This window comes from Glandiceps talaboti, chromosome 18, assembly GCF_964340395.1.
Source record: "Glandiceps talaboti chromosome 18, keGlaTala1.1, whole genome shotgun sequence".
Classification (NCBI taxonomy): Eukaryota; Metazoa; Hemichordata; class Enteropneusta; family Spengelidae; genus Glandiceps; species Glandiceps talaboti.
In genome coordinates, this window is record NC_135566.1 from 16,704,117 (window position 1) to 16,755,000 (window position 50,884).

The 50,884-nt window shown below is 35.0% G+C and overlaps 3 protein-coding genes across 5 annotated transcripts in view; 1 reads left to right on the top strand and 2 right to left on the bottom strand.

Moving 5' to 3' along the window:
* Positions 1 to 414: 414 nt before the first annotated feature.
* LOC144448931 (small integral membrane protein 14-like) lies at positions 415 to 15,209 on the bottom strand. Of its 2 annotated transcripts, none has more exons than XM_078139307.1 (5): positions 15,060 to 15,209; positions 7,210 to 7,352; positions 4,882 to 4,930; positions 3,151 to 3,296; positions 415 to 1,932 (listed from the first exon to the last, which is right to left on the bottom strand). In XM_078139307.1, exons 2-5 carry the CDS (start codon positions 7,282 to 7,284, stop codon positions 1,891 to 1,893), a joined length of 312 nt encoding a protein of 103 aa, XP_077995433.1. In that variant the 5' UTR covers positions 7,285 to 7,352; positions 15,060 to 15,209; the 3' UTR covers positions 415 to 1,890. The 2 variants fall into 2 exon arrangements, with proteins under 2 accessions (XP_077995433.1, XP_077995434.1); XM_078139308.1 differs by lacking the exon at positions 15,060 to 15,209 and adding an exon at positions 10,439 to 10,567.
* Positions 15,210 to 15,493: 284 nt separating this feature from the next.
* On the top strand, positions 15,494 to 31,302 carry LOC144449024 (G-protein coupled receptor 143-like). Of its 2 annotated transcripts, none has more exons than XM_078139425.1 (9): positions 15,494 to 15,593; positions 17,465 to 17,912; positions 20,391 to 20,500; positions 22,219 to 22,307; positions 23,282 to 23,374; positions 23,824 to 23,933; positions 29,109 to 29,217; positions 29,825 to 29,918; positions 30,755 to 31,302. In XM_078139425.1, exons 2-9 carry the CDS (start codon positions 17,663 to 17,665, stop codon positions 30,983 to 30,985), a joined length of 1,086 nt encoding a protein of 361 aa, XP_077995551.1. In that variant the 5' UTR covers positions 15,494 to 15,593; positions 17,465 to 17,662; the 3' UTR covers positions 30,986 to 31,302. The 2 variants fall into 2 exon arrangements, with proteins under 2 accessions (XP_077995551.1, XP_077995552.1); XM_078139426.1 differs by lacking the exon at positions 15,494 to 15,593 and adding an exon at positions 15,847 to 16,033.
* An 11,046-nt stretch (positions 31,303 to 42,348) lies between these two features.
* Positions 42,349 to 50,884, bottom strand: part of LOC144449759 (TRAF-type zinc finger domain-containing protein 1-like) — a 19,065-nt gene continuing 10,529 nt past the window's right edge. The window contains exons 5-14 of the mRNA XM_078140336.1: positions 50,850 to 50,884; positions 50,012 to 50,082; positions 48,967 to 49,109; positions 48,310 to 48,418; positions 47,472 to 47,679; positions 46,274 to 46,381; positions 45,144 to 45,335; positions 44,121 to 44,385; positions 43,669 to 43,798; positions 42,349 to 42,390 (exon numbers count right to left, since the gene is read on the bottom strand). The exon at positions 50,850 to 50,884 is cut by the window's right edge and continues 157 nt beyond it. Coding sequence (XP_077996462.1) covers positions 42,349 to 42,390; positions 43,669 to 43,798; positions 44,121 to 44,385; positions 45,144 to 45,335; positions 46,274 to 46,381; positions 47,472 to 47,679; positions 48,310 to 48,418; positions 48,967 to 49,109; positions 50,012 to 50,082; positions 50,850 to 50,884 — 1,303 coding nt within the window. The remainder of the gene's footprint in view (positions 42,391 to 43,668; positions 43,799 to 44,120; positions 44,386 to 45,143; positions 45,336 to 46,273; positions 46,382 to 47,471; positions 47,680 to 48,309; positions 48,419 to 48,966; positions 49,110 to 50,011; positions 50,083 to 50,849) is intronic.

Here is a 50,884-nt window from a genome sequence, read left to right on the forward strand (position 1 = left end):
AACCAAGGAGTAGGATCAGATATTAGACTCTTAGAGATTATATTATACAAGTTCTCTACCATTTACGACATCAGAAGGTATAGAGCTACCCAAATTACCTTTCTTGTTGCCACTTTGAACTTTACTCTTTGACATTTGACCTATCTCAGACTTTCCGAGTACTGTTGTTTCTCCATGGCATCAAGATTATAAATACAACTTTGTTTCTTACAATTAATGATAGAATTCGATAGATAAAATACTTTAAAATAATTGAAAATGGATTGTACTTGACATGTGATGGCTTGAAATGTCATCATACATTTTTCAAAATATGACAATGAGGGATTTTACATCTTTTTGCAGATCTCGTGAGATATGCAAATATGCCTAGCAACAACGGTTGTCAAACGTGATCATGGTCATGCTTTCATCGAGGCCATGTGTGATGATGTTGAGAACAATAGTGTTGCTAAGCATTTGACACTTTCATCTTGAACACCCTCACATGGTTGCTATGGATGCAATGGCTCACGCGGGATCTCGTGAGATCTGCGGCGAGATGAAAAACGGCTTATTGGTGAACATTGTTAGAAGTAAACTCCCTATGGTACTGCATATACAACTAGTATGTTTATAACACACATGAATAAACTAAAAGTAACTGGTTCTCAAAAGTCAGTTCTGGATTATATACGACAGACAGATTGAGAGGATAACTTGTGGATTTGACCTTTGACCCCCATTTCTCTAAAACTGATACATTATAGATGTTCTCTACTTTGCATAATTATCAGCTGATATGTTAAAGTATGGAAAGGATTTAGTTGGACCATTTTAAAGCCCAATGTCTCAATCTCAGGTTCTCACATTAGTTTTATCTTGTTATTGGAGTCACTGGGATTAAACAGGCTCATTCTTTGATCAGGATAAACTTGTTTCTACAGCTTTGCTACACAACTGATCTTAATCCTAATCTGACTTTCAGAACTGTAATCCCATTAATTTGTTGCGTCATATTGTTAATCTGAAGTAAATAAAACTGGTGACTTAGAATAAAATCAGTGGACCAGTAATAGTATACATAACATCATTCAGACTGAAAGATCAGCTGTTGGGGGCGCTCTTCTCATCCCTTTCCACATCATTGGGGAGAGACGATAAGGACACTCCCAGCGATGTTTTTTTATGTATACTTGGTTTTGTTGCCATAGCAACTGTTGATCGCAGTGAGATTCTATACATTGTCAAGCACTGAAAGTTTGTTATGTGACAAGGGTGAGTAATTAGTTAGAAATGCTACTGGTAAATTACCAGTAATATCCTCTGAGTACTTTAAGATTTGAATGTTACAGAGAAAGCAGAACTTGTTGAGTTTGTTGACACTCATAAAAGATACATGTTTGAAAAGGTGTAAGAAATAGGCTGTCATGTATGAAATGTACACAGTCAATATTGGCTGGCATGTATGAAATGTACACAGTCAATATTGGCTGTCATGTATGAAATGTACACAGTCAATATTGGCTGTCATGTATGAAATGTACAGTCAATATTGGCTGTCCTGTATGAAATGTACACAGTCAATATTGGCTGTCATGTATGAAATGTACACAGTCAATATTGGCTGTCATGTATGAAATGTACACAGTCAATATTGGCTGTCATGTATGAAATGTACACAGTCAATATTGGCTGTCATGTATGAAATATACAGAGTCAATATTGGCTGTCATGTATGAAATGTACACAGTCAATATTGGTAGACACTTCAAGCCATACACAATACATTCATCTCCTGTGATCACCTCCAAATACACACTATATACAAATACAGTCATATTTGGATTAGGTTGTTTCAGAATTGTCTTGGTATTCTCTGTCCTGTGTTTGTTGCTATGGTAACTTGTCTTAATCAACTGCAGGAGGTGGTGGAGGTTGTGGTCCTGGATTCTGTTGGTAGAACACATAGATATGTAATTTAGTGCTTGACAATGTCATAACTTGCTGTTATCAAACATTCAGTTGATAATCTTTTAAAGTTACAACAATGTTTTGAAATCAGGCATTTTATACATTCTGTTGACTGACTGACAGACAGACTGACAGATTGATTGACTGACTGATTGACAGAGACTGACTGACATTGATTGATTGATTGACTGAGAGATTGACAGAGTGACGGACTGGCTGACTGATTGATATATTGATTGATTGATTGACTGACTGACTGACTGACATTGATTGATTGATTGACTGAATGACTGACTGACTGACTGACTGACTGACTGACTGTCTGTGTCTGTCTGTCTGTCTGTCTGTCTGTCTGTCTGTCTCACTGACTGACTGACTAACTAACTAACTAACTAACTGACTGACTGACTGACTGACTGACTTACCGAGTGACTGACTGACTGACTTACTGAGTGACTGACTAACTCAAATAATATATGATTAGTATTATTTAAAAGTCTGCAACTTTCATGAACCAATTGTTCAATGTAGTTAACCTTTTAGAACCATTTATTAAACTTATTATACATATCAAAACATGTACAGGAAGTCCCTACTACGTAATCCACTGTTCTAACAATGCCAGAAGACAAATTGTGATGTCATAGAAGGTATGCATCGACATTAATATTATACTAGAATATTGTTATCGAAGCATTTTGTGAGTGTTTTCACACAAGTGAAAATGCTTACAAACTCAGCTTGTGCCACTTCGAGTGATTATTTTCTAATTGTAATCACCGTGGTACCCTGTTCTTCACTCACAAACCACTATACAGCATTCATTTTGAATACATTTTACTCCATCTCCTCTCTCTGCATTTTCTAGACAGTCTACATATTTGTCTACGTTGTTCTTTCATTCATCTATTAGTCATGACATAACTCATTACCAATCACCTGTAATAAAGCCTTTCACTAGAACATGTTGTCATGGGAGATGACTAGACATGAAGGTCACCTCACTGAATGAAAGGTCACATGACACACCGACCTCTGATTTAAGGTCAGACATGCTGTGTTGCAAAGTTGCCTCTTAATAAACACAGAATATAATAATGTTACCTGCCAACCTACTTTTTTTTAGGTGTTTTATTTCCTGTCGTCCTGGGACGAGAAGACCATAATAGAAAAGAAGAGAAGTGCTACACCATGTACCTGATTATTTGTTGGTTTTTCGTCGCCTCTTAGCCTTAGACTGGCAGGTCTGAATAAAAAGAGAAGAAATGCTACTACCAGCCATGCCACCATTATCATCATCATTGTGTAGCCGCCATCTGCTCCTTCTCCATTTGGACCAGGAGCTACAAAAAAAAAAAAAAATTGTATATGTTGAATTTTTTTTTCCAATCTTATATAGGGATAGATACAGGTTTAAATACATCTATGAAATAAATATTATTATAAGTACTATAAGATTGAAGTAATGAATATTATACCGTGCTCAAACCAAGTTGAACAAACAATATGGAATTAATTTCCTGGTCATTCTACATCATGACAACTGGTGTCTATGTCACTGGTTCATGCTGTGTTTTTGAAATACGAGTCAAAACGTCCATTACTTTCCCCGATTTTTTGTTGATATTGTTGGCACTGGTATAATTATGTTATTCTCTAATATTTTTCTTCATTCTCGTGACCTAAGGGTTTTGTCTAAGGGTTTTGTCAACATTATGTCACACTCGTATTTTCCTTGGCTGAACGAAGAAAAATACTGGGAAATAACATCTAAATATTAGAATGCAATGGCCGTATTCTGTTTAATGATATAATGCAAACACACTATATTTTAATGGTAACTTTAGCCTGCCAACAAACCAATCAGTAATATTTTTAATTTGTCTTGGTTCATGTTTGATGACGTCTTGCAGAATTAATCCATTAGAGTTATTTGCTTTTAACTTGATTGATTGAAAACAGAGGAGGTTGTTAGGGGTGATGCCAACAATTACAAACTTGACCCCCCTCAAGGTGTGATCAGTCAAAATGGTGTCAGGAATGGCAATTTCTTTCACTAAATCAACTTCTCGCAAGAATCCAGCTAAAATATTTTGACCACATTTTTCTTTACCTGTTACTTATATTGATATATTTCATATTGGCTTCAAATTATAGAAATGGCATTACTTTCAATATTAAAATCAAGTTCTAGTGAGCAATCCAACTGAAATTACTACGACCAGAGTTTTATTTTTCTGCTCCATACATAGATACTGTAAACCTTGAAATTTCGGGAAAGATTTATTTTGGTTAACTTCGCTGGAAAAATTGAGTAGAGACTAAAATGCCTTCTTGCATATGAACACAAGAAGTAGAAGGGAAAATATCTTGGTTTACAGTATATTTCAGCATTTCTTTCATCAAATTCATATGGGAAGTTATTAAACTAGAGGGCCTGAGAACATTACAATTGTGTAGAGAAGCTGGGAAACTTTGGGCTTGTTACCAGGAATCCAATAAAAAAATTTAGAGAGGATGAAAAGGAGGGGCAGAGAAACATGAAGATGATTTTTTATATTTTTGCTTTATTTTTTTAAATCGCCCAACCGACCCACCACCCTTAGTTGCTCTGAAAAAGTAATGAGAAACACAAAAAAAATAGGGTCACCTTAATTCATAGAGCTTTACAATTGCATGTAAAAACCAACATTATAAATATAGAGAGGAATTTACACACATTTCTATTGATTCTACAATTTTGTATGGGGAATTTACCATTTTAATGAAAACTAATTTAAAATTGGTGGCTTTCTTTTCTGTTTTTTCAAAGACATTTCAATATGTAACTGTGTGATGCAATATGTGCTGGAGGTAACAGACAGGGTTAGGGAACTCAGACTGTACATGTTAAGGAAATAAATATGAGGTGGTACGCAAAATACTTACGATCTGCGATACATTCTGAATCTGTGCAATATCCCTGTGAGTTCCTCAGCTGAAATTGAACACACAAAGATAATGTTAAGATTCTCGGCTGAAATTAAACATGCATAGTCTAGATAGTGTCAAGATTCTTAGCTGAAATTAAATGCCAACACTGTTGATTTTCTCAGCTGAAGTTTAATGTTTTAACGATTAATTTCCCATGTTCACATTAAACAACTTGATCATTTGCCATGTTTTCATATGAACATAATTTGACCGGTGTATAGAGTCAAACCTTATGCTTATGGTTTAAAAAATACATAAATTATATGAATATAATAAGGATTTGCTACGTGGAGAAATCTGATAATATTCTATTCATTTCTTGAGCTGTTACTCAAGTGCCAGTCACTGGAAAATAATCAAAAGTGTCGTGTAGAGTTTGTCACTGTACATTTAATACGATCTAATATTACATTCTATATGTTCATCTAGTTGTAATAACAAATTCTACATTCAATATAATCCACACCACATGACATGTGGGCATTCAGTTGGAAAAACAAAATTTTAATATTCAATATATTTGATATCACATATCGCTGTCTGCACCATACATTTGTAATGATACATTTGACATATCGCTGTCTACACCATACAACTGTAATAATACATATGACATATCGCTGTCTGCACTATTATTGTAATCATACATTCTATTCTAATGGTCTTTATTTGATACATCAGTCACAATGGCACTACATAAACACAGTTTTCATAATCCATGACAACATGGAACACAGCATTTTATTAATTCATGTTTGTTTTCCCTATGGATAGATAAATTACATTGTTATTTGATATATCAGCTCCTTTGTACATATCAATGTTTTTTTTGTGTGTGTCAAACCAGACTGTGCACAATATCTAGAGGTATGACTGATACTTTGAAGTCTAAAACACCATGGGATATTGTAGGATAACAGACATTAAATAATCCAGAAATAAGATAATCTAGACACCCTAGTTTTGCAGAAATAAGATTGCCAGCCCATGAATGAAAGATGCATGTATACACTCATTTACCAATGATGTAATTAAAGTGGCTATATGGATAGGTATTCATTTAGGAGTTTTAATTGATAAATTAACTCAACTATATTTTATACCTGAGAACACAATTTCAAACAACATAAACTAAATCCTTGCTTGTAACTCAAAAATTTGCAAAGCATTAAAAAAATGTTGAAAATTTGCTATTGTACTTACAATAACAAACTTTTTACACTTTTTAGCTCTCTGTAATTTATTAAGTTACCAATACGGATTTGGTAGACAGCTGTTTCACATTGTTTTTACGAGTAGGAAAACACAGAGTTGTTTTATCAATTAAAAATTGGAAATAAATACATGTTTGTCATCCATATGGTCATTTTAATGATGAATTAATATTTGCTTTCAATTATTTTGCTTGTCACAAATACACACACAGAGATATGTATTACTTATTTTTTTGTTTTGTATTCATATTTATTGTATGTTTTAAATACTGATCTGTCAGAACTTTTGAAAACACTTTTAAGTTGTGTTTTGTTGAGACCATCTAATCTCCATTTTCATTTATATTACATTTACATTTGCTTGGACTAATTTTTAGAATCCATGTCAAGGATAATGATGTTGTCACTTTACAAATAATTTATGCAGAGTAAATAATCCAATATGGCTGGATATTTGCATCAACTAATTATTGTATTTGCTGAATAAGATTAATCTTGTACAAATAGTTAAAATCATTAAGCTCTCAAAAAATAAAAAATGTTATTTAATTTGGCAGGAATGATTCATTCAGAAGGAACAGTTGATATTGATAAAACTTGTTAGGAAATTTCATTGAATTTGTTGGGACTGAGCAACTGAAAATTAATATTTAAACATAATAACTATGAAACCAATACTGAAATTTATTGGGAGTGAGAAATTCAAATCAATAGTTGAAATTGTTTGGTTACCGTTACCGATGATGAAAACTTTTAATAATAATAATAATCTTTATTCGTCCAAATAAATTCGGAAATTTGTTGAATGGTCACCACAGGAACAACACTCTAGTGTTTAATGAAGCAGGAGGGAACCGGAGTACCTGGGGAAAACCTGAGTTGTTTGGCAGGGTTAAACTGAGCATCACCCTTCTTACAGAGAGACCTGGTTAACCTTTAATCAAACCCAGCCAACACTTGGCGGATTCGCTGAGGTAAGAGGCGTGTGAGCTGACCACTCGGCCACTGACATATTTGTATGGAATGAGCAATTTCAAAATGAATGTATAAAGTCAGTAAGTACCCTTACCAATGATATAAGTCTTCTCATTGCATGTTCATGATTCCATATACATTCACACGGATCAAAGCCGCCTTCCGCCATGATGTACACAAATGTTATAGTCCAGGTATATTCCAAAGGATAGCTTAATTGGCAAGTTTAGGCTGAATCTGAAATATAAAATAAAGAAATTGCCATGGTTAATTCTTCGACTCTACAGCGCTTCAAACCATTTGATGTTAAAAGTATGTTAGCATAGATAAGGATTAAAATTTCGGTGTGAAAAACAGACGTCTGGAACGGAAGAATAATCCTGTAAAGATAACACTAATATGACAACATGGGATTCGAACCGAGGCCTTTAAAATAAATGACAGTATGACAAGATTTAATTTTTTTATAAAAATAAATACTTATTCAAAAAGCTTACTTACTTGGTAGTTATAGCAAACAGAAATTCATGTTGATTTATGCTTTGAAGTAAGCTTAAAATCACCCTATTGTAGTGATTCTGTACTGGCAGTCTTTTATGAATATATTATACCATGCGATTATTATATTATGAAAACTAATATCAATTTAGTACATTGCATAAAATGTGGATATTGCTGCCATAGTGGACAATAATGTTGGTTATATAGTTTATATGGAACCAACTGCCAAACACTGTCCCTTCGACACCAAGTACAGAGACTTTATTAAGACTAAAGACACACACCTTTTTGAGGGAGTCTATTTATGACAACATCTTTTGCAAAGCATCAGTGAGCATCACTTGATGGACACTAGGTGCTATATAAATCTATTTATTATTTATTTATATGGTTACAAATTAGTTTGAAAATTTCTTGGATACTTCAAACAAAGCATTCAAACACAAGAACCACTTTACAAATTGCAATACATTTGAAAACATCTATCTTGGATACCTCAAACAAACCATTCAGGGCAAAACCACTTTACAAATTTACAAATTGTAATACATTTGAAAATGTCTATCTTGGATACTTCAAACAAAGCATTCAAAGCAAGAACCACTTTACAAATTTATACATGTAAATTGTAAGTGACTCTACTGTTTGTGAATTGTATCAGTATCAATATTTATTTGTGACAACATTGTACAAGAAACAGGATACATTTGATCAGACTTTTCACCATACAGTGTTCACTGTGAACATTCAATAGAATTCTAAAATATCAAGCTAACAACAAACAGCATAATAACACGACCTAGGTGTAGTGTGTAAACTTGCATTGTGTAAAATATATTCATTTTCTACAAAAACATTAACAACAATACAGGCTCCATAGCTTTATATGTTAAATGTTCAAAAAAAAATTCCAATGAAGTGTGAAAAGTGCTTTATAACTAGAAGTGTGATTATTGCGTTAGACATGTAAATCCATGCTATTCACTCCATACAACAATAAATTATTCAGGGTTAGTATTGGGGTTATTCTGATCGAAGTCCTTTATGCAAATTTGCATGTAAACAGAACCTTATCAGAACTACTGACCATTTCTCACTATTGTTTACTATACAGCTTTCCACATAAGTGTTATTTAATACTATAAATGTCTTAGTATTCATTAGAATTTCTTCATTTATCTAACTAAAAGGAGAATCATCTTGGGGGTGGGTGTGGGTAGGGGATGGGAATATTTGTTCCCAAAAAACTATGAAAAACAGGTTTAACTTTTGTGCCTCACAACACAGGTGCTGGTGGAGTTGCTCTATCATAGATAATTACGTAAGGACAGCGAGGCCATTGGCAAACTAGTGAGCTTATGTATTACGTATAGTAGCTACGCAATACTAGTAGCTCGTTGTTCAGTAATGGCACCTGTGCCTTACAACCATTATACTAATACACTAAATAGCATGATGTATACCAGAGTATGATGAAACATTACATGACTGTACTATCATTATCGTTATCATTAGACCTAAAAGAAAAATTATGTGGTTCCGATTACATTCAATTTTAAAATAGGTGGGATAGGTAGATTTTTTATTTTATTTTATTATATATTTTTTTCATGTGTGAGTGTCTAGTTCAGATTTTCCATTGTTTTCCAAATGGTCTCTGTGTTGTTTATTTCTTCAGATCTACAGCCATTACAGATTGGAAAAATAGTTTTATATTGTCTTTTTCAGTTGATGTCAGTTTCTGCACCCACTATTTCTTACCAGACATCACAATTTTCATGATTTTATTATTTTTCTTGAATACGTAAAAAAAAAGTTTAGGGTTGGCGTGAAAAACTAAGTGGGGTCGGGTAACTGGAACCAAACAACTTTTTATATTTGGCCTTATCAAAGACTTGCATCATTATCAAATGTTATCATTCATATTTCTCATCTACACTTTATTTACAGGTATTTATTAGTTACATTTAGCAACATTTACTTCATATCTTTCACAGCAAGAGTTTGTACAATGATTTATCAATGAGAAGAAATTATGGTACCATATTGGTAATCATATATATAATAAATATCATATTATATATTACTACACTTATGTACCCAAATAGAATTGTTAATTTTGTTAACTATTGTTACTCTAAGTTTATATATTTACTCGTTTGTTTTAGCACCAAACACTTGTTGCAGAAAATCATATGAAGAAATGTAGTTTTCTTAACGGACACAATAAAGACTATTCTATTCTATTCTATTCTATTCTATTCTATTCTATTCTATTCTATTCTATTCTATTCTATGGTTGTAATTAATCTAATCTAATCTATATATCATCATATTCATGGTGATTGGTCTGCTCGATAAAAACCAACTGTGATTATATGGTACAAAGCAGTAATGTTAATTACATAATTTTCAAAATAATGACCCATACATCTGATGTTCAAAACTGTAAAAGTTGCCCTGTTGCTATCAATGTTATATTAATTAAATATGGATGTAAAACATCATTTTTGTCAATATCAAACGTATGAAAGTCAAAATCAAAATACATATAAAATACTACATTTCCTACCAATAAAATGACTCATTAATTTTTCTGAATGAGTTTTATGACTGTCTTTCCTTGACAGTCTGTTTAGATACTGATTGTCTTAGTGGTGTTTATTAAAATTTCAAAGTGATCTGCTGACGTTTTTTGCCAGTGTGACATATGGAACTGTGAAACATAACAAAGGAGTGTCCATCACGATAAAGTCTGCATCCTTTACAATGACGACATCTAACTAGGAAACAAGATAAATATACTATCATATATACATTACCACAGCTACAACGTCACACTTTTGGACATGTACTCCAAAAATTGCATTCAGAAATTCAAAGTTATTGTCACGGAAATGTAAACAAAATACGATATGAAAAATGTGTATGTTATATTACACAAATATGGCTTGGTGGGTGGGTTGCCCTGGATTTATATTAAGCCAATAGGGAAAAGCCAACTCAGCACTACTTTTGAACAGGATACAACACTGCCCTCTAGTGGCACATGTGTGCTTGTAAACATTGATCTCTGTCTAATGAGCTGAGTAAATATGTTGAATAATCAATGGTGAAGATCTCATCATTATGTATATGGGACAGTGCTACTGTCCATTATTTGGATTTCATACATTCTCCTGATTTTTATGATCTACTGAATATTCAGAAGTTATACCTTTCCTACTACAGTGTGTCCTCTGATAGCCAAATTTTGTAGATGCGAGTCAAAATGTGAAAAACTGTCATTTTGTGAGTCACCACGTAGCAAGAGATTGGGGAACTCCAAATTTTGGTGCATCACTAGAAACTGTGTGCATCAGTGGCACGTCAAATTGCCTAGTAAGAGGGGCACACATTTAAGAATCCAACCCCTAGCCTATATGATGTGAACAAATATTGCTTTATAATGAAGTGGTATATTGCTCTATTTACTTTGATATGTAAAAGCATATATAGTTATTCCTAGGTATAATCAATGGTATGACAAGTGTAAATGAATATAATTTACTTTCAGAAATCAATATTTAATTTACTATCTTTCATTAATTATATAACACATAGATGACAAATGTACCAATATTACACTTATATCTATGATTCAAAGATGATGCAATACTACAGCATGATGTGAGTTCTGTAGTGGTATAGTGCCAGTGTGGCCTACCTAAAATGGTTGTTCTCTGTAGGTTACTTTCGTAAGGGGGGAGTGTGTGTGTGACTGGTGATATTTACAATTATATTTCATTGAACTGAATTATTCATGTTTTCTTCATTCCCATGACATTATATATTATATTAAATTCTCGGTACCTGAAATAAAATATTACTGTTGAGGTGCATCATGAAAATAATGAACAGTCAATTTCTTGGTAGACACCATAACTTCTGCTCCATGTGCTTCACATGCATTACTATATAGGTGTGCATGAGGATAAGACTTCCTTGTTCTACTTTGACTCTCTAGCATGAGGTTGAGGTAAAAAGCTATTGCAGGTACCGAGAATCACTTAATTCTATTCATATTCACATTGAATATCTACTTTTGGTAATTTGCTGTTAAGAGCGCAATCATTGGTAAAATCTTCAATATACTGAAAGTGGTTAGTCATGGAATCCACAGGTAAACATCAGTCATTAATATATGGTACAGGTAACAATGGGTGTGATGAGTAAGCAGTAGCAAAGATGTTAGTCATACAAGATGTTGTTAAATATGACCTTGTAGAATAAGATAAGATGTACAAGAGTCAATAACTTACAGCTAAAATGATGTTGGTTTGGTGTTTCACCCATAGGACATTACATTTTTGACACAAAGAGTGACATATTTCAGATGACTAACAATAACAGAGACACAACAAACACAGCAGAATCCTTAACCCAATCACATTAATAAACATAGCTATTCTTTCACAGTATAGTAAAAACTGGCTTCTAATGAAAACATTACCCATGGACTTGATGATTTTCATGGCTTCAATTGTTTATTTTCTAACTGAGTGATAATCAACATATCAACTTAACAACTGTGTGCGGCACCCATGCAATTGTTTCTTTTGCATTAGAAGTTGTCTGAGTGTGTGAAAAAACTGCAAGTCCCATGAGTGAAACATCAAACCAATATTATTTCTATTGTATTTCAACATTTCATCTTAGAATTTGATTCAGAACTTTGGAGTCTAAGAAAACAAAAAGATAAATACTAAAACTGGACCCTAGTTATTAATTATAAACTACAAGTACCATCAGTACTACTTTGCAACACAAAATATATAGTGTTTTCAGTTATTTGGGGTTGTGGTAGATACCAGCATATTTTCAAATAGAGAGTATTACAATTCACTGGGGTTACGGGTAGAGAAACCTTTACCAAATAAAACAAGCCTTCAATCAAACACATAGTCCCCAACTTGCTATTTTTATGGCAAACTTATTGTGCAAATTTGAATGGTGTCTCTTGATACAAAACTTCATAATTTATTGACCAATTCGATATTTGAACTTGAATATGGAGATCAAGGCAAAGGTCAAGATATGGAAAGAAAGCTGATCTTCGGGTTATAGATTTAAATGGAGTATTTGCTTATTCAACTTCTTGAGTTAACATATGGAAAGAAAGTTTTTGGTTATCTCACTTTGAAAATGTTTGCCAAGGTTAAAGGTCAATGTGTCATTAGAAAGCTCATCATTGATAATGTGAGAGTAGACATTTGAATGGTGTCCATATGTATCAAACGTTTGGTGATAGGCAAAATGTGTTTGTTTATCGTAAACATGACTGCCATTTTTGCTATTTAGGTCAATATCATGAAATTATGTCTCAGATAGTATGAACCAAGACATGATTAAAATATCATCATCACTCAAAATATTAACCCAAAAGCTATGAAGATAATCAAAATTTGACTTCGACCTTGAAAAATATTTTCAAGTTCAAAAGTCAGAGTCTTCAAAGAAAGTTCATGTTTGATAATATGGATGTAGGCACTTGAATGGTGTCACTACGTATTATAGCTCAAAATAAGTTATGATGCATATTGTGAAATTTAACAACAAGTATAGCTGTCATTCGGCCATATTTGATTCGGTTGTAAAACAAAGTGGCGTGAAAATGTCTCACAAATTAGTATGTTACATTTATGCCTGGTTTGGTTGAAATCAGTTGGTGCATGCCAGGGATATGAGGGTGAATGCATGGATGGATGGACGGATGGACATTGGGATGGACATTGCTAACGTATAAGTTGATCCCCTCTGGATGCCGCCCATTAAGGAAGTACAACTACCAAAGAGAATTTATTGTCTTTTTTGTGTGCAAGTATAATTTATGACATTGACATAGCTCTTACTGGATATGGGTAAATATCCCACTCAAAGTCCAGCACCCACTTGTCTGAAATTAGTAACAAAATGTTGAAGTCTATACAAAGGCATCACTTCAGTTGGTATTGACTCAAAGACAGGAAGGGTGTCCCCCTCCTTGAAGTTGAGCTTTTAACAAATAATAATTATAATGTACCTTATATTATATGAACACTGGTTTCCGGTGACTTCTTTGGATATCATATTGAGAAGAACGTAAGAGCTTTGAATTTTAAAGTTTAATTTTATCAAAAAGGTGCATGAATCAAAAGACGAAACACCAAGCCTACTTCATTTTAGCTATAACACATAACAAGACCAGAGAGAACATGAAATCTCTGTCAACATTTCACTTGTACATCCTATCTACACAGTGTGGTATTGATATGTTTAAGAATATTTTGCTTGCTCCAAACATACTCTTGAAAGTAAATTGCTGCTGGTATATGCACTCAATAAAGCAATAAATAAACTAACTGAATATAAAATGTTGATAAGATAAAAACTAAGCAGCGACTAAATTGTTCTTTTTTTTGTAGTCTTAGATGCTGCTACCCGTGGCTTCAAATCATCTCATTACTTTAAGAGAGATCTTGAGAGTCAATGCCATAGATAGAACTACACTATTTTTTTTTTAAATGAAGACTCAGTTTGAGAGAATTTCAAACAACACAGCAACCATGGCGCTTTCAGCACTGGTCTGCCAACAAAATGCATAACATAATGTATCACTATCAGACATCACCTAATCTGCCAAGAAGTGCTATTCATGGCAATGAACACTGTCTAGTACAATATCAGTCTTAACTCTGGATATCAATAACTTTTTTTCAGATCCATCTATCTAGTATCTGTGAAAATTGGTTTCAGTTATTTTATGACAATATTTGGCGATAAATTAACACCTTCCATGGTGATTAATATGGGATGGGGGGTTGGGGGTTACTGAGTACACCATAGTCTAATGGTGGGAACACCCATAAACACCCTTCACTGTGTATGGTTGTAACAGCAACTCTTATAGTGATGTAATACAACAACAGTAATAACAACACATTACATGTGTGTGCTGTGAGAGCTAGAGAGGAGCTTTATATTTGTGAAGTTTTCGTCTGACACTTATTTTGACAATATTTCACCTACGAAATGACTGTGTTGAGAAGGCATAACTACATTATATACACCTATTTTCACCAATGAATAATAATTTATCAAATATATACTCTATATTTAGAAGGCACTTACGTGTAAACTACAACTTCACTTTTTCCCAGGGAATTTTAGTTGGGTGCCCAGGGTGACGGTGGAACTTGGTAACCAACACGTCACGTCGTCAAACGTTTTAAAAAGATTAAATCTCGAGATTTATGGGATCTTCGAGATTTAGAAGGTGGAAAAGCTGTTTGTTGTATGTTTGTGTGACGCTACTCGCCCCCAAATACCAACCGAACGGCAACGTTACACAACCATATCATTATCAAGGCTGCGATACGACCAGGCAAACAGTGTACCACTATTTCACTACGTTACTAACTTTACCTGTTGTTAAGCTTCAAATTGATATATATCCTGGGTTCCTTGGTTGATTAAAACGCCACCTAACTCCGAGAGAAACCATACAATTTCTGAAAGACAGGCGCTTTATTAGGAACTTCGCAGGCGAGTACACCCAAAACAAAAGCCACGTCAGAGTTAGTATGCAGAAACTGCCAAACCCCGGATGTAGTAATTTATTACGTGACCTATCTATGTCCGTCCGTATTCCTCTCGTTGTCTTGTGTTCTCTTGGCGATAGTGTGTAGATGTCTGGTCAAAACAATTCCTTGCTAAACACAGACTTGTTCTGAAGAATAGTTCTGTGTGTACCAGCAGCTATAAAATAAAATTTCGAAAAATTACTTCAAGAATTTGACCGCTGTTGACCTTTCATAGTCAAATGTCACATGTTTGTCATATGATCAAAATAAACAGCATGCGACGTCCGTGCATGGTGGCGGATGACGATTCGAGGTGGTGGTGGTAATGTGTGGGAATGTTCACCGGTTCACAGAGAGGACGTACGACCAATGCAATGTAAGTGTTCTTTAAGAAAATATGTGTTAGCGATGCTAACACACATTTTTTCTCTGTAGTGTATTGTATGACTGACACTGTTTCGTTTCTTCGACAGACTGTCGATCGCTAATATAATGACATACATGTGACTTTCACTTTGATTTGGGGAGAGGAAGGGGCCAGGAAATGTAGATCACATACTCTATCACTGTGTAGATTCTTGTCCGCATGACGATGTTTTTCTCCTCATACTTCAGTGTCTATCAGAAAAAGACCTAGTGTAATTCACACTTTCACTTTCATGTGTGTTTCAAAGAGAACATGTAATCTAGTCAGACTAGTCACGGAATTCCCCTAAACGGTTGCACAATTCTAGTGAACAGACCGTGAAAGAGACGTCAGTCACTTTGTCTCGTCAAGGACACTGTTGGATAAGGCCGCAGGACGCAGTGAGAGAGGTTTGCTCTGTTTCTTTATAGTTCTTTTCGTATTCGTCAGGAACGTATGAAAAATTGTGTCATAATTGTTTCATTGGTCATATACAATTTACAGTTTTTCCATCAGTATTTCAATATCTTTTAAAGTATTTTTGATTCGCACAAATGTGTTTTCTTTGAGTTGTGTACTTACAGCGTTCATTGTTTCTATTCATATTTTCTGTGCAATGATTGATAGATAGACTTTTGCAATTAGGTCAAATATTCAACTTTGATGAATATTACATGTAAACTGTTCAAAAACTAGGAGAATAAAACCTGCAAATTTGAAGTATGTGTATATCACAGCCATAGACAATAGAGTCTGATCTATTGTTTATGGTGTTACTATCAAATTGTAAGCTATTGTGTAAGCACATCTTCGACAATGAAATATTGTGGTATTGTTTGTTCAATTGTGTTGTCTGTCAGTGTTTTTGCTGAGGTGTGGGAATCCCAGTAACACACAAACAGATGGGTAAATTTGGTAAAACAGGCATAGTTCCCATACATTGTACTATTTGTAGTATAATATTCGTGGGATCCCCAGTGAAATGTCTGGAGAACTCAGGTAAGTTTTACCACCACCCTTAGAAAAAAACACTACTTTTTTAATATGTATTAATGTTTTGATATTAAAATATAAATATGAAAATTAACAATTTTGAAACAATTTCAAGAACCTGTGTAACTCTTCCTATGTGATATGTCTTTTTCCACCTACCTCTTCATATGGTAGTCACAAGATGATTCAGTCATGTATGGTCTTTATATGGAATATATACTGTGGTCATTCTACTTCACGATAATGCACATCTATGTCACTGAATTCGGCTGTGTTCGAAATATTAATAGTACTTTTGCCTATTTGTCTTTGATATTACTTTCGCTGGTATAATTATGTTATTCTGCAATATTTTTCTTCATTCAGCCGGAAAATACTTGTGAGCTAAGGGTTGTCACTACCTGTCTAGCGACTTGTAGTGACAAGGGCCCCGTAGGTCACTCGTATTTTCCTTGGCTGAGCCAAGCAAAATATTGGGGAATAACATCTAACTATGCAGTTTTTGTAATAATATCCACACATTTTTCTTCAGTGTTCTTACGTACTTGAATTGCGTTTCTCTCTTCCAGGAAAAGAACACACCTGTCAAGGAATTGAGTATTGAAGTTATAATTATGTTATTCTGCAATATTTTTCTTCATTCAGCCGGAAAATACTTGTGAGCTAAGGGTTGTCACTACCTGTCTAGCGACTTGTAGTGACAAGGGCCCCGTAGGTCACTCGTATTTTCCTTGGCTGAGCCAAGCAAAATATTGGGGAATAACATCTAACTATGCAGTTTTTGTAATAATATCCACACATTTTTCTTCAGTGTTCTTACGTACTTGAATTGCGTTTCTCTCTTCCAGGAAAAGAACACACCTGTCAAGGAATTGAGTATTGAAGTTTTGATTTATGAAATGTGGATGAAATATTTAATGTAAGGAGATTGCAAGCAGGAGTGAATTTAAGAAAAGACAATTTAGGAGACTTTGATGTAAGATTGCGGAATTTAAAGTGTGTACTCAGTCTTCAGACTTGGAGAACAACGATAAAGAGCATTAACCATGGCATCACCAAGATTGGAATCAATGTGCTGTATTAATACAACCCAACATGGACAGTCAACACTACTCGGAACCAGAGTGTACAACATTACATGTATCGTAAGTGCATCGCTTAGCATTCTGGGAGCAGTCTACCTGTTACTCCCAAGGAAAATACCAGAGAATGCAAGGAGGAGGAAAAACCTTGGCTATGAGAGACAGATCAAGATAATCAATTGGTTGACACTAGCAGATCTACTGGCATGCATAGGTAACGATAAGTAAATTTTAAGTCTCATGTATCATGAAGGTGTGACATCACACATTTTTGGAATATCAGATATATATCGTCTAGTATCGAACTTAGACTGCACTGTCCAGTTCATTTATATTCGATACTAGATGATATTAGATTAACAAAATATCCTATAATTATCTGATATTTATTGGTGATTTCGTTGTCTATCATCCATAAATATCCGATATCGTTAAAATGTGCAATGTCGCAGAGTCCTCGCCTGTATACTAGCTGAATCTGTGATGTTGTTTCATTCACTAATGAGCATACTGGAGTCACAGATTTAGCTAAACAGACACATCTTCTACATGGACCATAAAGTATTGTAGTGGTTGTTGTCACATACAGTATCTGTGTGTACTGTGTAGTAAGCAGAAGTGATGACAACAAATTGAGTTTTTGACTGTAGAGGTAATCAAAGTTATCACACACACTATCAGTCACTTCTGTTGGGTGACTGTGTCATCATCGAAAAAAAATTAATCAGTTTAAAACCTTAATAAGTCACATGCTAGCCCAAAGACTGGCTATCCGATCTGACAATGCGCAACGTCATTCGCCAGGGTCAGATAGCTGAGTCTTTGGGCTAGATCAAGTCACATACACCAAAGATATTGAAGAGAAAATACCGGATAATTTTTGTATTGAATTTCGAAATAATTCTTGAAATATTTTCTTGACAGTTTTGATCACAACAATTAAATATGTACATGTAAACTGTGACAGTGAAAGCTTCATTTTGTGAAATGAAACCCTCCATGTTATGAAGTTGTCATGTGATTTGTCACCATTGTTTGTGGCTGTAGATTTATTCCCCACAATAATATTTACAGAGTGTATGTAAGTACTTAAAATAGCTGCGACCTTTGACCCCATTTACCTACAATACAAATATTGCCCAATGTATTATAGAAATGCTTGGATAGACAAATGACAAGTAAGTTGTGTGATTGTTTACATAACATGTAGTTTTCCAACCATATAGTTGACTATTCAATGGAAACTTCTATTATCACTGCAGCTAATAAATAGAAAGGTACCCGTATGTCATGATATGGGGGCATGATGTCATGTGAGAAATATGTCACCCATACCACAGTACAGGAAGATGAATTCATTGACTTCACCCAACTTCCATTGATAACAAACCTTTAGGGAAATAGATACCTGGTACTTCCTTTCCATAAAATCAAGCATTTCTCATCTTTCTCAACTATTTCTGTTTAGTTACTTTTTTTTGTGTGATGTAAATTGTTTTAATGAACATTTTTGACTGTTTGCCATATTGTGAGACAATCAATGAAAACAAAAAAATTACTTCTTTATACAACTGCCAACAGCAGAGACTTGTATTACAGACCGTTGTGTAATAAGAACAGTATTATGGCCTCTTTATGTGTACATGAAATGCTAGGGGAAACTGGAAATTTATTTGTGAACGTGAACTATTATGTAAAGTGGCCACAAAACTGTTCTTATCAAATGAGGGAATGTAATACAAGTCTCTGTATTTTCAACATGCTGTGCCAAGTGTTGTTAATCCAGTTCAGTTCATTACTTTCTCTGTAACATTTTCTGCTTGTACATTGTCTGATGTCAGCAGTTGTAATTCTCATAAAGGCATCCTTGAGTGACTGTCATTTTTATTGAGAAATGCAAAATGGATTTATTGAATATGGTATGATATACACAAGAAAACAGTGTTGGTAATGATGATACCAACACACATAGTCTAGAGCCTATCCATTGTGTTTGAATCTGAAGATCTCAGAAGAGGTCAAGGTAGCATTTTTTTACCATGTTTACTGACACTTCTATTGAAAAAAAAAATGCATCAAAACCAATTAGTCACAAATTAATTGACTTATATTGTCAAATTGTATCAAACCCAAATTAAGCATAATGGCTCTGTAATATATTTATCCTCACTTTGTGGTCAGGCCTAAAAAAAATTGTGTGGTTCCAATTACATTCAATTTTAGAATAGGTGGGGTAAGTAGATTTTTAAAATTTTTTTTCATATGTGAGCGTCTAGTTCAGATAGTTATGTTTTCCGTTGTTTTCCACATGGTCTCTGTGTTATTGGTTTCTTCTCATCAGACTACAGATTGGAAGAACAGTTTTATATTGTCTTTAAGTTGATGCCATTTTCCACACCCACTATTTCTTGCGAGATGTCACAATTTTCGCAATTATATTTTATTTTTTCTCGGATATGTAAAAAAAAGTTTAGTGTCAGCAGTGAAAACTAGATGGGGTCGGGTAACCGGAACGAAACCATTTTTTTTAGGCCTCCTAAGTATTTAGACATAACTGTGTTAATCTATATGAAGTAATTAGAAGTATTCTCAGTTTATACTGTCGTGATAAAATAAAAAATGTGTTAGTAAACTATACTGCAGCCTCGTTTTCCATGTTAATCTGATTATGTAATCTCATATTATCCTATAGGTATTCTAGTCCGATCAAGTACCTGGTTATCAATGTATGGAATATTTAAAAATATACCAACTCATAAAACTGGACATAAGAATGCCAGGATATTTTGTGCCATTTCTGGGGTAAGTTTCAACATCTTGTAACTGACCAAAAACATTCATCAGCTTAGTACATCAAATGATTTACAAAGGTTATAAGACAGAAACAGTTCAAAGTTTTTAGCATTGAACTTTCAATCTGTCTTGGTTGACGATCCTCATCAGAAAGTGGTCAGCTGTAAGGCAAAAAAAAGAAAAAAAAAGAATTGTTTCTGGTCAGGACAGTGTGTCTAAAATGGTGTGCAACAACGTGATTTAATTTTTTTTTTTTATTCTCAACAAACCTGTCACTCAATCTACTATTTATGGCAGTTACTGTTCTTTTTATTTACTACTTCAGAGCAAGTGTGTATGTGGGGCAGATGTCATTTGCTTGTTCATGATTGGCTCTGCAGTTGTCTTCACTGAAGTAGGGAAGGTTATTTTTGTGTTTCCCCTCGGATCTGCAGACTGCATGGGCTGGATAAACACACACGAAAAAGACCAATGCGAGGGTATTTAAGTGATGCGCACGATGACCAAAAACAAATCTTTTTTTTTTGCCTAACTATGGAATTTGTCATTCAGATGAGGATCTTTGACCAAGACAGATCAAAAGCTCAGTGCTAAAAACTTTGAACCATTTTGTAAATCATCTTGTTATTGTTAGTGAGTTCATGGAAACTATTTTACATTTCTCTTTTTGTCATTATTTGATGTAGATATGTTTGAAGTGGTCAATATGGATGAGAAATGGAAATTTATTTGGATCTTAAATGAGTAAAACAATTTTGCTATGTTTGGAAAAAATGTGAACACAACATTAGTCTTAGACTAAGTGTGTGTTGTACCTCAAAAATTTGAAAAAATTTAAAAAATGTGTTAAAAAATTTGTTGTTGTAGTTCAGGACATGATTTGTAAACAAAGAGGGTAAACACGAGTCTGGGGTGAACAAATCCATTGGTCCTGGGTCCGGGACTAGCGATTGGGTGGACCACACAAATTTTACCTTGTCTAGTCCGTCGGACCAGTACCTTACTGTTAATAACTATGTTAAAAAGTCGTCTGAATATACAGATTCATAGGTAAGATTTAATATCTCACATTAGCGGGACCTTGGACCACTAATTCTTTCAGCAGGACCACTGGATTTTTTAAGGCTCTAGTCCGGGGACCACCAGTTCACAAAATGATTTGTTGACCCCTGCGAATAATTACTTCAAATCATCATATTCAGCATACATGCATGTATGGCTTCCCAGTATAATGAAATGTCACCAAAATATAAAGAATGTGATTAATGTGTTTACTAGTGATTACAAGTGATTTCACTGGTACTACTGACATGTGGCTTCTTTTAAATTTGTTGTTGATTAAGGTTTTAATTTATTACTTTCCACGTGAATTCGTAAATGGTTACTACTTAAGACAAAGTAAAAATTAGAGAATAAAATTAAGAATCACATTTTCTTTATTGGATAAAAAATTCTTTGAAAATAATTAATTCCTAGTAAAATCTATATCTTACTAAGATACATCATGTCTTGCAACCCTATAAATCTTCTCTTGACATGCGGGCTGGCTGATACTTGTAGACATGTATGACGTATGGGTGCTGGCTGATAGGTATGGCATAGTCTGGATGCCAACGTGGTTTCTGAGTAGAGCTGTAAATCATAAAGATACTGTATAGGAACTAGACTAGGTGTGGCATGACAGGTCAAATCTTACAGACTAATGTAGTGTTCTTATTACTTTCTAGGCATGGATTCAATATTTCTACATTACAACCTACTTTTGGACATTTAGTTTTGCTGTGGATATTTTTCTACTGATGAGAAATAGAACAAGGTATTTCAGCAAATTTCTTTTTTTAACCCCCCCCCCCCCCCTCCTCCCTTGACTCCTCCTCCTTCTCCCCCATAATTACTCATATTATTTTATTCTTATTGTATTTTTTGGAAAATAATCAAAATTTTGATAAATATTAAAAAAATATTGCAACTTGAAAATTGTGTGAATGAAGTATAAGCTCTTTAAACAGATTTACACCAAACTTTAACAAAATATTATGTCGCGCATGAGCCAAGTTTACCAAAAAATATGGTCGTTCTACAACCTGTGTCTATATCATGACATCATTGGTTCTGCTGGTGTTTCTGATGTAGGTCCACAGCATGTTATTGTCAATTTGTTTTGTCTGTTAGCCATATACCATATTTCTAACGTTCACAGACATAAACAAACTGATAAAAGCACCCCATTACATCTACATATGAGGCACCCACTATATTGTTTTTTGTATCCTTGTACTTGTCAGTTTGATAATGTTAGGAGAATTTAGCCAGTTCCAAATATCCATGGTGTTCTGATCAGCAGCATTTCGGAACAACTGTTACAAGGCTTGTATTACGACGCATATTTTTTTAACTAAGGAAGCTCTGATTCCCTTGTTCATGTATTTAATATTTTATAAATAAGATATTATGCACCACCATTTTTCTTAATTCAGCCAAGGAAAGAATGGGCCTTGTCACCACAAGTTGAAATTGAGAAGTGACAAAACCTTTTAGGGAGATCATGAGTATTTTCCAGCTGAATGAAGAAAGCTACGCAAGAAAAATATCATTATACCTGGCAGTGTTTATAATATAAAGAAAATGGGAAAATAATAAATATTCTGAATATTTCGAGTATGGCAGAACCAGTGATGTAGACACATGTGGTTGTGACGGTATAAATTCAATATTTTCTGTTTGAATGGCTTTTGCAAAGTATAATTTGTAACATTGTTTAAAACTTCTGTTTATCATTTTGTTTACTAGTGAGATGTGGTTATACCATGTGTTATCTTGGATTATATCAGCTGTTCTATGTGTTGATGGTCTTATTACTCTCTACTTTCCATCACTGATAGAGTAAGTCAACATTTCTACGTTTCGTTGTAACAGTATTGTTATCTGTCAAGGTAATGATCACTTTCAGAATTACGAAGTTCCTACCTGACCACTAGGTGGCAGTATAATGTTTTTTTTGGAGTAGGGTTTGTGTAAAGGTGCTCATCATCATGGCTCGATCCATAGTTCCCTAGAAAAAACTGACCTCTAGGTGGCGATATAATTGGATGGTTGCAGATGATAAAAGACTGTATAAGGTCGGAAATTCTATAATGGGTAAATTCAATAATTCATGATTTTCGTATATCTAGTCTATTTTTGCTGGCATTTCATGAAGTGTTGTGTTGCAATTTGAAATTGACCATAGTTGATGTAATTGCAGTTTTGGAATTGCTGTTACATAGATAGTGTGTCTGAGAAGATGTATCAACTTCAAGTCATAAGTTTTTTAATGATTGAATTTTTGTTAGATGCGAACAGAGAGAGATAAACCTGCTACCTCACTACATGGCAACATTGATACCTATTCTAATGGTGATGATATGTAATCCTATTCTCTACTTTATCTCTTCAAGAAAAGGTGGGTCTTATTTCTGATAGTAAAGCTGCACTAACTGCAACTGGAGCAATTTTTGAAACTGTTTTTTTTTTTCAATAAAATGACTTGCAAAGTATTGTACACCTTGAACAGTATTAAGTCACCTGTCGTTAAAAATATTTGTGTAGCAGTACATATGGTATGGTGCAATATATTCATGAATCAATTTTTTAAAAAAAATTTTAATTTTTTTTTTTTTTTTTTTTTTTTTTTTTTTTTTTTGGGGGGGGGGTTCCACACCCAATGAATCTCTATTTCAACGTTTTTCTTTCCTACTTAAGCATAAAGCATTTAAGCATTTGATTGACATGTACAATTAAGTTTTAGGATACATATTGTGATTTGTTGTAAAACTGTTCAACATTTATTTCAATGACTTTTGATGTGTCATTTTAGCCTCAATATCTTTGTCTAAGTTGAGGGCACTCTCCACCAGAAAGGTATATTGTGAGTGCTAATCTAAGGCCAAATAAAAAAAACCTGACCGACTCTAGTTTAAGCTGCTGACCCTCAGCATTTTTTTATCTTTTTATATTTATAAACAAAAGGTAAAATGGTGAGAAGTTACTGCTATTTCTGTGTAAATCTTACCAAAGTAACTTTGGTCAATTCTTTTTTTAAAATCCAGAAATTGAGTCTATCAAAAATGCAAGTTAAATTTATACAATACAGTGACTGTGCATATTGTGTTCTTCTACTTTACATATCATTTGGCTTCACTTACACATTATCAAACTATCACAGAAGTAACGTGACCAACGAGTATCACGTTTTGGGTCTATAAGCAATTTCTCAAAAACTAAAAGTAAAATCTCGACCCACCTTCCCTATTTTCTGAAGTCATGTTTTCAAAAACAAACGTTGAAAAAAAATTTGCCTAAGACCTAAAAAAAAGTTGTGTGGTTCCCATTAACTGACCCCACCTAGTTTTTCACTGCCAACCCTTAATGGTTTTTTAGCTCCGCTGTCAGCGAAAGCTGAAAGCGTAGCTTAAGGTATAGGTGGGTATTGAGGTATAGAGAGTAGAGTGAATCATAGGTGTCCGTCAAACTTTTATATTTTCACTATCTACTCCGAAAGTGACAGTCGGAATTCTTCGATATTTGGTGTGCATGTTCCCTGGGGGGAGGCTATTCAGATTTGTTCATGCCAAGTTGATCTGTGCCATTTTCAATTTTTTATGATTTTTTTTCCAAAAATGACATTTTCATCAACTCCTCATAAACTTTAAGTCAGATTGCTTTGATATCTGGTGTGTTGATGCACAGGGGGTAGCTTACTTAGATTTGTTAATTTCAAGTCAGCACGTCTTCTCTTCTATTTTTTATGATTTTTTTTTTGAAATTTGAAAAAAAAATGAATATGTTAATGAGCATAATGACCGACGCCATATTGGAAATCAGTCCGCGAGACTTTAGGCAAAGTGCAACTTTTCAAAAGACACTATTGACGTCAAACAAGCAATGTAATATGTGCTATAGTCTTAATTCTACGCATTGTGCGCCCAAATGACAAATATTTGTTCGAAAAAGGTTTGTAAACTTCAAATCCAATTCACACACCACCCCTCCTACAGAATGGTTCATTCCAGTATATGCACCTCATAGCTCATGATCATTGTGAGAAGTCTTCCATGCCTGAACTGAAGTGTTTTTGACAGAGTCAGTCGTCAATAAAAACGATAATACTCTTTCTAAAATTACCACATTTTGAAAGGGAAAGTACTTTGTGGTTCATTTATGGAGTTTTGTTTTTGTACGATCAATATTGGTGGCAAAATTACAGCATCAAAATTGCCGATGTGGTAATGCACGTAAATCCCAAGTACCCGGATGCACGAGGGACTAACCCAGAAGCAAGTCGTTGTCAGCCTAGCTGCAATAATTGTAGCGTCTTGTTGCGGTTCTGTGGGTTTTTTCGTCTGTTTTGGTGACTTTTTAAGTTTTAGTGTTTAACCCGCACCTAACAAATTAAACACTAAAACTTAAAAAGTCACCAAAACAGACGAAAAAACCCACAAAACCGCAACAAGACGCTACAATTATTGCAGCTATTGTCAGCCATACGTTACAGTGCAGTGGTAACATCGTCTGATAAATCGCTGCGTTCAGTGTCATTATTCACAGAATTGTTGTTTTCGAGTGAAACCCCGTCTTGAATTGTATAACTCTAACAAATGAAGACATGTCAAGTTATATTTTGAAAGTTGTATTGCTAGTTTGAGACGATTTTCTCACGTACTATCGGGGCTTACTTGGACTTGGACCTTACTCCAGTTCATCGGGAAGTTTAGCCAGCCCGATAATTCTTTCTGGTTTAGTTTACAACACTTTTGATCGCGCAGATTTTGTTGTTGTGATGAAAAGAAATTAAAAAAAAGATCACTTCAACCATTTCGTTGTGTTTTCTTTATGAAAGGTAATCGAACATGAACGAGTGTTACCACTGTAACCAGGAGGGTCTATGCTGTAACGTATGGCAAGGGTTCGACATACACGCTGGTCCGCTATCCCGCGATCGCGAGTCTAGTAACTTTCTGTAAGGACCATGTACCAGTAAAGGTTACTAAAATGCTTGTAGGTAGTCCGACGGGCCGCGGGATAGTGACTTTTCGATAGGTATATCAGGGAGCTCAGAATTCAAACCACCGGCTATATGATGAATTCACGGTCATAGTAAAATTCATTTGATTTTTAATTTGCTATTTTGACCAACTCCGGTTGTCTATTCGCGATAAAATTACGATTAGTTTGGGAACGGGGTAGATTTTCTATGATTCCGTGTCATAAAAGCATGTGTTGTGTAGTTTTCGAAAAGCACACCCGGTGGGAAAGTCGCCCAACAGACGATCTCGCGCCATTGCTGTACTACGTGGCACTTTATTCTGGCGGGGTGTCTCTTGAAAACGGGAATAGCGAACGATGAGCCAATCAAGTGAGACCTTTCAAATGTAGCTAATATTATAGCCAATAAAATTAGTTGTACGATGATATGTGTATAATAAGTCCTCTACACTGTAACAAGTAAATAGTAAAGTTGAAATCTTTGTCGCATGAATTCGTATTTATGTACGGATGCGTAGTCTTTCTGAACAGTAATTCTTAGATCAGTTAGTATTTAAACTTCGTTTCTGAGTTAATTATTCGGTAGGTTATTGACGAGCTCCCTTTGTAAAAATGCTGTACAAATTGGATGTCGGCGTTCGCCCGGCCACGTTCAACGGAACTAGTGAAGCTCAATCATAACAATGGTGGCTGTCAAAATCGAAGACGCAATTTGACCGTGTTGTTATTTCAGTGAGTTTATTCAGCAAGAAAACAACGTGTTCTATGTTTTTGTACTTCCTACATGATGTGCTGATTGTTTTTTTTACCGGTACAACTTACAGCCTACAATGAAACTGCTAACTTAGTAACACTAGCCCCATCCTCAGGTAGGATTTTTAGTGCCGTGTAGACGATTCCGTGTTCCGTGTTCATGTTTTGGGGCACATTTCTAAATACGCGAAACCAGTTATTGAATGTGTAGTGGATATTGATATTCAGTTTGAAAAATTAAAATCCTGAACTTTATTTTGCGAACGGTTTTGTCATTTCTTAGTAATTATAGGGCCGACTGTATCACGTTTAACGTTTATGTCAACCCGGAAGTACATAGACACGAAAATAGACGAAGTGACTTGTACATGTAATTAGTAACAAAATTTTGCTGTAACTGCTGGTAACCTTCAAATTTATTTATTTTTATGTTGTAAATACATTCTAATATGCACTAAGGACAACACTATAAAGACTTGCTCTATGGGAAGGTAATTTTTTGTCTTTTAAAAATGCAATAGTTAGATCAATGTGTACCAGAAATGTTATGTAGTATTTAAGCTAGAAATAAGACCACATAACATCTTATTACCCCCCCCCCCCCAATTAAGACAAACTACTCACAGAAAGCAACAAAAAAAGAGAAGAAGCTCCAAAACATAAAAAAGAGAATAAAATTACAGTAAGGAGTTGATGATGCACAAACAACTACAACGAAATAGACAGTTCAATTACAACAGTGTTTGAAATAAATATGGGGTTTGGAAAAGTGAATTAGAAGTAGAGCAAAAACTAAGAGAGATGAAGAGCCTAAGTGAACAAGCGAAAGCACTTAAAGATAGGACCACCAAATTTTTTTGCAGGACTACTACGTTATCAATTTTACTAGTCCTGTGGGATAGTGACTTTTACTCCAGTGTCGAACCCTGTTGGCTGAGAATGACTCTCTTTCGGGTACTTGGGGATTGTCGCCGTACGGAAACTAAGATGGCGATTAATACATTTCTTCCCTATATATATATATCTACTACAACTAGTACAAGTTGAATGTTGTTGACTTGGTAAATTTGTTAGAAAATTGAAATTCAAATTGCCTCAAAATTATTTTAGATCCCTAGTTTATTTCATTCATCATTAAAATTTTCTAGGGTTAAAGCTGTAAGACACTGGAATTATTTATAGCCAACCTCAAAATCCTCTTTTTTTCTTCTTTTTCTTGTGTGCATTTCCCAGTCATTTTTTCCCTGAGATTTTGTGCAATTTTTCATAACAGTAGATTTTTGTTATAAAATGGTGACTATGGTATAAAAGTACAATACATTACCAACTTCTGTGTAAAATGTGTTTTATAGTGAGACATCATATGAAACCACTAACCACTTTATTGCATCGCTAAAACAAAACTGCATAGTAAAGAGCTGAAGAACTGAACCACTTCTACATGTCACCAAAATAAAAAAAAAAAAAAAACAAAAAAAAACAGCGAAGCTATTCTGACCGATAGGTCGCTTGTTTATGTATAAGAGAAAAAAATTATAAAATCGCAAAAATTGTGAAGTCTTGCGAGAAGTAGGGGGATGCTGAAACCGACATCAACTTAAAAAGACAATTTAAAATGGTTCTTCCAATCTGGAATAGCTGTACATCTGATGGGGCGAAACCAATAACACAGAGACCATATGGAAACCAACAGAAAACATAACTACCTGAACTAGACACTCTTGCATGAAAAAATAAAAAAATAAAAAATCTACCTACACCACCTATTCTAAAATTGAATGTAATCAGAACGACACAATTTTTTAGCGTCTAACTAATCGTATTTTCAATCTGTTTGCAGTGTCCAAGTTTTTAGCATTGACATCTGGCAGGTACACAGACCAAGAGAGGCTTCTTGTCAAACAAGTAAAAGAAAAGTTTGCCATGATTTTGGCAGTTTTCTTTGTGTGGTAAGAAATATAGCTACTACGACAGATTTCTAGAAGTCTTAATACTTAAATGTTATACTGAGATGATATTCAGTGTTTGGTTAATAATATGAGAGAATGTAGTAAATTTGAAATTAGACATGATGATAACGAACTTTGTAATTCAATTTGTAATGACTTTCTTAGTTGTCAGAATTAATAAATGGTTACTGCACAGACACACAGACACACACACACACACATGCATACAAACCGGTACCTACATACATACATATATACACACATACACACATACATATATACACACATACACATACATACATACATATATACACACAGACACCTATGTATGTATGTACATGCATACACACACACACACGTACATACATGTACGTACGTACGTACATACGTACATACATGCATGCATACATACATTCAAACATACACACACACGTACATACACAAATGCACGCACACACACATACACACATGTACACATACATACACACACACGCACACACACCCCCCCACCACACACGCACACACACATTACCTAAATTTGATGGAAAGAGAAAAAAGAAAGTGTCACTTCCTGAATGACATTCTCATTTGTCACATTTTTTTTCAGCTGGCTACCTAATGTGGTGAATGGTTTTATCATTTTATGCCAACACAGCAAAGACAGCTATAATGGTGGAGTTATAGCATTGGACGTAATGATGGTAAGTTTATGACATGTAAAAATAACTGACAGTCTAGTAAACTTGCAGTACTTGAGTCATTTCATGCACTGTTATGCTTTGTGAAGCATAACAAAGTGTTGTCCTCTGGTAGTGTGCACACTTGAAGTCAAGTCCAGTAGTCATTTATTATGTCCTGAAGTTAATGTAAATATTAGGATTACTGATTACTAATAATGACACCCAACTTGCTATGTATAGTGTAATTATACTGTTTGCATGCGAAGGCTATTTACATGTGACATTACCATTGAATGAAGTTAATAAATATTACTGGGGTAAAAGTAGTGCAAGCATTTCAATACAGGAACAGAAAGCCATAGCAACCATGACCACACCAATAACAACGGATAACAACAGGTGTTTAAGGCTAAAACTAGTATGCGTTATATTGGTATAAACTTGTCAAACATATATATAGCAACTACGAATAAGTGCAGTGCAACTGCAAATGACTTACTTTAGCATAGCTTAAAGGCCTGTCAGATTAAGAACCTGGGATTGAAACCCTGGCCTTTAAAGACCCAGTTGAGATTAAGAACCTGGGATTGAAACCCTGGCCTTTAAAGACCCAGTTGAGATTAAGATTAAAATTTTGGTGTGAAAAACAGTTGTCTGGTAGAGTGATAGAAAAAGTTGGTCAAGAACAAAGAAATGATTCTGTGTAATCCTTATGGATCCACTGATATGATTACACTAACGTGAAAACCTGGGATTGAAACATTGGCCTTTAAAGGAGAGTGGTGATTGTGATACAGTTAAGTCATTTGTGCTACAATATGAGTTGTTCAGTCTTGTTACATTTTGTATCATTACAGGGTATTCTCAACCCTCTCCAAGCATTCTTCAATGCGTTGATCTACCGTGGGTGGGCAGGATGTTCTGAAATCAGACAGCCATTTGGTGGTCATTCCGTACAAGTCGGTGAACGCAGACCGTCTGTCAGGGCTGTACCAGTACCAAGTACAAACAGAAGAAAGGGTTCTGCACCGATAGAGAGGGATGAAGAAGAAGAAGTAACAGAAAACACGTCATTGTTGAGAGGATAAAGTATGGTTTGAGTTAATATGATAGAACCTCATGATGCGCGAAGTGTAAATGTGGCGTACTTGGGGTATTTGCATGAGTGATTACAGTGTTCTCTGTGGCAGAACATGCACGAGCATAGTGAGTGAAAGTGCAGCAGAAAACTCTGCAAGCACGAGTGCAACTACCCCTTAGTATCCACTTTTGCACTCGCGTGCCATGGGGTTATGTTATTATTACATATGTTTATCCAAAACAACAAATTTCCCTAAAAATTATACTATACGGTCACACGCTTTTATGTAAAATGAACAATCATGTCATTTGCATATCATTTGCATGCAGGTATGCAACGTATGCAATAATGTTTCTAGTATTGCACTGGTGTGCAAATACCCTTGGTATGCGTGTGCACTGGTGCAAGTAATCTCTGGTACATATGTAATAATATGCTGTCTGTAACAAATGATTTCATCTAGTCTTAGAAATGTAAGCAAGACAACATCTCAATCCCTAAAGTTGTTTTCAGAGAGAAAGCAAATATGGATAATACTATGTGATCTGTTACAAACAATTTCTGAGAGAATGTAAATGATGTCTTCAGCATCTCTATTCTTATAGTTGTTTGATAGCGAGAGCAAATATGGAAAATTGGATATTGGTGGTGGTGAAATGTTTTGTACTTGCCAGGCCAGGTTACGTAATAGTTTGAATGCCAAAGAATGACAGCTAGATTTCAGACGACTTCATTGCCTTTCATATTTGTAAATGAATTAGTTCTTCTATAAAGAAATTCAGCTTGGTCTGGGTTGCAAATACACAAGTCTTTCACTGTGAAAAGTTACATCCACTGTGTTGGTCAGGACTGTATTTTAGAATTGGATGACATTTCACGGTGTAATATTTCATGTAACCACTCTTACCACAAATAGGTGACATATCGTAAATACAATAATACATACATTCAACTGACTGTGTCACCACTCCTGTATGCCCTTTTGGAATGAAAGAATACTACATTCAGTGATTTATTGCTTTCCCCAACTTAAGTGGGATATAGTTTGTTTCTTATATCTACTTTGATTTGTAAAAGTTGTTAGTTGACACTATACAAATGTGCATGTTAAGACATAGTCAATTTTAAATAATTTTTATCATCTGCTTAATATACTTCTTAACTTATTTTCTGTAATCTCATTACAGCTGTGTTACTTATTTATTTCAAAGACATATATTTTAACTAATCTGAGAATTCTTCGAACTTACCTTTTAAGAAAAATAAGGTAGCTGTTATTTCGCATTTATACATTTTTGTTTGGGGGGGGGGGGATTTTGGTATGTTGGTACTGAAAGTTTTGTATTTTTATTTAGGTTTGATTGCCACCACAAGAGGGCAGTATAACTTTACTGTCAAAATTTGTGGGTAATGTTGAAAATTATATAAAAAAAAGAAAGAAAGAAAAAGAAAAGCAGATGTTAATGTACAGGGAAGATTCCTTTTGACAAAATTGGTTGGTCTGGAAAAGTTTGTATGTAACAGAAAAAGTTTGAATCTGCCATTATGATTACAGAGGGTGCACATTTTGAAATGATCTGTTTAGTTTTTTTGCCAGCAATGATTAAGTATGGAATTACTTATGTTTGATAGGATTGGACACCATATCACCATTATTAGTAATATGTGGTGTTCTAAGGGATGTTCATTAATAAAAAGCTGTAATACAGTATGTGGCTCTGCAAAGATATTTACACACGTGTAAAATTGTGTAGTAAAATGTGCCTCCTACCAGACTCCTTTCCATAAAGGCCCACGATCCATTGCAGTGTTTTGCATTAGTGCTTTCATGGATTGTTCATTTCAACTTGGCTGACTTCTTAACTGTCATATCCAGGTGTTGTTTCTTACTCAATTTGACCTTCTGAACACAGGCCTTATGTTTAACAACATACCATACTTTGAATGTAACGTAAAAGTTTGAAACAGTTCATGCCATTTTGATAATGTGCAACTTTCAAAATGTTTTTAGAGATAATTGTAGAAGAATATTATATCACAGCTTTGAGGATTGTACATGTTAAAAAGCACTCTAAGCTTTTCCTTACACTGTGTACGTACAAAATCCTATTGCTCAAATAACAGTGAATTGAAACAAAAAAAAACATTTATGCAGAAAAGTAGGTGTGAATAATGTCTTCCTGACAGCAATGTCTTCATAGCGGAATTATGAGTGATATTTTACTAAAATGAAATGAAATTTTATATCAGATTGTGTGACTTTTTGATGTCTATTGGAATGTAGTTGTTTCAGTCTATATATATTTTGCTAATTAAATTAGATGCAGTTAGAGTATTACTAAAATAGAGGCTGTTAGAAAACCTTAAGCAAGATATTTTTAGTATGGCATTTTTACAATTATTGACATTTATTGGAGTGTATTTGTTTTTATTGAAATTTGCTAAATTTACTCATTTACTGTATAATGTAGCCGGTAAGGTACGCTGTGAGGGGGCAAGAGGAGGCTGGTGAGGGTGGAATGACACTACATATCTTGTCGTCTACTGTGTATGCTTATTGATATTTCGGAATGCTAGCTTTTCATATTTACAGAGGGAATCGAGTGGCTGTAAGGATGGCAGGTATAATGTGGTTATCTCCAACTTAACCCTCTGGTCACATAGGAGCAACACTATCCCCTGTGTGTTTGAGGAAATCCCTACTACACACTGAACTATTCTAATGATACCAGAAGGTGATCATACATGGGATTGACAGTGTTATGAAGTGCAGTATGTTACTAGAATTTTATAGAACTGCTTAATCCTCTTTCTACAGTGGGTTGGGGGTGGTGGCGGGGGTGGGGGTGTTTGGTATGTACACAAAAAACTATAAGTTAGGAAAAATAGGATTGAATACTAGTGTTATCCGTAATGTTAAAGGAATTATCGGATATAAAACTTAACTTATTTCAATGAATATACTCCATTTAACCAATATACTTCATTATTTTCTAAACAAATTTTGAAGGGACACGAGCTCAGTTTATACATTTTGAGGTGTAACTTTTACTGCATATTCATAATGCCCTCACAGTATTCTACTTACTGAACCATGCTTAACTATCACTTGAAATTGACTGAATTCAAACCTGCAGCAGGTATTTAGATTTAATGAATAAATAATATCTGATGACGTATGTAATTTATGATACGCATGATAAATTTTGAGGAAATCCCTACGATGCAGTCAACTGTTCTAAATGATGCCAGAAGGTGATCATAATGTTGTTGAAGGCATGCATCAACAGTAAGATAAAAAGCTTATAAACACTGGAACGCATGCGTCATTGGGTTCTGTTATTATTAGATATGTTTATCTAAAACAGCAAATTTCCATAAAAATCTGCAATTGCGCGCTTTCATGTACATCGAATGATCGTGTCCTAATTTGCATATCATTTGCATGCAGGTATGATTTCGGTAGTGCACTGTAGTGTAAATACCACTAGTATGCATGCGTTACTAGTGCAAGTAATCTCTGGCACATATGTAAAATATAATAGTTAGTATGCTATCTAAATCTACTGTTGTACATTTACACAATGTCACATTTTTGAGCGTTTCGCGTGTGACATCTTAAAAATCTAGATATCTTTTATAGTGTAAGATTTGTTGGTAACATATTGCCATATTTGCAGGAATGGATATTTTATGAATGCTGTAGTCTAAGACTTTATAACATGGCTGATAATTATTTTTGATAGTTTTCTTTATATTTATTGCATTTACATATTTTTTATCAAATAAAAAAAACAGCTGTTTCTGATCAATGATTTGCCTTCCATGTGTTTCCTTTGTCATGTCACCTTTGTCTTGTGCTAAATGTTATGTCATAAAAAAAACAGTAAAACAATATACCATTTCACATGACCTTTGTGTGACCCGAGACTTTACATCGAGGCTTTCCTGGCGGTGCACAAAAAAAAAAAGTTTCAGATTTAAAGGATTTTTAAGGGACGACCGCACAATATCACACAAGCTCAATAAACCAACTTCATTTGTTGGGGGGAGGGGGGTGTCTGATTGCTGAGCTTCATTTTTGCATGTCTAACCAAATTTTGAAAACTTTCACACCTTCAATGATAACAGGTTCTGTATTTATTACTGGCAGATGTTGATAAATATGATTAAAATTTACTTCTAATGTGATACAGTGCTGGGTTTCTGCTTGTATTCTAATGCATTTTACCATCACGTTTTTACATTGCATTGATCGTCACGGTAGTGGTGTGACCGCTTCAATTTTCAGTATGGTTTATATAAACATGTCAGTGTCGTATTTGTGAACATTCAATTGGCAGGAGAAGGTTTTCTCCTATTAAAATCAACAAAGTTTATTTATTGAACTTGTGAGACATTGTGCGATTGTCTGTAAAACTCTTCAATATCTTTTCTCACCTTGGAAGCCAAAGTCAATCTTTGTTTTTGGATGAGGCCTAAAAAAGATTGTTTGGTTCACATTACCTCCCCCCCCCAGTTTTTCACTGCCAACCCTAAACTTCTTTTTTATGTATTCAAGAAAAAAAAATGAAATCGTGAAAATTGCAAAGTCTTGCGAGAAATAGTTGATGTGGGAACTGACATCAACTCACAAATAAAATACAAAACTGTTCTTCCTCCAATGGCTATACATCTGATGGGAAGAAACCAATAACACAGAGACCATATGGAAAACAACGGAAAACATAACTACCTGAATTAGTCACACATGGAAAAAAAACGTACCTACCCCATTTATTCTAATATCAATATCTGAACCACACAATTTTTGTTAGGGACAAGTGATATTTTTTTCATCTACATGCCAAAGGAGTAATAATCCACCAAGCTGGTATCAAGTTTGTTTATTGATCAAAAATCTAACTTAGCATTACACATAGACTGTCGACAGTAGTTCGTGCCCTTTTTTGCTACGTTTCATCTAAAACAATGTTGTTGCCTCGCTCCATAGCACTGAAAGCTAACGCGTACTGATAGGAAACTGAGTGCCGTAGGCTCGTGCCTCTGGCATTCGCTGTTGCTAAATAATCAGTACGCGGTTATAGTATTGCTCCAGATCAGAGTGAGGCAACAACTTTAGTTTTAGATAAAATGAAGAAAAAAGGGCACGAACGACTGTCGACAGTCTACATTACACATATCGGATCACTTTATACAAGTTGAACAACTGCCTGACTTGTACACACAAAAAGTAACTTACCTGTAGAGTACATACTATGGCAATAAGCCTAACTGTTTCTGCCTTTCAAGACTTTTGACTAAAAACCACACATTTTTACCAATGTATATAATTAAGCCAATCACTTATAAACAATTACACAAAGTAGGCAAAATATGACATCCCCCACAATGCAATTATTGCAAGTAGTCCAGCAGCTCTTGACACAGTTATTTACATACCCACATATGTACACAGACACAGACATAGATTACACACACACCTCCCACTACTACCAAGACATACAAACACACATCATATACCTAGTATCACTTCCAATGAAATTAAATGGAGAGCATTCGCATCAAACCCGGGCAATAATTTTCCCCATCATGCATGCCCCCGGCACACTTTGTCCAAATATGGCAAGTGGGGCATTCATCGATGTTCGTTCGCTCAGTGATTTGGCTTTGTTAATTTCTTTCTTCTTATGTGATTCACATGATGTTTCCATGCCACTGTATAGAGTATATGATAAAAATCTTTACAGCCCAGATATGGGTTTTGAGGACCTCGGTAGTACAGCTTGCGTACCCTCCGAAAGTCAGGCCCTTCTGCTGCACAACCTTGGTCCACAAACCCCATAAAGATTACTACTGAGCACCCTTTAACCTTTCAGGCTACAAAAATAATCAAGTACATCATACCATCATTTTTTTTCTCAAAACAATACATAATTTTTAATTCTATATTTCAATTCCATTACATTGACATCACACTACACACAATTTGAAATATGTTATTTGACATTAAATTATTTCTTATAACTCTGAAAACATATTAAGTACATCAAAACAATTGATCCAATGAAATAATTCAGCACTGTTTAAGGATAAATGTACTCTAAACAATACATCAACAGCTCTTTCATATACTTGGTCATTTACAGACAATACAGTACTTTCACTGTCAGTTGAAAGATGGCTTATCACGTGTACAAATTTGACTACTGGTAAATTGTTGGTTTTACAGCTAAAATGATGTAGGCTTGGTGTTTCACTCATGGGACATTACCTTTTTGACACAAAGATAAACATCTTTCGTCTCTAGACTAACAATAACCGAGACACAATAAACACAGCAGGATCCTTTGCCCAGTCACCTTGAACACTAATAAGCATTGCTATTCTTTCACAGTATAGTAAAAACAGGCTTCTAATGAAAACTTTACTCATGGACTTGATGATTTTCATGGCTTCAATTATTTATTTTCTAACTGATAATCAACATTTCAACTTGACTACTTCTACATCCCCATTGTGCATGGCACCTATGTAATTGTTTCTTTTGCATTAGAAGTTGTCTGAGTGTGTGTATTATAAATGTCACGTTGTGCGAGTGAAACACCAAGCCTACATCATTTTAGCTGTAAGACAGGCTATAGTGGCTACATGAGAGACATGTGCCATCTAGTTATAGGGTCGTCATGTTTTATACCTATCTGAGAATATTAGAATATTTAGAGTATGTATACTTGAACAAATATTTGTAAATTATGGCCCATCTTGCATTTGCTTTAAATATGGAATCACTGAAACAAGACTCTTTTAGGAGTTGAAATTAAATTTTGCTGAATGTCTAAAATAAAAAATGTCTATGAATTAACCTTATTTGTTAGTTGTATGTGTATAATGTCCTGTAGCTCTTTTGAAGGGATATGAATAAAAGTTGACTTTTGAAAAAAAAATGAAATAACTTTATCCATTGACTTCAAGTAACACATGTCTGATAAGTCACAACTATAAAACTGATAGTGATAGCGCCCTCTGTTGTCTGCAAATGGTAAAATGATCACCTGACAGCAGCCATATTGAGATATTCATCATATTTGCATACATATATGTTGATACAATGTAACTCTTAAAAATGCTTTCACACACTATCAACTTAACTCTCTTTGTAAGCACTGAATTAAAAATTAAGAGAGCCATTATTCGGTCCTCAATGTTTTGGGAAATAAAAATTGGAGTACATATTTTGGGTCAAATTCATTCAAAAAACATTTAAAAGAGATGATGGACATATATCTTGCAAATAGTGATGTCATGAGATCATTGTAGTTTTTACTTGGTTAAAACTTGTAAAACACTGACTGTAAATAACAACAACAACAACATATACATATGAATAATTAACAACTTTACAATCAATATTACAAAATAGTGCGAAAGTTTTGGAGTCAGAGAGACAGTAATGAAAGGTTTAATAAATATTTTCAGAGAAGTTTGAAAGTCAGATTAGATGGACAAATGAATTAGTCTAGAGGCTATTCGTGGCTTTGCATCCTTCAGGTCTCAGGAACACGGAGCTGAGATGAAACTTCAAATTCAAACAATTTGCCACTGACTTAGTAATAGGCCATTCCAGACTGCACACAGGAAATAGAGAATACAGCGCCCTCACTCAAATTGGGGTATCGTCATCTCATTGTGTTGTTTTTTGAAGAGTTTTGTCTCTTAGTATTCTGTAGAAGTGTAAATCAGGGATGTTTTTTTGTATTGTTCAGACATCGCAGAAAGCAGCAGTGCTGTATGATTAACCAAGTAACCTATACCCCCAAGGTACACACAGACAGGAAGTAGAGTGCCACCATGGCAAATTTTGGGAAGGCCTATTATAATTATAAACATCATGCTTTTATCAATAGCAGAATTCTGCCAATGATAAGGTCGTGTATTGTGGGCAGTTCAGCGTCCATATATATGGTACATTTGTCATATCAGGATGACACTTTTTATACGTCATAATAACAGCTGAAGGTTTACTCATTAATGCATGAACAACTTTTGGTTCATGACTTCTGATTCCTCTAGACGTGGAGAAGGATTCAAAGCCACAGATAGCATCTAGACTACAAATGAACACAAACTTTTAAAGTCTATCTCCACCTGATATATCAAATCTTTACTCTTGCTCAAAGTTGTATGTTTCATCAAATAATCTTTCGAACTCCACACTATTACACAGTCTAAAGTAACCACTGTATACACAATCTACAGTAACCATGGTAACAAAATGTCTGGCAATTCTTTTGACATTTAATCAATTACATTACATCAAACAAGTCCATCCGAATCCAAAAATGAAATGAAAGTGCAAAGTGTTCCTTATCATATTATGTACACCCTCCTCCCTAAAAAAAATAAGAACACCACTCTGAAAAATTGTGCCATTGGCATTGTAGCACAACTGTAGAGTTTTTAAAATGGTATATACACCACAATTTTTATCATTTTATCTTCACAATATGCATCATCATTTAGCTGTTGCTATGGGCATGGTCTTGTTGCTAGGCATATTTGCATACATTTTTTGAATGTTTTATTCACTTGCCTATTAACCTCTTGTTATCGTAATATACATAATCATATGGCTGTTGCTATGGGCGTGGTCTTGTTGCTAGGCATACTTGCATACACTTTTGAATGTTTATTCACTTACTTATTAATCACTGTTATTATTTTTTGCAATATACATCATTTGTCTGTTGCTAAGGGTGTGGTCATGGTTACCAGGGCCAGTTGTGTCAACAAGTTTTCAACAATATCTGGAGATATTGAAATTTGCATTTCACTGATGGGATCATCATGTCAGGAATCATTCTTAATCTGCACACCCCTAAGAAAGTTCCCACCAAATTTCAGCCCAATCTGCCCAACACTTTTGAAGTTTATATTTTTTTACTAAAATTCACATCTCTGATGTGATCATTTTCAATTGAACAATATTCCATCTACACGTCCAAAGTAATATTCCCACCAAATACAAAGGCAATCAGTCTGGCGGTTTTTGACACATGCACACACACACACACACACACACACACACACACACACACACACACACACACACACACACACTTGTACATACAGACAGACATTTCACCATGCCTACAGCACTGCTGAACCTCAGTTCAGTTGTGCTAAAAAGTCTTGAGAAAAGTGTCAACATACCATGCGTACCACACACCAGATACCTAACAATCATATACCTGAAACACGTAAACAACAGAGACTTTGCAAGAAATGTGAAAGTCATCAAATTGAGCAATGAAAAGGTTTACCACAAAGAAAGGATGGATTGCCAAAAAATATATTTGTATATTGTACAATTTAGAACCTTCTAAAGGTCGATGTACCTCATACCAGATACTTACAATTGTACCCCTAAAATACGTAAACAACAAAAATGTTGCAAGAAATCTGAAAGTTATAAAATTGAGCTTTTAAAAGGTTAAACATAAAAGGATGGATTTGTGTACATTGTATAATTTAGAACCTTCCACAGGTTATGTACCTCATAATGTCACATTGAAAATATTACAAGTTGTTGATACTTTATTTAGCAAAGGATCATGACTGATACAGTACGTAGTACTTGTTGTCATGGTCAAGGTGACGCTATAGGAACAATTAAATGATTGGTTTATTCAGCAGTGTTGCTACTTAATTACCCTGATGTACCACCTGTGTCCTTCTAATATGTATTTCCTGTATTCATACAGGGAAGTCAGTCAACCATATAACCCTGATGTACCACAGGGTCCTGTGTCATTTTTTATTCATACTGGGAAGTCAGTCAACCATTGCCCTGATGCATCACAAGGTCCTGTGTCCCTTTTTATGTATAATTGCCTGTATTTATACAGGGAAGTCAGTCCACTTAAATAATTACCCTGATGTACCACAGGGTCTTGAGTCAGGGCCCTGTGTTATTTATTATTATTATGATTATAATATTATATTATGATAGTCTTAATCTTAAGATACAATGCACCTTGGCAACCAATTAAAGTACTCAAAGTCTCCAAACTTTGCCACAAGAAAGTTTGTTTCTCGTCGTTTTGTTGGTTTACCCTCTTGTTTTTAAGGAACTGTCTTTTTTATTTTCCCATAGAGTGATGTCTGGATTTTAATATCAGTTTGATCTCTATTTCAAAGATGTGTACGCTGGATGACTCCTGGTTTTTTCTCTTCATTATCCCACAATGTCACCAAAGCTCAAGGCCAAAACCCCCTCCCCTCCCCCAAATGAATGTTCACAAGTGCGGCATCAAACGTTTATATATGATGCACACCATGATGAAAATTGTAGTGGTCATGCCACTATGATTGATGCAATGTAAAAACATGATTGTAAACATATTATATTAATACAGGAAACCTGCACATCACATTAGAAGTAAATTTTAATCAACATATTAACATCTCAGTAGTAAATACAAAAGCTGTTATCATTGGAGGAGTTGAATTTTTCCGTCGAAATTTGTTTAGAAGTGGGAAAATGATGTTCAGCAATCACATTGACACCAGACCCCCTCCAATCCCACCTAAACTAACAAAGTTTGTTTATTGAGCTTGTGTGACATTGTGTGACATCATCCCTTAATGTGATGGAATATTACCCTTCTGGGATCATAGACAGTGGAGGGGCTCCCCTCCACTGTCTATGCTGGGGTGTACCCCAAGGACCATGAAAAGGGTACAACTTTTTAATTTGTGTTTGCCTTGCACAATCTGCTGCTCTTGTTATCTTTCCAATCATAACTTTCCATATTACTTCACAGGGTGCAGTGAGCATATAATTGATTGATCAATCGATTGATTGCTTGCTGCACCCTGTGATTATTTTCATGACAAGTATGCAGTGCATCTGTGAGGCATCCATCAGTGATGTACTGAACATCTAAAAGGGGGCAACAATGATTCTGGTTTTCAACATTTTACAGGGTTACTTTTGACAATTTCAACGGTTGTTTATTTCCTTTGCATTTCCCAAATATCACCTAATTTAACATACACTGGTAGATCTGTAACCATTTGGACATTTCCTACTTCATTCCGTAACAGATGACAGTTGGTACTAAGCGACCAAATCATTGAGTCCATTGCAGATAAAGATATATGATAGACATGTCACCAAACAGAAAAGTACAACTCTGCAGCTGGATGAAACCAATTCAGTATTAACCCTATAGTTGAATAAAATAATATCTTATTTTTAAAATTCACCACATTAAGGAGACACTCATCTGCATAAATACTGTGCTAGTTTTGCATATAAAAATCTTCCAAACATGTAACATTGTATATATGGGGTATCTCACACTCCTACACATCATCACCAAATCTTCTACGGTTTGAAGGGGGTTTCTGAGAAAAGAAAATACGAAACAGAACTGTCAGTTGATTTTCTAGTTTTTTTTCCCAATTCTTACTTTTGCTTGGTATCATCCTTTATGTTGTGTAGGTTGACGTGGGCTATGACATTTTATGGACAGGGGGAGAGGGATGAAAATGATGGACAAAAGCTGGTATCTCAGAGAATTGATATTGGGATATACTAATATCAATGGAGGGATGATGCAAGATAATGTAAATGTCTATTGAAGTGGGGTATAAAAACAGAGAACATTGAATTATTCAGTAAAGGACTGAAAACAACAAACTATAGGATGGCAGTGAACAGGGTTGTTTGTGCAAAAAGGAATACATTAGTAGCCAGCCAATGAAATTCTTCTTTGTAGCTGAGCAGCCAACCAATGAAATCCCAGAAGCTAAGCAGTCAATTGCTGAAAAACTGAAAGCTATCAATCAAACAGTATGACTGTACATGTTAGTACAGAGTACAGACAGATGACAACCATCCAGTTAGTATCATGTACACACTGTGTGCCCTCTAATGATAGCCACATTTTGTTGTGTGAGTCAAAATGATAAAAACTGACATTTCTTGTGAGTCATCACATACTAAAAGATAGGAGAAAACCAAATTTTGGTGTGTCACTAGAAATTGTGTGCGTCAGTGGCACATCAAATTAGCTTAGAGGGCACACTGGTACACAGTCTCCTGCATGTTAGCCTGTTTACTGCACTGTCGAGATAGATCATTAGATGGTCGTACCTCCTAGCCCTTGCATTGTCCACTTGTGTTATGAAAAATTGTCAAACAATTCAGGTAGCCACATCCCCCGAAAGTCATTATCCAGCACCCGTACAGTTAAATTTACATATTAACCATATGTAAATAACATGTAAATTAACACTTGTCCACTTCAAGTTTTGCCTTAGTATAGCATAATGTGTGTATATTTACATACTGATTCATTTGAATAATGATAGTCAAACTAGTTGTCATGGTAGAAAGGAATGCACACTGACCAACCAGGCTATTGAAAGAAATATTCAATCCATTATTATTTTGATAATGTAATCACGACAAGCGGAGAAGACATGGGTTAGGAGGTATCACCAACTAACAATGTATCTCGACAGGCTATAGGGCTACATGTAGGAGGTATGACCGGCTAATGACGTATCTTGACAGCGCAGTAAACAGACTACCTGCATGTACACAATATATGGTACTGTGTAGTACAGCTTGGAAATGGCAGTAGCTGCATGAAAAGTCACTTTGTAGCTAATACTTACTCTGGTTTGTTTAGGGACAGCTCCTCTGACTCCACCTGGATGACTTGATCTACCAGTAGGCCTTGAACTTGGACTTGTACCAGTCACACCGAAGTCAACATCAACTGAAGATCCTTGTAAACTGGTGGATCTATTGAACAACACATTTCAATGGATGTTAGAAGAGTCGTCAAGTTGTCAGTGATTTGAGGCCATTGCCTTGTGTGATCAAAACAATATGGTGGAATACACCATACCACATGATGTCTTCTGTGTATAGTACAAAAAGTGTTATTACATAGATGAGAAGTCTCTGTTAACCTTTGTAATTAGGAAGAGAACATTTGAACAGATCCGCAAAGATATTTTTTTTAAATGCAACCTACCCATCCTATTTTGAAATTGGGCGTTATCGGAACCACATAATTTTTTTGGCCATATCACAGTGGTCTAGTTCTGTATTAAGTACTTACTTTGATTTTGGTGTCCTTGTATGAGGATGACTTCCTTTCCTAGACCTATTAGCTGGTCTGGGTACTGCTGCTGCTGGTGGAGGTGGTGGGGAAAAACTAGCCTCATATCCCATCGGCATAGCATCTTCTTCATCGTCATGGTAAACTCTCCGGCTCTGGGGGTTACCATAGCGACTATCTCTACTTTGATGGGATGGTAGGAAGATATCAAATTCATCTAGCGAGGGTTCTCCTACATCTTGTGGTAAGTCATATCTAGTAGGATCTGTGTTGTGAAAAAATGACAGTGTTTTTGTTAATATTAATGTTATGTTATGTTACTGTTTATTAAGGTGTCCTATGTGGACTTATCAAATTACATAGTACTTAAATAAAATTTACAAAAAAGAGCCACATTCAGCCCTCTGGATTATAGAACACAAAGAATATCAAATTAAACACATAAATAAATAAATATCACATACATCTCAGTTGTAAATACAGGTTTTCCTGTGGTTAAAGGCATCGTGTAAAATGTTTGCCAATGGGAATTTTTATTAAAGGTTATAGTTTATCGCATATGTTCATATGACTTAAGTTTGGCATTAAAGTTATTATTTTATCTAGTAATGCTTTCCTGAGGTCCACGTATAGATTACAATTTATCAAATAGTGTACTTCATCCAATTCCTCTTAGACTATTAAATCTTGGTAAAATTTTGGCTAATAATGAGTGACATGTCCACATAAACAGTTCCTCTGCCTTTATAAAATAGTTTTCCTTGAAAGTTGATGATTTTAAAATATTTTTTTTTGCAAGATCTCCTCTCTTCAAATCTTAATATGAGTGAACTTTAAAACTTAAAGCAGGTGTTGAAATATCAGTAGCAAATATTTTACATGATGGGAAGAAATTGAGTAGCTATCTTTGGAAAGCAAAGCTTTGAAGCAACTAATAATTATCTTTATCTATACTGGATAGTTTTTGAAGTCTTTATAACTTATCTCCAGGGAAGTCCAGGGAGCGTTGACCCTTTGCATTACCTTGTCCTTGTCGACCCCAACCATTATCAACTCTACTGTCGCTTTGATCTTCATCAAAATAACGACTAGAACTTCCCATGTGTTGAAGAATTTCATCTGTATCAATATTTCGATCTGCCAGCAGATCATCTAGAGTTTTCTTAGTCCTCTCAGCACTTTTTATACGTGGCTTTGCCATGGAATGAGATGTACCTATAAAAGGTAATGGATTTATAGCTCTTTTTATGTTGTCATAGTTACATGTATATGCAGTGCTCAGTTTTAGTTTAGTGGAGTTTATAGTGTAGTGCAGTATATAGTTTTAGTGTGGCATGCTGTAGTGGGTGTGGTGTGGTTTGATGCGGTTTGATGTGGTGGGCGTGGTATGGTTTGATGTGGTTTGGTTTGTTGTTGCATGGTTTGATGTAGTTTACTGTGGTGTGATGTGATGTGGTGTGGTATGGTTTGATGTGGCATGATATGGTCTGCTATGGTACGATGTGGCATACTGAAGTGTACTTTGGTGTATATATGTGGTGTAGTGTGGTATGATATCGCACAATGTGGTGTGGTGTGGTGTGGTGTGGTGTGGTGTGGCGTGGCGTGGCATGGTGTGGTGTGGTGTGGTGTGGTGTGGTGTGGTGTGGTTTAGTATGGTATGGTCTGCTATGGTATGGTCTGCTATGGAATGATGTGGCATTATTTTACTGAAGTGTACTTTGGTGTATATATGTGGTGTAGTGTTGTATGATATCGTACAGTGTGGTGTGCTGTGCTGTGGTGTGGTGTGGTGTGGTGTGGTATAGTATGGTATGGTATGGTATGGTATGGTATGGTATGGTATGGTACGTGTTGTGTCCTTGAGTAACATTGCTAACAACTCAGATGATGCCTGCTTGATTACGAGTGACTGAAATCTATGGGTAGGCATTATATGGCATGGTATTGATGGAAGCTGACTTGATATCTACAGAAAAGCAAGCTTCCAAGTTTGTACTAGGTATAAATGTCAGCAGCAAAACTGAAAAAGTCAAAACCGACACAATTTGACAAATTCCTTAGTCTATTTGTTTGGTCGATATCTAGTGGATATTGAAGACTATAGCCTCACCTTTGCATGATGAGGCAAGGAGAATATAAAGAGTTATTACCTGTGGTTTTCTTTGGTCTAGATCTAATTGGCATGGAAGATCTGCCGCCATATGTTGACGCAGGGAGAGGATTCATTTTCTTGATTGGGACTGACCTGGGGTCATCAGCTGGCACATAATAAATTAAAATTTGAAACAAAATATGATTAAAAATCACAGAATTTCAATTTCATAGATGTTAAAAATATCATCAAATTTCATCAGTTAGTTCACAGACCTTACACAAAACACAGACCCTACACATGTAGGTTAGTTAGCAATACTATATCATTGCCAAATTCAGATTTGTGTAATAAGATGTTATTCCCTGATATTTTGCTTCTTTCTGCCAAGGCAAATACAAGTGAGCTAAGGGGCCTTTGTCACTACGAGTCAATAGACGAGAAGAATAATTATACCAATGCCAGTAATATCAAAGAAAAATCGAGGAAAGTAAAAGTAATTTTGAACGTTTTGACTCATATTTTGAACACAGCACAACAAGTGACATAGACATGCGATGTTGTCACATACATGTAGACATGTGTTGTCGTGACGTAGAATGGCCAGAGTATATATTCCATATTTTTTGTTCAACTTGGTTCGTACATGTTATAAAGACATGATATTGGCATCAATTATAATACATGGTGATGGTAGGAATGTATTAGCAGGGTTGAGTTGGTTTAACATGAAATCTAATAATTTACTACAGGTAACTTTATAACCTGGTATAGAAAATATTTGTACATTTAAAGTGGGAGAAAAATAATCTAACAGTGTTTTTGCTCACAGTGTGTGAAGTCTATAGCCCGAGTAGATTCTAAGGTCCCCTAGTAGTCATTTTACCTGGATTGTTCACCAAAACAGTTACTCTACAGTGTATGGACGGTTATGTTAATTTTACCATGATATTACCAGGGTTCCCATATTTAGTTGTTTTTTTTTTCATGAAAAGTACTGACTTCTTTCTGAGCTAAATTCCCTTGACTTAGTTTCACAAAATAAGTGTCACACATATATCCAAATACTTTGATATTAAAATAAATAATCTGAAATTAGAGTAATTAATCTTTTTCTTTTGAAACAATATTGCTAGAGGTATAATATAAGATATGCAAGAATATGCTCATTCAGAGTATAATATGTCTTCCTTATCAAATAAGATGAAACCCATTATTCAAATCAAAGATGTGACCTTAAATGACCTTTGACCCACCTCTCCTGAAATCAAAGCCAGGGTCACCCTGATGTCTAGTAGATCTAGTAGGATTACCATATCCAGCATTGGCTGGTGGTTTTCTTTGTTTAGGACGGGGTCTTGGTGCTGGTTGTCTGATGACTTCAGGTGAGGACATCGGGGATGGACTGTCATCATCTACAGCTACAGGCCATGGAGTTTTAGATCTGTCTGCCTCACACATAGCCTGTAAAGTGTAAGATGTACAGAGTTAATTACCGAGGTTAGCTTCAAGTGCCCATTGCTGATTTAGCTGTCTTTGAGACAATACCATGTTACTTAGGAATGATCACACAATGTCACACAAGCTCAATAAACAAACTTCGTTCATTTAGGACAAAACCCCCTCCCCCTACATGAACGTTCACAAGTGTGACATCGACACATTTACATTTGTATATGTGATGTAAACTATGATGACAACTGTAGCGGCCACACCACTACTATCGCAGATGCAGCGTAAACATACAGAAACACATTAAAATACTACCGGAAACCCAGCACTGTATAAAAGTAATTTAAATTTTAATCATCTTATCAACATCTCAGTAGTAAATACAGAACATGTAATTTTCTAAATTTGGTATGGAGTGCAAAAATGAAGTTCAGCAATCGCATTGATGCCAGACCCCCTCCACTTAATAATGAACGAAGTTTGTTTATTGAGCTTGTCTGACATTGTGTCCCTTAGTGAAATCCACTTTCCACTTTTTCTTGTAAATACTGTGATAGTTTTTGTGTTGTTTCTTTTCACTTAGAATAGCTTAATTAACTATGCAAGAACATAAAGTTGAAAAGAAGAAATTATTTCACTAACCTGGTGTTGGACCAAGGAATCTTCTGGTAGAAGTACTTCACAGAATTCACATGGTAGAAATATCAAACCATCTGTGTCTTCTTCAATATCTTGACTTGGAGGCTGATCTCTACAAACCATATATGAAACAAATTACATTATACCATGCACGAGTCAAGTTCAACAAATGGTAGTGGTATTTGCACTGCAGTGCAATACCAAAAACTTTATTGCATACCTGCATGCAAATTATATGCAAATGAGGATGTAAAAGCGTGTGATAGCATAGTGTCATTTTTACAGCACTTTGTTGTTTCGGATAAACATATCGTAATAATAACAGAGCTCCATGCTCCGTAAGTATTAGTGGGTACTCAGGGGTACTTGTGCTTGCAGTGTTTTCTGCTGCACATTCACTCACTACACTTGGGGAAAGTACTGCTGCAGACAACACTGCATGCACTTGTACAAATACCCTGAGTAAGCCACACTTGCACCCACGCATCATGTGGTTCTGTTATAGTACCACTCCATTTAATTTGACTGTTTCAACTATATAAAAATGAAAATCTTTCTCGTGTATCAGTAACATTGAAATAAAAAAGAAGAAGAAGAGAACTAGGTACTATATAATACTTATTGTCACTCAATTACTGATACAAAGAGTGTATCATCTACCTTGGAGGTGAGCTTCCATAGCCAAGATTATCCACAATTTCTGGATGTAATGGTTGACTTCTGCTGCCAGGAAACATTGGTATACTATTGTTAGGTGGACTGTTTTCTATTGGTTCCATTCCTGGTACAGACTCACAGGAAGACTGAATGCAAAAGATCAAATATGGATTCAATATTTCTGAAAACTGTTATACTTTTACATATGTTAAAGCTATACAAGTTGCAATTGGAATGTGTTTTTGGAAATGTTATGTTAGGTACAATAACTTATTTGTAATATCGTATAGCTTGAACAGTATTGCATCATCTGTGGGTAAACATATTTTTTTTGCAACTATAGTATATAGTACACAATAAATCAAGTCCAATTGATTTTTTGGGTTTGCACCAAAAAATCAGCACCCTCAATGGCCATCATGATTCCAACCTGTTTCTGTACTAATTATGGACAATGTTGACCATTAATTAACATGTACAATAATTTTTTGGCATTTTAATAATTTTCAGTGAATATATTGTGGTTTTTGTAATCGAAAAATGATACCCCAGTTACAACTTGTATATGAATTTTAACATAGCAACAGTTTCAAAACCTAGCTATCACTCAAGATTTCAACTTGTCACTATACCATCATTTACCACCAATTAACAGATACAATGTCTTTTTATGAGTAATTGACGAATTTTTAGTGAATATATCTTTGGCTATTTGATGAAAAAAATGTCCTAGTTGCAGCTAGTTCATGTTTAATGTTAAGTGTATACTTAACTGTTGTATTGTATTGTAGAGATGTATTCTGTGGGTTATGAAGTGAAAACAAATGCAGGACTGGTAAGCTTTGAATATATGTGACAGATAACTATAATACATTGTAATTTGTATTACCGGTAGTCTGATTTCTGAGCAATAATGATTTTGTAACATGTTATGCAATTTTATTGGTAGTGGTACAATTATAGATATTTTGTGATTTCTTTATTTGTTGGTGTACAAGCTTGTATAAAATCTACAAAATAAACCAACATGATAAATTGCTGAGCTTACCTGATGCATAGCCAGCATTTCTTGTGGGAATAAGTCACCACAAAACTCACACGGCAGTGGTGATTCAGGTTCTGAAATACAATGATAAAAATACTCCTGAAATGTTGGTCTATTAGAGCACCTGGTGAATAATGCATTGGTCAAAGAAAACTTGTTAAAGATATTGGTCTCAGAGCAACTAGTGAAATATTGCTCTTAGAACACCTGGTGGAAACATTGGTCTCAGTGAACCTGGTGAAAATGTTAGCCTCAGAACATCTGGTGAAAACTTTTGGGTAATACTGGTAGTGAGGTCAAGTTCATATGTTAAACTTTTGCAATGATTGGAGATCTCAAGTATAGTGTAAACTCTGAAACAAACCAGTGTCTCCTTTGACTCATTAATGAAGTAATGGTAGTAAATATGTTATAAAGTGAAACAGTAAGTAGGTAAATTTAGGCAACGGTACTGGGACATCACTTTAAGTCACTTAATCTTATTGGTAGACAGGCTGCTTATATGCCGATAGACTGTAAGATATGTTGTGTCGTTCTGCCCTCACTGGCCTCCTCTCACCAACATGGGAGGGGTTGACCGATGTTAGAGGGCACCCTGTCACGGCATACCTTACAGACTAATAGGCTTACTATTTACAGAATGACTGCAGAAGTGTCCCTTCATTTGAAACGACTAACTTAAGTAACTTTATAGCCTGTCATCCTTTTCATATCTCTCAATTTGTGTGTAACAGTAGAGTCTTCATTTGTAAGCACACACAACATGACTTGAATGAGAAGTACATAGGTTGAGAAGTGTCTACAAGTGACAAAGCTTCCATTGGGGCACTGAACAACTTACCATCTCTGGATGGGGAAGGAGGCCCTCTAGAGTAA

Coding starts and splice junctions, on each gene's coding strand:
- LOC144449024 (XM_078139425.1), top strand. CDS start 17,663: ATGGCATCACCAAGATTGGAATCAATGTGCTGTATTAATACAACCCAA. Junction 20,501..22,218: donor TATTTTGTGCCATTTCTGGG/GTAAGTTTCAAC, acceptor ATTACTTTCTAG/GCATGGATTCAATATTTCTA. Junction 29,919..30,754: donor TAGCATTGGACGTAATGATG/GTAAGTTTATGA, acceptor GTATCATTACAG/GGTATTCTCAACCCTCTCCA.
- LOC144448931 (XM_078139307.1), bottom strand. CDS start 7,284: ATGGCGGAAGGCGGCTTTGATCCGTGTGAATGTATATGGAATCATGAA. Junction 4,931..7,209: donor TGAGAAGACTTATATCATTG/GTAAGGGTACTT, acceptor GTTCAATTTCAG/CTGAGGAACTCACAGGGATA. Junction 1,933..3,150: donor AAAAACCAACAAATAATCAG/GTACATGGTGTA, acceptor TTCTACCAACAG/AATCCAGGACCACAACCTCC.